Source organism: Capsicum annuum, chromosome 8 (genome assembly GCF_002878395.1).
Source record: "Capsicum annuum cultivar UCD-10X-F1 chromosome 8, UCD10Xv1.1, whole genome shotgun sequence".
In the NCBI taxonomy this organism is placed as follows: Eukaryota; Viridiplantae; Streptophyta; class Magnoliopsida; order Solanales; family Solanaceae; genus Capsicum; species Capsicum annuum.
The window spans coordinates 43,772,831-43,839,829 of record NC_061118.1 but is presented as its reverse complement, the minus strand read 5'-3'; the positions used below and the strand labels follow the sequence as shown (position 1 = coordinate 43,839,829).

Sequence of the window (66,999 nt, the reverse complement as noted above, 5' to 3'; positions counted from 1 at the left end):
TAAGCCTGAGGCTGATTTATATAGTGATCACTAGTTTGTGTGGATTTGATATTGATAGTCCTACTCCAATGGCAAGGATAGGATGGCTCTCCCCAATGTGGGTTATACGTTGGACTCCATGTAGCTCACATGGTTTATGTCGGTTATAGGATCTCCCAATGTGTGTGTGTTTCCTTGTGTCTATAGTGAATGATAAAGTGATTTGAAAGTGGAATTGTGAAAGTTATTCTTTTGAAAGATTCAAATGATGTTTACATTATGAGAATTGATATTCTTGATGAACTGAAAGTGATTGACAAATTATATGATGACTCACATGTGTTATTGTACTTATTTCATCCTCTCATGATTATGATGATTTTTTTTGGGCTATGTGAGTCTTTCATACATCTTACATATTTTTTATAAATATTTATGATGATGATGTTTATACAACTGCATATACCCCCATATACTCAGTTCCTTTCTATGGTACTGACCTACATCTTCGAATGTGGGCTGTATTTTCTCAGAATGTAGGTTCAGGTGCTCAGTTGCAGGTTCGACAGTGATTCTTTGGGCACGTTGTTCTACATCCTCTGTTGTGGTGAGTCCTCATGTTCCAAGGATGTGATGTCTGATGTTGGTTTCACCGAATTATTTACATTTGATAACTGAGTATGAGTCAGTTGGGGCATGTCTCAATGGCTCGCTAGTTTTATTGATTCTCTTAGAGGCTTGTCAAACTAGTATAGATGTTGGGAGTTGACTAATAAGTCGTATTTTGTTATCTTCCTGAAATTCTTTTATTCTTGGATGATGATTACTCTGTTGATATTTACGGGTTATTTATGGAAAACAGGTTGATTTGTGTTGAACTGAATGAAAATGGCTCAAAGGGTTAGCTTGGGGCTACTCGTAGCCTCAAGTACCGTGTGACTCTTCGGGACCCATTTTTCGGGGCGTTACAAACTTGGTATCAGAGTCTAAAGTTTTAAGGTGTCCTAGGGAGTCTAACAAGCCGCGTTAAGTAGAGTCTTGATCATCGGTGTGTAGCGCGCCATATCTATGAGCAAGAGGCTACAAGATATTTTAGGAAAAAGTATGATTCTTTCTTTCAGAAGTCTATTGTGCTTAAAGTGTCTCTCTTTGCTAGTGATTCATGCTCTCCTCTTTCAAAAATATGCCTCCATGTCGAGCGAGAAGAAATAATGATGGTCTGGGAATTCTGTGTCACCCAAGAGTCATTTTATCTCTTACCTCAAAGTTAGAAAGCTTATTTCCAAGGGGTGTATTTACCATTTGGTTAGAGCCAAAGACACTAAGTATGAGACTCCAACTCTCCAGTCTATTAACGTCGTCAATGATTTTTTTGATATCTTTTCAGATGATCTCCCAGGGATACCTCCTGATAGAGAGATAGAGTTCGGGATTGATCTTTTTCCCGATACTCAGCCCATTTCTATTCTTCCTTACCGTATGGCCCCTGTAGAACTTAAGGAGTTGAAAAAGCAACTCACAGATCTACTAGATAAGGGTTTCATAAGGCCCAGTATTTCTCCTTGGGGTGCTCCTGTGTTGTTTGTGAGAAAGAAAGATGGCTCTTTGCATATGTGCATTGATTACCGCCAATTGAATAAAGTCACCGTAAAAAATAAGTACCCCCTTCCGAGAATAGATGATTTGTTTAACCAATTGTAAGGCGCAAGTTATTTCTCAAAGATAGACCTTCGTTCCGGCTATCATCAACTCAAAGGTAGGGAGTGTGACATCCCGAAAATCGCTTTCTGAACTCATTATGGCTATTTTGAGTTTTTTATTATGTCTTTCGGGTTAACTAATGCCCCAGCAGCTTTCATGGATATGTTTGTCATAGTGTTCATCAATGATATACTGGTGTACTCCCGTAGTGAGGATGAATATTTTAATCATTTCCGAACCATCTTGCAAACCCTTATAGATCACAAGTTGTTTGCCAAGTTCATTAAGTGTGAGTTTTGGCTAAGGTTAGTTGCTTTTCTGGGTCATATCATTTCTTCTGAGGGTATTAGAGTTGATCCATAAAAGACCGAAGCTGTTGAAATTAGCCTAGACCTATTTCTCCGACTGATATCCAAAGTTTCTTGGGTTTAGCTGGCTATTACCGCCGTTTTGTTGAGGGTTTCTCCTCTATAGCGTCTCCTATGACTCGGTTGATCCAAAAGAAAGTGAAGTTCTTATAGTCCGAATCTTGTGAGAAGAGTTTTTAGGAGTTGAAAACTCGACTCACTTCAGCCCCTATTTTGACTTTGCCTAATGGTGTTGATGGTTTTGTGGTGTACTATGATGGTTCGAGAGTTGGGTTGGTTTGCGTATTGATGCAGAAGGGTAAGGTGATAGCTTATGCTTCTAGATAGTTGAAACCCCAAGAGAAAAATTACCCCACCCATGACCTTGAGTTGGCTTCTGTTGTATTTGCTTTGAAAATCTGGAGACATTATTTGTATGGAGTCCATGTTAATGTTTTCACTGATCATAAGAGTCTGCAGTATGTGTTTACCCAGAGAAAATTAAATCTTAGGCAGAGACGATGGTTAGAATTGTTAAAGGACTATGATATGAGTGTGTTGTACCATCCGGGCAAGGCTAATGTTGTGGCGGATGCCCTAAGTAGAGTGTCCATGGGTAGTATTTCACATATGGTAGAAGGTAAGAAAGAGTTGGCTCGTGATGTACATCGTTTGGCTAGATTGGGGGTTAGGTTGTTTGACTCTGCTGAAGGTAGTATAGGGGTTTAGAGTAGTTCCGAATCCTCCTTGGTTTCGGAAGTGAAGGAAAAGCAATACTTAGATGCTAGTTTTGTCAGACTGAAAGAGTCAGTCAAGGACCAAAAAGTAAAGGTTTTCTCCTAAGGGGGAGATGGTGTGTTGAGATTGCAGGGTAGATTGTGTGTCCCGAATGTTGATGATCTGAGACAGAGGATTATGGCTGAAGCACACGGGGCGCGATATTCTATTCATCCTGGTTCCACCAAGATATATTGACACTTGCGGGAAATCTATTGGTGGAGTGGCATGAAGAAAGATATAGTAGCGTTTGTAGCTAAGTGTGCAACATGCCAACAGGTTAAGGTTGAACACCAAAGACCTGGTGGTATGATGCAAGAGTTTAGTATTCCCACCTGGAAGTGGGAAGAGATAAATATGGACTTCGTGATTGGTTTACCTCCTTCCCAACGCCATCATATTCCATTTGGGTTGTGGTTGATAGGTTGACTAAGTCTGCTCATTTCTTACCTGTTCATACTTCATATACTGCTGAGGATTACGCTAGATTGTATATCCGAGAGCTAGCCAGACTGCATGGAGTTCCCTTGTCTATCATTTCGGATAGAGGTACTCAGTTCACTTCGCAATTTTGTAAAGCTTTTCAGAAGGGTCTTGGTACCCAAGTACTTTTGAGTTCTGCTTTTCATCCATAAACCGATGGTCAGGCTGAGCGGACCATCCAGACCTTAGAGGATATGTTGAGAGCTTATGCACTTGACTTTAAGGGAAGTTGGGATGATCACTTACCGTTGATAGAGTTTTCTTAAAATAACAGTTTCCACTCTAGTATTGGCATGGCTCTATTTGAAGCCTTATATGGGAGGAAGTGTAGATCACCCATAGGTTGGTTCGAGGTGGGTGAAGTAGCTGTGAGTGTTCCTGATTCGGTATTTGAGGCTATGGAAAAAGTTAAGTTGATTAAGGAAAGGTTGAAAACTGTGCAGAGTCGTCAGAAGTCATATGCGGATGTTAGAAGGAGAGACCTTGAGTTTGAAGTTGGTGACCTAGTGTATCTGAAAATTTTACCCATGAAGGGGGTGAAGAGATTCGAAAAGAAGGGGAACGTTAGTCCCCGTTATGTTGGTCCTTACAAAATTCTTAGCCATGTTGGTAAGGTAGCTTATGAGGTCGAGTTGCCTTCCAAGTTTTCCTCTGTTCATCCAATATTCCATGTCTCCATGCTTAGAAAGAATATTAGCGATTCTGTGATAGTGGATTCCTCTGTGAGTGCTGACATTCAAGAAAATCTATCTTTTGATGAGATTCCTGTTAAGATTCTTGATTTCAGTGTCCGAAGACTAAGGAACAAAGAAGTTCCCTTGTTCAAGGTATTGTGGTGAAACCAATCTGTTGAGGGTGCAACTTGGGAAGCTGAGGCGGATATGCAATTCAAGTACCCGCACCTATTTTCCATGAACTTCGATCAAGCCGAAGGTACCGTTCTTTCCTAAATCATGCACTTTTGATAAAAGTTGCAGCAGTTCAACTGTCATTTATTATGTGTTCAGCTGTAGTTTCTTGAATTTATGCATTCTATGTTGCATTCGGAGTGAGAAACGATATGGTGATAAGTCTAACGAATAGTTTCAGATGTATGCTCTATTCCATATCTAATCTTGGCATGTCTAGCATCATTCGAGGATGAATGTTTCCAAGGGGGAATGATGTAATACCCCGGGAAATTTTTCGTTGAAATTTTGTGCGTAAACGTGTTGGGTTCTATCTTTTAGAATGAATTATAAATTTTCCATGTAGAATGTCTTAGATTATGACCTACCATTCCGTAGAGTATCGAATAATCTTTCCAACGATATGTGGATCATCAAAAACGAACACCCGAGCGACGAGTTATGAACATTCCGATCGAATCGTGAATAGTAATGAACAGTAAAACGTGCAGGAAAAAGTACTGAGGCTTGGAGTATTTTTGCTCCAACTTTAAACGATCATAAATCCTTGTACATAATGATCTAGGTAATCTACTATATATCAACGGAAAGCTCTACGAGTCCTCTTTCCAATGAAATTGGTTTCATCCAATTTGTCTATAAAAGCAAAAAGTTATGGTCAATCTACTTCAGCCTATCAAAAGTGAATTTTTGGGTCAACTTCAAACAATCATAACTCCTTGTACACAATGATCTGGGTGAGATACTATATATCAACGGAAAGATATGAGATTCCTCTTTCTAATGAAATTGGTTTCATTCAATTTGGATATCGAAGTAAAACGTTATGGTTGATCTACTTCAGACTATCAAAACAGTCCACCAAAGGACAGATTCGAGAATATTTGATTTTTAGGGGCGTTTTGGTCATTCCCCCTCACCCAAAATCCGTCCAAACCCAAAATCCGTCCAAACCCTATATTAAAGCCTATTAGAAGCATTATATATTATATTTCATTAAATTTCCTCAAAAAGAAAACCCTAAGCTCCTACATCTAACTTCAAGAACCTCCAAAGTTCACCATTAATTCTACAAATTTATTCAAGATTCCAAGTTCCTAGTTCAAGAACCTCCAAAGTTCACCATTAATTCTGCAAATTTATTCAAGATTCAAAGTTCCTAGTTCAAGAACTCTAAGAACCATCATTCAAAGGCATGATTAACATCTCAAAAACGAGTATTGATCTAAAGTTCATCATTCAAGGTATGAGGGGTTTTTCAACAAGAACTCTCTTTCGTTCTTGTGCCCAAAAGTAATTTTCTTTACAAAGGCATGATTTTTATTTGATTTTTACGAATTTGAAGCATGAACCCATATCTTATGGTGATTATTATGAAATCTTGATGTTTATGATTTTGAAAGATGAATTTACATGCGTGGAGATATAAAGCATAAATCTTGAACGATATTTATCATGATTTTGATATTTGGGTCGTGAATCTCCATTGGAAATTGTATTTTTTTAGAAAGTGTGTGTTATAAGCACGTTGATGTTGAATATTTGAGATATTTTGAATGGTTTGACCTTTTGGTCTTAATGGAGTTGTTTTGAACTCGAGTATGAAAGAAATCCACAACGTGGTTGATTTTGATAGATGGGAAGCATGATGACTCCCGATGTATATTTATATATTACTGAAATTGTTTTGTTGTGGATTGTCTTTGAAATGATCTGAGCTAAGTCCGGGAGAAATCTTTAGCACCGAGTGGGAGGTATAAAGCGACCTTACTTCCCTAGAACTACGTGCCCCCGTAGGAGTGAGCCTGAGGCTGATTTATATAGTGACCACTAGTTTATGTGGATTTGATATCGATAGTCCTACTCCGATGGCAAGGATAGGACGGCTCTCCCCAACGTGGGTTGTACGTTGGACTCCATGTAGCTCACATGGTTTATGTTGGTTATAGGATCTCCCAGTGTGTGTGTATTTCCTTGTGTCTATGGTGAATGGTGAAGTGATTTGAAAGTGGAATTGTGAAAGTTATTCTTTCGAAAGATTTAAATAATATTTACATTATGAGAATTGATATTCTTGATGAACTGAAAGTGATTGACAAATTATATGATGACTCACATGTGTTATTGTACTTATTTCATCCTCTCATGATTATGATGATTTTCTTCGAGCTATGTGAGTCTTTCATACATCATGCATATTTCTTATAAATATTTATGATGATGATGTTTATACAACTGCATACACCCCCATATACTCGGTTCCTTTCCATGGTACTGACCCACATTTTCGGATGCGGGCTGCATTTTTTCGGAATGTAGGTTTAGGTGCTCAGTTCCAAGTTCGACAGTGATTCTTCGGGCACGCTGTTCTATATCCTCTGTTGTGGTGAGTCCTCATGTTCCGAGGACGTGATGTTTGATGTTGGTTTCACGGAATTGTTTATATTTGATAACTAAGTATGAGTCAGTTGGGGCATGTCTCAATGGCTCGCTGGTTTTATTGATTCTCTTAGAGGCTTGTCAGACTGGTATAGATGTTGGGAGTTGACTAATAAGTAGTATTTTGTTATCTTTCTGAAATTCTTTTATTCTTGGATGATGATTACTTTGTTGATATTTGAGGGTTATTTATAGAAACCCGTTGATTTGTGTTGAACTGAATGAAAATGGCTCAAAGGGTTAGATTGGGGCTACTCGTAGCCTCAAGCACCGTGTGACGCTTCGGGACCCGTTTTTCGGGGCGTTATAGAGATATAGGATGGCATGATCAAAGTCGATGATCACCACTTTAACTGATGTGGATGCGGTTGTCTCATCGTAAGAGCGGTGAGGGGTGAAAAGGGATCTCTCTTTTGTTCCTTTATCTGTTTCCTGCCAATCCTAGCTCGCTTCATCGGTTGAAGACTTTCTCTTAAAACGCATATCTCAGCATAGGTGAACAAGTAAAGTATACCCTTCACACATTCAGTCTGATCTTATCTGCGTAATTACTTGGACGATTTATATTTGAAAAAGGTTGACCTCCTCGCTTCTCTTGTGTTCATTAGTCTACGATCCGTTGCTTACTAAACCACCAAGAAATAGTCTACTTTGATATATTGCATCCTGAATTTTAGCTTAATTGTTGGATCCGTTGTTTTTAACTACACTTCGCACCTCTACTCTTTGTTGTGAAGATCATAACTCCACTAGCGCACAACCAGATGCTTTAACCCGCATTGAATGCCGGGCCGCAGACGGGAAGTGTGGTAGCCCTATGCCCAGGGAGCCTCTGGTAACGTAAAGTGAGGAGTTGAGCGGGTCTCCTTTGAAATTAATGCTGTAGATAGTACAGAGTAATAAACACACTTTCATACTTTCCCATATTTATATAATGTGGGATCTGTATGAACTTTGATAAGCCCATTAAAATTCGTAAAGTCAATTAGAAATTAGTTATTTCATATATTTTATTTCAAATATAATATGAAATAAGCTCATTTTAAAATTAATATTAAGACTAGTGATCTCTCATCCCTTACATCAAATTAATACTAAGATTAGTGATCTCTTACCCGTTACCTCAAACGAGCCCAATAGGTATGGATGAGTAATTTGGCATAGTTAGAGAGGAAGTTCCCTCACTTTTCCTTTTTCTTCACTGTCTCACTTAAGTAGCAAAAGAAAGCAGTACCGTAGCATTTAAATCTTCCACGTCAACCAAATTACTCCTGTCAATGGTGACAGTTCAATTCCCCATTTTCTACAGACTGAACACTTTGCTTATCCAATACTCTCGCATCATCGCTTTGCCATCAAAACCAGCTAACAAAAGCGGCATTTTGCTTTCCTACTGTACATAAGAAGAACTGGAGTCGTCAATACAAGAAACCCAGTCCAAGAACCGCATGGTAACGGTCAGATCCGATACCGATCACCATCAGCAGCTGAATTATTAGAGCATATACAGCAACAGGATAACCCACTTCCAATGGAACATGAGAAAATGGTGAAACGGAATAGGCAATACGGGGATTCAATGCCAGATAAGATCCATAGATATCGTGGAGTGATACTTGTGATTTCAGTTCCTGTTTTGCTTATTTGTTTTGTGCTTTTTGTAATGCCGAAGACTGATTCAATGGGGGGAGGTTCAGTTAATAGGAAGTTATCTCCGAAATTTGGATCCAGAAATTATGCGGTTGTTTTTGATGCGGGTAGTTCTGGTAGTAGGGTTCATGTTTTCTGCCTTGATCAGCATTTGGATCTTGTTCCTATTGGCAGTGACCTCGAGCTCTTCCTGCAGGTAATTTTGGATTTTGAGTAGGCGTTTGGCCATGTTTTTTTGGGGAAATAGAAGAAAATAGTTTCTGTTTTCCAAGTGAAAAATGATATTTCAATATTAGAGTTGTGTTTGGAGATGAAATAAATTGGAGTTGTTTGTTGAATTTTTGTGAGTAACTTTGAAGTGAAAAATTGGTCAAAACAACTTTCTGTTGTTTTTTTTTTTTTCAAATTCTTGAAAATTCTGGAATTCAAGTTGAGAAAGGGGAGCGTTGGAGTAAGTGGAATTCAAGCCATATGAACAGGAGGTCATGGCTTCAAGTTGTGGAAACAGCCTCTTGCAGAAATGTAAGGTGAGGCTCCATACAATATACCCTTGTGGTATGGCCCTTCTCTATACCCTCGCGCATAACAGCAACTTTAGTATACCAGGCTGCCCCTTTTCTGAAATTCAAGTTGAATTCCGGAATTTTATGCCAAACGTGTTTTTTGGAGTTCAGGTTTAGAAAAAAGTGAAAAATTTTCATGAGCAAATGACCCTTTAGACTTCTGGCCCTTATCAGTGGAAGATAATTTACTTGACAATTACCGAAACTCTAACTTCATTTATTGTTGTTTATCTTTACCACTCAATTGTATCATCAAGACATTATAGTTATAATCATATTCCTCATTGAACATTACAATATGCCACCTACTCTTATACACATCCAACATTGTTAATTAACATTTCCCAAGTTAAAACATTTCAACAATAAATGTTTCTCATAGAAAAAGACTCTCCATGCTGATTGTACCCTGTAAGTTCGTTGCAAATGAGTGCTCTATTGTGTTAAGGCTTTCTCTTGGCACCAAATGTTCATCAATGATTGGCTTTGGCACTACAGAAAAAACCAGGTTTGAGTGCATATCCTAGTGACCCTGCAGCCGCTGCAAATTCTCTCAAGTCACTTCTGGAGCAAGCAGAGGATGTAGTTCCAATGGAATTGCGCAGTAACACACCAGTCAGAGTTGGGGTGAGTGGATACAGTTATTAGAATTATTTGGTACGATTGAAATTTAGATTCTTTAGCCTGCTCAATGCTCAGTATACTGAATCATTATGTGGAGTCTGTCTAGGCAACTGCAGGTTTGAGGCAGTTGGGAGGTAATGCATCTGACAAGATTCTTCAAGCGGTAAAATTGATTACTTCCTTAGACCATCATTCGTAACAGGCTTTCTTCCACTTGGGCATGTCTTATATTAGAATTTTAAGTTTTCTTTTTCTAGTTTGGGTTTCTAAATAATTGGAATCACTAAATCTCATTTGAAGGTGAGGAATTTTCTAAAGAGCAAAAGCAGCCTCAAGTCAAAGGCAAGTTGGGTTACTGTTCTTGACGGGAGCCAGGAAGGTGCTTACCAATGGGTATGTTGTTTGAAATTCAACTTGTCCGGTTCTTCTTTGTACTTGGAATTACTATACCATTCGAAGTTAGAGGTGCTTGCTTAAGTCAAATTTGAGATACTTAGAGACTAGAGGGAAGCAGAGAAGTATAGCAGTGGTTTTGATATCATGTCAAGGATCCATTTTGTGGTATTTTATCTCGTGTGCTGTTGGTTAGTTAATTCCAGGTCGTTGTCTTTTTATGCTCAGAAGTAGGGTAAATAGAATGAAAGGAATGAATTCTGTTTTAGGTTCAAGGAGAGAATGACCAAAAGTTTAAAATGGCCACCATGCCAATCTTTCAGTATTACCAATTAACATCTTGAATCTGCCTTTGAAGAAGCTTCATATGAACAGCAACTCAAGTTGGAGTTGTCTAAGCAGAGAACAAGTACTCTATCTACATCCCAAATGCTTTCTTGTTGCATTCACATCGTATCCCTATAATTTCCACAGAAGTATTTCGGTCTCATTCAAGCCTTTAGGCCATGTTAGGGACACTAGATCAGATTGTGAAAATAACTGATTCCATCTGAAAGATGAGATTTTTGTCCTACAAGTAGAATAAAAGGAGCTTTATTGTGTGCTAAATTCAGTATAACCTATCCCTTCCATGGGGTGGGGATAAGAGGTTGAGCTTGTAAGTTTATTGGATAACTTATCCCATCCTAAAGATAGGATGAGGGGAAGAGCTTTAAGTTTATCCTTATTCCTATCCTATACTGTTTGAAAGAAAAGGTAGAATAAGCAAATTGGTGATTGCCCTATTTTTTCCTATATATTGAACGTTGTTGTGGATTATGTGGATTAATACCTTTTTTAATAAGTTATCATCTTATTTCTAGAACCAGTTTGGCCATGATAATTATTCACTTTATTTCAAAATCAGTGTTTGACCATGAAAATTTCAACTCCAACTTGAAGTTGGATTCCAAATTTGAAAAACACCTTATAACCTGTTTCTTGACTCCATCTTCATAATTCGAAATAAAGTGTTCTCTTCTCGCCATTGCAAAACGTATTACCAAACGCAGCTCATCCAAACATAGCTCTTCTTTGACTCCAACTTCATAAATTTCAAATAAAGTGAAAAATTTTGGAATCTATGGTCAAATGCCTACCTAATCAAAAAGCTTTGCGGTAAGAAAGTGTTGCCATCTTGATTTAAATCTAACAAATCTAGCTCAAAAAGAGCTCAACAGATTGTCAAAAATCATTTCTATTAGTTACATCTTGTTCTTTTATTCAACAAAATATTTGGGTTATAATTATAATCTTGAAACAAAAACCTACCGTGACACTTCCCAGTATTTCAACCAAAAAACCGTTTTAAGGATCACCTTTGTGCCTACCCATTTTGTTTTGAGGGCTTGAGGTAAAAGCATAAGTTTGAATAGGCACTTGACATTGTGCTGAGGCTTGGTTTTAGATGACTAGAGGAAGAGAAACAGAAATGATTGCTTATGATAAGCAGTTGAATATGTTGTGTACCTAAAATAAGTACATAAAAGTGTTATCTTTCTAATAATTTCAGTTTTTACATATTCCAATATTTTAATCAAGTAGACAGAGTTATTTTTGTGAACTCTTCGTGTTTTCGTTATCAAAGAAGTTCACTACAATATGTCAGCTAAATATTCCAAGTACGTGACACAACAAAAGGAATCCTTTAGTGAACGTGTTGTGAACCTGTAATAAACAAATAAAAAGCGTCTCCTCTATAAAAGTTATGCTTTTCGCTGAGGCAGTTTACATAATTTAACATGATAAAAGTAAATCACATGGATCTTGATCTTGCTTGTGACAGGAGGTTGTTAAAAGGAAAGGAAAGAAAAACCGTAAGTCTACAAGCTGTAACAGTAGAAAAATGCAGCTAAATGCAGCTGTAAATTGCTACCAGAAAACTGCAGAGAAAGAAGGATAAGGCAGAAGGTTTTGAGTTCTATTTCACTTTGCTAGATTCTGCTTTTAGATGCTTCTTGATACATACATATATATATCTATGTGTGTGTGTGTGTGTAGTGTGTTTGAGGATTTACAAACCACAAAATAAACAAAAATATATCACACTAAACTAAGTACATAAGTGGCTCACTAACCACCACTTATTTTAAACCAAAAAGACTTGTCTATAAAGATATCTACTATTCAGAAGTTTTTAGAAAAATCTTAATTTCCTAACACTCCTTAAGATTTTTCGCTAAAACTCCGTGCAACATCCTTTGAAACTCAAACTTGTTTGTTGGAAGAGCCTTGGTTTGAATATCAACTTGTTGTTCTTCACTTTGCAATTCACTAGCTTAACTTTGCAATCCTTCTCAGCATCTCATAAAGCATGAAATTTGGTTGATATGCTTCGTTCTTCCATGTTGCATCGGATTTTCAGCAATAGCAATGGCTGATTTATTGTCCACATAGATCGCTGCTGGTTCTTTTGGCAAAAGGTTCAATTCAAGCAAGATCTTTCTTAGCCAAATTCCTTGATTTGTAGCATATGCAACAACCACATACTCGGCTTCCACTGAAGACTGAGCTACAATATCTTGCTTTTTTGTGCTCTAAGAAAAAATGCATGAACCAAATGAAAAAAAGTAACCAGATGTACTTTTGTAATTGGCCAAGCATCCACCCCAATTACTATCTGAATAGAAAATAAGAGCTCCATTCTCCACACTTCTATACCAAATTTCATAATCAATTGTCCCTCTAATGTCAGTTTCAAAAATAAAAAATTGTCCCTCTAATGTACTTCAATACCTCTTTTAGCAGCTCCAAAATGCGTAGTGCCGGTTCTTTGCATATATCGGGACAATAAACTAGCAGCAAACATTACGTCTAGCCTCGTAGCAATTAGATACAACAAGCTTGTAATAAGACTTCTATAAAGTTTGGATCTGCCCTCTCTTCTCCAACATCTTTCATTAACTTTTCATTCACAACAAGTGGAGTTGCAACAGGTTCGCACTTGTCAAGCTTGAACTTTTTTAAGAGATTTACGGCATACCTCTTTTGGGACAAGAAAATTCCTTCAGAAGATTGAGAAATCTCCATTCCCAGGAAAAACTTCATCTCTCCTAGATCAGACATCTCAAAAACCTTTAACATCGCATTTTTAACTTCTTGAACCACATGAGAATTTTCACCTGTGATCATCAAATCGTCAACATAAATGGATATCACAATGAACCTTACATTAACTTGCCTTTGCCTTTTGAAGTACAAAGAGGCTCATTTAGGCTTCTGTCAAAGCCTTGAGACAGCAAATAAGTATCCGGCCTACTATACCAAGCTCTCGGAGCTTGTTTAAGACCGTAGAGAGATTTTTTAAGTTTATACACCTTGTCTTCTTCACCCACAATAGTAAAGCCTTCAGGTTGTTCAACATAAATGTCTTCTTCAAGCAATCCATTTAGAAATGCAGATTTGACGTCTAAATGGTAGACTCTTCACTTGTATTGTGTTGTAAGTGCGACTAGAAATCTTAGTGTTTCACGCCTTGCAACAGGAGCAAATGTATCTCCAAAGTCCACTCCAAGTTGCTAAGAATGACCTTTAACTATGAGTCCAGCTTTATGCTTGAAGATGGAGCCATCTAGATTGAATTTTGTTTTCTACACCCGTTTGATACCGATGACGTTCTTCTTTTCTGGCCTATCAACCAGCTCCTAAGTATCATTTTTATTAATCGTGGCAAGCTCCTCGTCCATTGCAGAAATCCAAACTTCCTGCCTTGCTGCTTCTTTAAAGAAAGATGGTTCGACAAGAGCAAAGTTGCATTGCTCATAAACTTCAGCTAGTAATCTATCTTCAAGACAGGAGAATCTGCGTTAAGTTCAACATTTGAACTGTGCTTTGTTCCAACAATAGGACTAGAGGAAGTATCACTCTTCTACGGATTTGGAGCTGCAAATGAAGTACTCCCAGCTTGATTCTTTACAACAAAATCCCCATCCCAATCATAATGGCTAGACTCGTGATAAGCATCTTCTTGGTACTAACATTATACACTCTGTACCCTTTTGCAATTGTTCTATAGCCCAACAAAATACAGAGTTTTGCCTTGTCCAATTTGCCTCTTTTAGCATATGGAACATGTGCATAACGCACCGAACCAAATACTTTCAAGTGTCTCGCAGATGGCTTTATACCCTTCCATGCTTCAAATGGCGTCATGTCTTGGAGGGCTCTAGTTGGTAATCTTTTTAGCACTGCCTTAGCCCAAAAATATTTAGGTATCTTCCTTTCTGCCAATATGCATCTCGCCATCTCTATCACTGTTCTATTCATTTTCTCACAAACCCTGTTCTGTTCTAGAGTGTAGCTCACAGTGAATTGTTGTTGAAGACCCCAATCTTTACAATACTTGTTGAACTGGTGCGAAGTATATTCAATCCTGTTATCTGACACTGTTCTATTCTTTCTCTCACAAACCCTGTTCTGTTCTAAAGTGTAGCTCACGGTGAATTGTTGTTGAATACCCAAATCTTTACAATACTTGTTGAACTGGTGCAAAGTATATTCAATTCTGTTATCTAACTTGATATACTTCTACCGGCAGCCAGTCTCCCTTTCTATCATAGCCTTGAAATCTTTGAAAATAGAAAACACCTAAACTTTTCTACTTAGAAAATAGACCCATGTTATTCGAGTTGAATCATCTACAAAGAAAATAAAGTATTTATTTCCACTCATGGAAGTCGTCCTCATTGGTCCACATATATATGTATGAACCAACTCTAGCTTTTCCTTCGCCCTTTAAAGACTCCCTTTTAGGAAAGGATCGTCTATGCAATTTACCAAATTGACATGAATCACAAACATCTCGGCACATTTCAATTTTGGGTACATCAAGCACCATACCCTTTGATTGCATAATACATCAATAAACTAAGGTTGTAATGACCGAACCTTTTGTGCCAGAGCCAAGTATCACTGAATTCATCTTTGAAAGAGCAACTTCCAACAAAATAACATGAAATCGAAAGGGATTGTCAGTCATGCTAATTATAGCTACTTCACATCCTTTAGGATCACAAATGACACATTTTTTGTCTATAAAGAATATCGTTAATGATTTTCATACCTTTGCGAATAGGAAAGTTTACTGACCTTCTACCTTGAGCTTGCACAAATGCACCTTTTCTAAGCTTCAATTTAGTTCTATCAGATTTGTCCAAGCTGACAAACAAATTATTAGCAATCGCCATGTGCTTTGTGCACGTGCTATCGACATTCCAATTACACCGATCAACATGTGATGTATGTGAGGCCATGAATACCTCCTTTGATTTTCCAACTTGGTGATCTTCTGCGAAATTTACCCATTAGGTAGACTGACTACTTTGATTTTTCTTTTGCCTATAATACCTCTTAATGTGTCCATACTTCTTACAATATCTACATTGAATAGGAGATTTCTTTGACTTCTGCTAACAATTCCTCTCCAAGTGGTTTATTTCTTACAAATACCACGAGGTGGAAATTTTCCTTTTCTTGACGAATCACCTTGGTTTCCACCAGATTTTACCTCTCCAGAGTTATCTAACGATACTTTTCTGCCTTTCTTTTGTTGCTTGAATTTGTGCCTTACTTGAAAGGCATCTTCTACTGTCCCTTCACTTCTAATAGTTACCCGTTGCTCTTGAACTTGCAATTTGGATATCAGTTCAGTGATTGTAAGAGTAGTCAAGTCACAAGACACTTGAATAATTGAGTTTTTTGATGTTTTTGATTCAAACTTGTCCGGAAGGCTGTTCAAGATCTTCTCTACAACTTCTTGATCTGGAAATTCTTCACCAAGTATTCTTATCTGGTTCACAACCTCCATTAGCTGGAGGAGTATTCTTTCACACTATCCGAATCCTTCATCTTCAAAAGTTCAAACTCCCTCTTCAAAGTTAAGAGCTTAATAGACTTCACTTTGTTACTGCCTTCAAACTCCTCCTTTAACTTATCCCAGGTCTCTTCGTCTGTTTCACAGGCCATAATTCTCGTAAACTTCACTTTCGTGAGACTTGAATAAATACAAGTGGGAGCTCTTGGAGATCTAGTCACCAACTCATCATACTTTTTAATTTCATTGGGAGTTGCATTGTCTCTCAATGTCTGGACAGCAAGTTCTCTCACTCTCTCACTCAACAACATCCCATAAGTTGAGAGCCTTCAAATAAGCCTTCATCTTGATAAGCCCAAATATGATAATTCTCCCTGGTAAAAATCGGAGGACCTATCATTTGCTGATTTTCTGGTGCCATGTCTTTCCAGCAACTAGATTCAAGAAAAACCAGATATTTGATGAGCTAATCAACAATATTTGGTTCAGATCTCTTTAAAAATAAGCTATGCTTTGATACCATGTTAAAAGGAAAGGAAAGAAGAGCCGTAAGTCTACAAGCTGTAACAGTAGAAAAATGTAGTTGTAAATTGCTACCAAAAAACTGCAGAGAAAGAAGGATAAGGAAGAAGGTTTTGAGTTCTATTTCACTTTGCTAGATTCTGCTTTTAGATGCTTCTTGATACATATATATATTATATATACACACACACACACATACATATATACATATATATATACATATATACATATAGATAGAGAGAGAGTGTGTGAGGGTTTACAAACCACAAAATAAGCAAAAATATCTCACACTAAACTAAGTACATATGTGCCTCACTAACCACCACTCATTTTAAACCAAAAAGACTGGTCTACTACAAATATATCTACTTTCTAGGAGTTTCTAGAGAAATCTTAATTTCCTACCAGAGACTTGGTTAGATAAAGAAGTGCATGCTACCTTACACATGATTGGAGGTTATTTAACATTTTCTATCCTATTAGTTTGGCTTCTTGTGTTGATGATTTTGGGGCAAATTAAGAAGCATCCTTCTCTTTGTTCTTTCTTAGCTTGATTCTGCCTGCTCTTCAAATAAATGTCCGATGTGTCATTTTACCTACTAACATATTCCTATGAATCAGAAATGTAAAAGGTATATGGCTTGCATGATTCAGACTCTAGGTCATTACTGTATCTTTTTAGACAATGATTTTCTTTCTTTAATTCATAATCTACATTTCAAGCAGGATGTGCTTTATCCAACATTTGTTGTGCTAAAGTAAGTGTAGCTTGTTACCAAATTCAATTCATTCTTTTTAATGATTCCCTCTCTCTAATAGTGAAATCTAGTTTGTCCTATTCAGTAATGGTGAAAAATTGGGGAATTCATTAGGAAATATTGAAGCTTTCCTTTTTCTCTCTTTTTCCTTTTCCCTTTTTGATGACCAGTGGTAATCTTATAGATACTAAAAACAGAACTAAGCTAGTACCAGATATATAATGAGGCTTGCTTTACTAGTAAAACTGTTTTTTAATTTAAGATCATTGCATATGTAGATAGATAGGAAGGTCTGGAGGACGCAAATTAGGGCAGAGGACTAGGGCCAGGTTGGGTCGCTAGTGTAGGGAAGTACTTGGTGGGGGTTTTATTCCTGTTATGATTCCGTGTTCCATGTTTTATTACGAATCTGTGTGCTTTCCGCTGTTTTATATTACTTATGGGTGCCGTATTTATGTTATGTAATCTTGTTCTGTGCTGTACTATGTGTTTGTGTGGTATCTCGTGCCTTGAGCCGGGAGTCTATCGGAAACAGCCTTTCTACTTCTTTAGAGGTAGAGGTATGGACTGCGTACATCTTACCCCCCCAGACCCCACTAGGTGGGAATACACTGGGTTTGTTGTTGCATATGTAGATAGAACTGATCACATTTGTATTAGCTTTTCTTGGTCTTTAACCCAACCATATGGATTATATAATGTGTCTTACTTTGTGCTCATAAACGGACGGTGGGATACACTAGACAACCAATTAATACAGTTGGCTGAATTTGTATTACAAATGTATGTGTAGGTCACCATCAATTATTTGCTAGGGAATTTGGGTAGGAAATATTCTGATACTGTTGGAGTGGTTGATCTTGGAGGTGGCTCAGTACAAATGGCATATGCCATCTCAGAGTCAGATGCTCAAAAGGCTCCAAAGCTGTCAGATGGAGAGGATACGTACGTGCAAGCAATGTATCTCAAGGGGGCAAAATATTACCTCTATGTTCACAGGTCTGTCTCATCCTATATAAAGATGTATATGATCTCAGAAAATGTCAGGGTACCCAGTTGGCACTTCTTAAATTTATCTTGAATACCTGGTTCGACTTATTGGCATTTCACTTGTTATCTGGACTTTTAGTATTCCTTGTGTTTCCTCACCCTTTTATTGCTCATATTTAATGTGATTTATCCGTCTTGTTTGCAGTTATTTGCACTATGGATTGCTAGCAGCTCGAGCTGAGATTCTGAAGGTGACTAAGGAATCTGGCAGTCCTTGCATCTTGACAGGGCATCATGGTATTTACTATTTCTCTCAATGCGACTATATTCTGTTCCATGATTGCATCTTTTGGTGTGATGGTCTTTTTCAAAGCGTCACTTACCTCCCTCTCTTTCTCAATGAACAAGTAAGAGAAAACCCTTTCTCTTAACAATCCACAAAAACAGTAAGAGAAAATCTCCCCTTCTCTTTGTGAAGTTTCAACTTTTGTTTGCCCCAACAATCAAGGTTGACCTTAAATGTTTAGTTACTATTAAAGCAAGTCACTCATCTTTATTGCCAAGCAATTCAAAAATTTGCCGGAACTTGTGTCATCATGTGCAGATCATGTGAAATTTCACCCCTCCATGTCTGAAAATGTTTGAAATACATATGGACGAAGAAAAGAAGAGGTTTTCTAGTTAAATAGAACATAATTAGAATTTAATGGAATTTTCATGAAAGGAGTCAAATGTGTTAGTCATCTGGTAAGTTGTAGAAAGTAGGATCACCGAATACCTTAATTTACAAAAAGCCTGTGACTCCTGTTGGTCCTGGAATTATTTCATTAACTATATTTTCCTATATAAGTAAATTTATCTTGACAATGTTTTCTCTGCTAGGGTCCTACAAGTATGGAGGAAAGGTTTACCCAGCATCAGCTATGTCTCAGGGTTCAAGCGTAACAAATTGTAGGTTGGTAGCCCTGAAGGCTCTGAAAGTTAATGAATCAACATGCACCCACATGAAATGCACCTTTGATGGGGTGTGGAATGGTGGAGGTGGAGATGGTCAGAAGAATATGTTTGTTGCCTCATTTTTCTTTGACAGAGCTGCTGAGGTACGAGTGCCACTGAGTTAGATGCTTACCAAAATTTGATGGGCTTACAATGGTACCTTTTGCTGTTGTTCCAAGAAAGCATAAAATCGCTGCTTTTCTATGGTTTTGCAACTAATATAACTGTCTTGTGGGCACAGGTTGGTTTTATTGATCCAAATGTAGCTGTTGCTAGAGTTCGTCCAATTGATTTTGAGAGTGCAGCTAGACGTGCTTGTGATACTAGACTTGATGATGCCAAAGCTACATTTCCTCGTGTGGTCCCAGACAACTTGCCATACTTGTGCATGGATCTTGTTTACCAGTACACTCTACTTGTAGATGGATTTGGTTAGATTCCTCCTTCAGGAAATACACAAATTATATATTGTTTTTAGTATGTTACAGTTAGTCATTGAATACTTTATTGATCAGGACTTGATGCTCGACAAGAAATGACATTGGTGAAAAAGGTGAAATACAAGAATTCCTTGGTTGAAGCAGCATGGCCATTAGGTAGTGCCATTGAAGTTGCATCATCAATGAATTAACTTGGAAGATTAAAATATCCAGTTTTGCTTTTTATTAGCTTGTGGTTATCAACTATCAGCTGTCTCTGACCTGCAACTGGGTTCATCATGCTCAAGAAGATCATCCTTGCTGTATAGTTGGATGCCTGGTCCAAGCAAGTCACGATTGTTTCCCCTTTTATTCATAGGGGCTAGTTGGTTAAGAATAATGATGACACATCTATTTGTGATTATATCATAGGAGACAGATTTGTTTCAAGATATGATAGATTGATCTATTTACGGTCATTTTTGTACAACATAAAATGCTCATCCTTCACCCGTCTATGTCCATGAGTGGAAATCATAAACCTAGTAGCAAACCTGATGGTGATTTCGACGTTAGAAAATGTTGAATTGACTCTCTTGAAAATATCCAATGAGACTAAATACGTACATAGAATAGCAATCTACTAAATCAACTTCCTCAGTTGGTCTTTATCTACCACTAGTTTTTTTGAATCCATGCAGATGTGTTGCCAATATTAAAGAAAACTGCATGCAGAATCTTTATTAGTTCACTATTTTCATATCTTGTTTTAAAAGGTTCTCATCTCAGTTTATGTCTTATCTTTCTATTTTCTAAATTGAACAGCATTTTCAAAGGTGATTTAAAAAGATGCCAATCAGTCCAAGATATTAACATATTTGCCCTTGTATTCTTAGAAGTGGGTCATATTAACTCTTCATGTTTTTTGGTTATACTTGCTGATGCTTTAACCAAATCATGAACGAACAAAAATGCATAAATGAAAAGAAAGAAGAAGAGATATGAGAAGGAATAATTGGCAACTAAAAGTTGTATCAAATCCTAAAACCTTCAATTATGATTCCTAAACAAGCACCTAATCAAGATAAATAGATTGACACAAGAAAAGAAAATCAAAACGCAACCTAAGGTATATTAAACCTTAAAGACCTCGTTCAATTAATCTGAATCAAGCAGCCTAAGTTATATTAAACCTTAAAGACCTCGTTCGATTAATCTGAATCAAGCGTCAAATCTCTTACGAAGACCTAAAGAAAATTGAACCTCATTGCAATTTCTAACAAGGTTCACCGAAAGCTTTACCAAAACTCTCAATTCTCCCACAAGAGAAACAATATTCATCAATAATCAAAAACTAAGCTAATGAGATAACTAAGACATCTATTTATAGTTTGCCTTTTACAAACATAGCCTGACCTTTCACTAGGCGATCTCATGCTCCCTTTGCCAAAAAGTGCTTGGATCGCTAAAGTTGGTGTGGGCATAGCTTTTATTTTCTGTGGCCTCTTGATCGCCAAGCTATCCTCCACACATGGTATTGCTCAATTGGGAGCTTCGTCCAAGCACGCATATTCTCCAGCTTCATGTTTTCCTTCCAAGCACCCACTAAGCCTCCCAAATCGTGAATTGATGACAAGTCCACCAACTCCGTAGTTCGACCTCGTGTGTATAGCTTTGATGAACCTCAGTTTGCTTCATTCTTCCCTCCTTGAAAAGGGTTTGTCCTCGAATCCAAACCACGCACAATTGTAGGAAATACAAGAAATAACAATAACCTCATGGTATGAGGATTAGCGTTAGCAATATTAATTTATCACCATGCCAAGGATGCACCTCACTTAACATATAAGTAAGTATCAAAATAATCAATAAAGAATTTGTAATCCGTTCCCACAAAGTAAAAGATACTTGGCTACTCAAGAGGCTTTGACAAAGGGGTAAACAAAAGGAATCGTGGTAATTAGGCAACCATACATGTAAACCCTCATTGGTTCTACATTTCAACAAGTAAAAATCCCCCTTTAAGTCAAGAATCACATTATAATCCCCATAACTAAGTGTGATGTCATAAATAAGGTCAACTCAAGTTAAGACTCCACCCATTGAACTAGATATTTTCAAGAATGGGCTACTCCCAAATCATCACCGGGGGCAAATACAAAGGTATCACCACCCATAAATTTGTAAACATATTTAAGCTCACAATGAAATCAAGTAATAACACCAAGAAAATCTCCCATTAAAAGAAAGTATTACTACTATGCTCACCACATACCAATGATACCTCTTTGGCTCTAGAAAGCCCAATGATAAGTATGAGTCACGAATACATACCTTCCTTGAAGAAAATATAAGAAGTGACTTCATACCAAATCGTTGCTCCATGAGATATCCTCCAATGACAAATCTCCTCATGGCTCCTCCCTTAGTAAGATTCTATAAACAAGTTAATCGAACGACTAATTTCCTCATGAGAGAGTTTCATGTTTATGCTCATTGTTCCTATGCCAAGATTCAAGTAGCATCATTCCACCCTTTAGGTTAAAAACTTTAGTATAGTACAAACCAAGAGAATGCTCATTTACTTCCATATTGCTCTCTTTCTTTAAAGAGCACTCTTCTTTGTTAGAAAGATTTTTCGTACACAACTTTGGCGCATAAAGTGGATTACAAATCTCAAAAAATAATTTCCATCACAAGGAAGGATGCCAAAAACCCAACCAAATCTTGCTTGTCGTCTTGACCAAGCATCAAGTGGCATGTACGATAATCACCACATTTCAAAAGATCAGTGTGGTCAAATGGAAAGAATGTCCATAACTATGTTTCCAAGTAGCACACATTTTTCCCAATGGTACTTCTACCACAACAAAATATACTCTTTATATAAGCATAAGTACTATCATGGGAAAATAGAAAGTAAAGAAATATGTCACGCAAATTGACTTCATCCAAGGTGTCCTCAAGGGCATGTTCGCTACTATACTTAAGAACATTATTAAGAGTATTCTCAAGAATTGGAACACACAAATAAGAAGAAAGAATTGGAGAACAATGACTACCTTCCATTCCAACATGATCTTTCGCCATAAGAGTACTCTCATCTTTCATGAAGAGATTTTCATCTTTGTAAGGAATTCTTCACACCATAGTGGGTTATTATATATGTTATAGCCCTCAAGAAGATCTACATCACCATCATGGTCCACACCGCTAGGTACTTCACTAGGAGTGCTCAGCCATCTTCAAATAAAATATTATACTCAAAGAGAGAATGATCAGTCCAAGAAGGAGAATTAAACATGTAATTTCACTCTCAAGAAGTCAAATATCATTTTTCAAATTAAATTTTGAAGCACATGATCTCTCAGAGAAAAATAAGTAATAGGATCTTCAATAAAATATATGATCAAAGAGTCACTCCTATTCAATTGATCAACCATTTGAGGCTCATTAATCACATCACAAACATCCTCAACTAATGGATTACAACTATAAGCAACTCGATCAACACAATTATAACAAGATAATGTACCATCATTCAAAATACAAGTATCAACACGAGGTAGACACAAAATGATCTTGACTAGAATAATCAGTTTAGTCATATATAGGATCAATTGGTGCATCCACACTCTCAATATGCACATTATAAACACATGGTAGGGAGTCATTATGCTCATATAAATATAGGTTATAGCTCACCCACTTTGTTTCTTAGAGAATTCTTAAGTGTCAAGTTTAACTATTTTACCTTGAAGCTCACAAGAAGGATTTTCCTTACCTTGATCCAAAGCTATAACTTTTAAGATATAAGAAGCTATCTTATCCATTACATCCGTAGATGTAGACTCATTGTTGGAGACTTGTGTTCCTTTATTGTTCATATTTGTACCTATACAAGAGAATCCTTGAAAGAGAAGGACAAGTAAAAAGGTTAGATGGTTTTTGTGGAGACCCCCTTACTTCACTCCTTACATCCTCTCTTTTTCCCATTCTTGGGTTTCCACTTTTCTCTCCCTTACACTTCTTAATATCTTATCTTTCATTTTTATTAGAAGGAACACTAAGAATTCCTTCTGAGTAAGCTTGTTACTTTTTTGAGAAGTGCCTTTTATTTTTTTATACCCTTTTCCATTAGGCATGGGGTAATTACCTCAAGTTTTCATTAAATGTTTTACAAGCGCCAAATGGATTTGCTTTATTTAAGTTGGAATAATCCTTCCAATTATTGGAAAGTCATTGTTCAAAGGACCAAAAGCTATTTTAAACTTGCTTTCGTCTAAGTAGTAGTAGCTACCGAAGAGTTTATCCATCATGGGTTCCCAAGCTTCATACTTTTCTGTACTAGCTTTCATGAACAGGGTAACACCTTTCAAATCGGGATCATGATCCCCATTAATGGTAGATAGAAAGAGATGATTTTCCCATTGATCCATGACATACTTGGACGACTTTTTCTCATTTGAATTTTTTTGCCTTTGAAACCAATCCACTCCCAAACACAAGTGGCAAAAGTCCATCAAAAGTACATCATACCAAACCTCTTCATAGTAACCATTACATGTGAAGGATACCTTTACATACCTCCATAACCCTATATCCATCCATGGTATATGATTATCGATTTACTGATTAAGGTATCCTCAAGTAGCCTATCATAGATGGAGAAATATAGGCTTCATAGCAACAATTATCGAGGACAAGATCAAACCCTGAAGGTCCACAAATATCAATATTTATTTTAAGAGATTGTCCTCTCGGGTCCACATTATAAACCTTTGTGTATCCTTCTGATATATATTTAACTCTCATAAGTTTCTTAATAAGCACCATATTGGAAGTGCGTAATCACCATGAACCCTAATACATCTCACCACAAATTCCATCTAATTAAACATAAGCCCTTGAAAGTATTTCATTGCATACATGGATTTCTCAAATCTAGTCAACTTATGGTTTTGAAAAACTCGATCAGATTTCCATTCCCAATTAAGATAGGCCTGTATATCACATTCAACTTTGAATATAGGAATAGAGAACTTGATGGCATTAAAACCCCTATTATGCTCCTTATACCCACCTTGATTTTTGTATCTCGATATTTGTGAATTGGAATGAGAAGTATAAGATGTAGTGTCCCTAAATATTAGAGATGCACACTCTCTTTCTAGTAGACCAAAATTTTCTTTGAATCTATTTTAGACTTTGAATAGATAAACCAGTTGGAACAAAAAATTTTCTACATAGTTCGACTCAGGCCACAAGTTATTTTAACTGCCATTGACTTGTTGGGTGAGCCGTATTGAGGAATTATCCAAAAGTCCAAAAGGATGAAAAATATCTAGTATCGACAACTCAGATGAGATATAGTTAATCCCTACGAGTCATCATCCCTACTCATTCTGAGAAAGTACTAAAAGTTGACATTTGGGTCCAGTCCTAACAAGTCAAAAAATAACCTCATTAGTGACGACGAGTCATTGTGTTTATTTGTTCCCAAACCCCAACACTTATACCTAGCCACAATGAGTCTGGAGATGAGTCAGTACTGCTAGGCATGATGACTTATCTTGATGACTTATGATGATTAGTGTAGAAAATTTTGTTATTTTTTATTAGGGACTTTTTGGTCTTATCTTATTCATTTAGCACCTATACTACATCATGTAAGACCTTCCAAGTGGATTTAATAAGGGTTAGTCAATGTCTTTCAATTCCTTCATTTTTAAAACTTGGAAAGAAGAAAATCAAAAAGCAACTTTTTTCTCTTAAGGTAGAACTCGGGTTCATCCAAGTTCAGAATCCTCCAAGTTCCTAGAAAGAATTCAATTTCAGGTATGTGGGATTTTATCAATGGTATACTTTCACCCATTGAGTCCCTAAGTAAACTTAGTTTCTTAGTAAATTCGTTGTCTAGGAATTAGGATTTTCATTAAATGCATGGCTTTCTTTATATTTTAGTTCCCATGAATAATAGTCTATAAATATATGTTTTCCCATGAAATTAAGTACCTTTAAAAGACTTTATTTTTATGACCCCTCAGTGTATTGATACTTAGTACATTGGGACTTATACTTTATGAATTCTTACTCTATCCAAAATACAAAAATTGTCATGAATAACTGTTCTCTTAAAAGATGGCAGGTTTTTAGCATCCCATGAATGGTTAGTTCAGTGTTGATTCTTTCAATTCCATAGATTTTAGAATTCATTTGGAAAAAGCATTTATCATTCAGTCTTAGAACATCAACATTACTGAGCTATTTAGTATATTAATTTATTTCAGTTGGGAGTAGTACTTAACATCAAGCAGATACAAGGTTGCTAGATTACCTGTTAGATAAGCTGATACCTTTAGTGGAAGTCTCTAAGTACCAGAACTATATTTCTATCGTGGTTCTAAAGGTTCACCTGCCAGATTAGGTTGACAGCTTAGTCATTTGGGATATTATCTTAGTGTATCCACATCAGCTAGTAGTCATACAATTGGTAAGGTACAGATTATCCTTTCAGCTGGGGTTAAAGGTTGGGTACATTTAGTGATGGAGTATGTTGGTTAATAGTAGCTCCCACAATTCATATTTAGTCATTACATGACCACAAATTCATTCTATTTAGTTAAAATATTTACCAATTTATTCTTCTTTACTTGGGTTATTGCATCAACTTTTATTTATCAATTGTATGTTCAGTTCAGTCTCAAAGTACTGATCGTATACTTTTTTATGTTGCATTATTTTATAATATAGGTTTAGACACTCAACAACCAGTTGGTATTTAGTATGTCCCATACTTATCTCACCAGCAATGTGTGGTAAGTCCTCATCTTTGTAGTATGAAGTTTATTTTTATTTCCTCATTTAAGTTATTTTAGTTTTCTGATAGTTAGAGTTAGCTGGAGGTTTGTCCCAACAACTCATCATTAGTAGAGGCTTTCAAATACTCAATTAGACATGTTTGCAGCTTTATGATATTGTCAAACTCTTTTTCATTAGATTAAACATTATTACTTTTCAGTTAACTTTTACACTCAGATATTTAGTTTTATTTTAGAAATCATAGCATACGCTAGACCATGGGTTTTCTTGGTGTCATTCATGATGTTAAGCACCGTATTATGACTAAGTAGTGTCCTTGAGTTGTGACATACTTGGTATCATATCATCAGGTTTAAAGTATCCTAGGGTGTCTGAAAGTTGCATTAAAATGAGTCTTGTTCATGGGTGTGAAGTTGTCACACTTATGAGTGAGAGGCTAAGAAATGTTTTAATAAAGTTTTACTTTTTTAATGTTCATATCATGTGAACTCTATCTAACCTTCTTCTAATTCGTGCTTTATGCATTTACAGAAAATACTTCTGAAAATAGTGATTAGAAGAAAAAATAGAAATGGTAACCAATAAGCTCCACAGACTTCAGCAGACCCTTAAAAAAACTCTCACTCTGAGCTCAAGGATGATTTTTAGGTGCTTGCTTAGGAGATGATCACCAAGGTTAACCAACAGACTGTTACAATAGCTAATCCGAATTAGATGTGACAACAACGACAGTGTAGGACTTCATTTGAATGAGTGCACCAGAGTTATATATATGTATATATATATATAAAAATATATATATATATATATATATATAGTGTTCTAAGGTGGAGAAAAATCCGTAGGAGATTATTGATGAGATGTAGAAGGTCAAGCAAATCGTGGGTATCACTCTAGTTAAGTTTCCAATCTTAGAAGCAACGAGAGTCTGGGACTTTACTTAAATAACTCTAGAGTTCCAGGTTCTAAGGTAGAGGAGGATCTCCAAGATCTTATTAACAATATTTAAAAGGTTACATAAATCATGGGTATCATGGTTGAGGAGTTCATTAATCTGAAATAGGGTAAGATGATTTTGAAGGAGTATTCTCTAAAGTTTACTAAGCTCTCTAAGTATGCTCCAGTAATAGTAGCCGATTCAAGGGCCTGCATGAGTAAGTTTGTTTTGGGTGTCTCCAAGATAGTGGTCAAAGAGTGTAGGATAGCTATGCTATTCAAGGAGATGGACATATCCAAACATATGACTCATGCTCAACTGATTGAGTTATAAGAGATGAAGAAGAATGAAAGGGAAACTAAGAGGGATAGAACATGAAATTTTGATTATTCTCAACAGAAATCATGCGGTGGTAATCACTCTCAGTTTATTAAAGGTATTTAGATCCACCCCTATCCTTTATTAGTTCCCCAATACTCAAGTTCAGATAGGAGCATTAAGATATGAGACCAAGCTCTAGGCCTGTGCATGAATTGATACAAAATTAATTTTAACCATCACTAAATTTCCTTTTTTATTATTTAATTTAAATTTACTAATCAATTTGTTCGATTTTGAAATTTAAACAAGTAACTATTTTAATTTTAATTTTAGAGCAAATATAATTAAAAAAAAAATCTTAAAATTAGGCCTTAAATAGCCTAAAGTAACATTGCATTGCAAGTTTAAAATGGAATTAAAATCTAACCATAATGGTTCAAAAATCAAAAGTATATGTGTAAAAAAGAAGCGTGAGGTTGAGAAAATAAGTTTTTACTTTGTAAATATATAAATGTTAGAGAGATGTGTAGGTTTTAGGTTTTTACATTAAAGTACTCTAAATGTGGGCCTAGAGTGCATTAGGTTTTAGGTTATTTAAGTAACTTTTAAATTCTAAATTATTATTATTATTATTATTATTATTATTATTATTATTATCATCATATTTATGTTTAAATTTTGAGTTTTCAAATCAATTGAATTGTAAATAGCCCCAACCATATTCAATTTGAAAAATTGAAACATTCTTAAACTAGATTCATAAATTAATTCAAATTGAATAATCCAAATGGAGTTATTCAAAATGTTTTGAATCAATTAGAATATTATAATTGATTCAATTTGTGCACCCTACCAGGATCAAAGTCCCAGGGAAGTGTTACTAATGGACACACTTTTTTGGTATGCAAAAAGTGTGGTAAGAACCAGCAAAGAGAGTGTATGGACGTCAGTGGTGGTTGTTTTGGATGTAGCAAACTAGGTCAAAGATTGAGGGAGTGCCAGTGGCCTCATAGAGGGGTAGAGATGTTTGCCAGCAGACCCAATGTAATTCTTTAGCAATTTTAGAAGGTCACCAAACTCAGTAGGGTGCCTCATTTTATGCAGATGGTAGGCAGCGTCAGAAGAGGCTCTATTCTTTGCAGACTTATCAGGATCGGTGTCACGACCCAAACCAGGGTCTAGTCGTGATGGGTATCTCAAGTTTGATAAGGACCTAAGACCACCCCCATTGACCTAGCTAACCAGAACACAATACAATTAGCAGTGGATAAATTCTGAAACATATAACAAGATAGGATTTAGTTTCGAACATATAAAAGATAGATAAATTAGTTGAATAGGATCTAAGAATCCTCAAAACCAAATCCATCCATATCCTATCTACGAAAGCCTCTAAGAAAACCAAATAGCAACTAAAGTTAGGACATGACCCGACCAAGGCCAAAACCACTAATATAGTCTATGACATAAGTAAAGACAAAACCATGAAATAAGGGCCTTCCAAAGAATGAAAGCTCACCACCTCAAAGTTGACTCACGAACATTCCAAAAGTCACCTACCACTTTAAAAAGAAATAGAAATGTCTTCAGACCATGCATAGTATGGACATACAACATCTGAGAACGGTTAGCAGGGTGAGAGCTAACATGTAACTCAGAAAAGGGATAAAATAATATCATTTCAAAATCAAATCAAAAACCAATGTACATGTTCACATACATGCCTACATATATATAATGAAGCTGGGATAGGGTATCGGGTTTAACATGAAGTTTAAAATTATTAACCTGGACTGTGTAGCTCTGTCTGTCCTATAAACACCCATGGGCTATATGGGTCCGACTTTCCCTACCGAAAGGGCCTTAGTGCGTGTTAGCTGCACTAATCGGAGATATCTAAGAAATCTAGGGAATTTATCAACCCCACATCATTCTTGGATACATGTATGTATATATATCAGGTGTGAACTTTACACATGATCATTATAACCCCCACACCGGTAAATATGATTTCCAGTATTTGTCCCCTGGGACCTCTATCTTCACGGGGAGCTATACAAACCCCTTTAAGCCTAATTAAAACATTTTTACATAACACAACCATTTAGCAAAGGAATTATCCGATAAGGCATATACCATAGGTATCGTCATACCATCATGCTTACAAGTTCGTACTATGCCATTCCAATCCCATCAACTTGGGGAAATGCCACGACCATATTTAGTTTATTAAATCAGGTTGGGGAAATACCACAACCCCCTTTAGTTTATAAAATCAACTCGGGGGAATGCCATGACCCCCTAACTTCTAATTTGAAACCAAAACCATGGTAACAAGTCCTTCAAAAAACATTTTTTTTTGGTTAAACTTTTAAGCAATGAATTAGTTAAGGGGAGCAAGCCAAATCGTGTGATTATTTAGATTTCAAATCAATTATGCAAGTGGGTTGATGGCAAACACAATTTCCAAAATTAATTCCAAACAAAAATTAACAATTTAGGGGAATGCCTCAACCCCTATGTACTAGCCCGTATTTTCCTAGCATAATTTAAGTCCCTATACATGAGTCTTCATATATAAAATTTTTGAAATATCCATTATTTTTAGTTTAGAGCCTACCATTATGTAGGAAATTCAATTAGCTTTCCAACAATGTAAAATTTGCCCAAATACGATAACCAGGTAAGAAGTTATGGCGATTTTAAGTTTTAGTCATTAAACACCATCATTTTGGTCACTAGCACGTCGAGGATCCAGTCTAAATGACAATTGTTAATTTCTAGTAAGGGACCGAGATATTGGTGCATCGCGCCAAGGACCCAGTTTACATTTGGCAATTTTCAGTGAGCCTCTGCGATAATAATGCATCACGGAGGTGGCCAAAATGGAATTTCAAAGGCTTACCGGGGTAGCTCCACACCGCGCTAGGATTCCTGGTCCCAGTCATCAATTTCCAGTGAGGATCTGCAATCCTGGCGTGTCGCGCCAGGGCCTCAAATTGGGATTTTCAGCTTTCCAATTTTGCATTTTTAATTTCCAAGAGGCTGTTTGGTTATTTTCCTAAGCCCTAAACTCGTCCTAAATACAAAATTAAAGCCTAATAGGGCATCATATGCCCATTATTCTCAAATTACTCAAAAGGGGATCCATTCTCTTCAAGAACACAAAAATCATAGCTCCAAAATTCAAGGCCAAAGCTCAATAACGCTACATCAATATTCTCAAATTCATTAACCCAGGTATGTTAAATATTCATCCATGGGTTCCTTTCACCCATGGAGTCTAACTATCCGATTTAAATAACAAAATTATGATCTTTTCAAGTTATTTTGATTTTAAATTATGATTTCACCCATGAATATCCATGAACTATGATTTTACACCATGTATAGATGAAGTTATTGTTGTTATTAAATTCTCCATATTTTGATATTATCATTCATTGAATTAATCCTGATTTAGAACTATTCATGTTGAATTCATACTATTACTATAAGTTCACTAACATTCCTATGATTTAACCAAACTATGAACTGCGAGTGTTTGATAAAATGCCTACAAGAATACATGTTTGATAAAAGCCTTCATGCGATATCCTCTAAGCTTAAGTATCATGTTACTATTATTGCTTTTGAATCCTGGGGGGTATTGAATACCAAAAAACCATAGCTGTTTACTTAGCCTCGATTTAGTATCTTCAGAATAACTTTAGATTATATTATGAGCATTATCAGAACAGTTAGTTAAACTCAGAACAGTCTAATATTTCAGTGTCTTTTAGTTGGGAGTAGGATTTAGCATCAAGCGATTGTAGGGATAACGGCTTCCCTGTCAGATAGGCAAAGTTTCTAGTAGCAGTCCCTAAAATCCAGAACTATGTAGCCAGTGTAGGATATGAGAAGTCACCCATCAGTGTAGGCTTGACTACCTCATAGGGGTCACCCATCAGTTCAGACTTGACACCCTTAGTCCTTCGAGATAATACATCAGTATAGTGGATCCACATAGCCAGCATTAGTACTCGTGGCACTGTATTAACACCCTTCTAACTGGTGTTATAGGTTGGACCCTAATTAGCTCATATTAGGGATATTGGTTAGATGATACCTCCCATAGTCTCAGTTCAATAATCAGATCAGTAGTTTAATCTCAGTGTTATTTGACCAAGGCTTACAAATATTAGTTATTTCAGTATTTTTGTTTATAGACTTCTATTCAGTTCATGTTATATGCTTGGTCATGCATCCCTAGTATCTACAAATTTCACGTACCTTCAGTATTTATAGACTTTTATGCATACACAGTATTTACAAATTTTACATATTTTCAGTATCTACAGATTTTATGATCTCTATTCAGTATTTCATGTTTTACATGCATATTCAGATAATTATTATTCCTGTTCATGAAACCATACATATCAACCTATCTCATTTAGCATACCAGTATATTCAAAGTACTGATTGCATACCTTTCTTTTTGCATTATGATATATTATATCATAGGTTCTGATGTCCAGTTCTTGAATCACATTTAGACATCTCAGACTCTTAATAGTAGCAGTGGTGAATCCTCATATTTCAAGGACAAATTATTTTATTTCATGCTTTCAGTCTAGTAGTTAGTTGGAGTTAGTTGGGGCCTGTCTCATCAACTCATAGTTATTCAGTTTAGAGGCTTTCAGGCACTAAAGTCAGTTATTCAGTATTCAAACTTCAGTTGACATGACAGTTAGTTATTCAGTTTATATTAGATTTTAGTATTTATTCAGACTTAGATAGTTATTTCTTTACATTCATAATTTAGTATTTGTTTTAGTTATTAAAACCTTATGGTATATCAGTTATTTTTCTACATTTATGATTGTGTTATTTTAGTGCTCATAATAGGTACCAGCTCATGGGTTAGCTTATGGTACCTCGGGACTATAAGTACCGTGTGATGCCCAAGTTGTACTCTCGGGGTATTACAAACTTAGTATCAAAGCCTAAGGTTTTAAAGTGTCCTTGGAAGTATGAAGTCTATGTCAAGTTGAGTCTTGTGTATGAGTATATAGTGCACCACACGTATGGGCAGGAGGCTACAAGGCGTTTAGGAAAAGTTTCCCTTCTTTTAGTATTCATGTCATGTGAGTGAACATGAGCTCAAGTTAAACTCTCAGTGTAATTCATTTCTTCCTTCCGTTTATAGAACATGCCTCCCAAAAAGAATAACAGAAGAGAAGCAGGAAACCAGCCAGCACCTTCGCCCATCCAAGCAGATTCTCTGGACGAGCATGTCTCTCACGTAGAATTTAGAGTTGCATTTACCACTCTAGCAAGCTCTATAGCAGCTCAGAATGAATGACCAGCTGCTGTTTAGGCCAACCCAGTGGCTAATACTGCTGCAACCAGAATTTGGGACTTCATCCGAATGAATCCTCCTTTCTTCATGGGATCCAAGTTTGAAGAGGATCCACATGAAATCTTAGATATAGTTCAAAAGGTAACGGATGCTATGGGGGTGACTTCTAGTGAGAGTGCTGAGTTGGATGCATATCAGTTGCATGATGTAGCCCATACATGGTTTAAGAAGTAGAAGGTAGATAGGGGTGTATATGAAGGGCCTGTAGAATGGGAAGAGTTTGCTACAACTTTCTTAGATAAATTCTTCCTATTGGAGCTGAGGAAGGCCAAAGTGTTAGAATTTATTAACTTAAGGTAGGGCAGTATGAGTGTGAAAATGTATTCCCTCAAGTTTACTCAGTTAGCTAGATATGCTCCACATGTGGTAGCTAACAGAAAGTCCAAGAGGAGTAAGTTTGTGTCTCACATATCTGATAGTGTGGTCAAGGAGTGCAGGACTGCAATGCTGATTAAGGAGATGGACTTTTCTAAGCTGATGGTCCACACTCAACAAATAGAAGAGTAGAAGATTAAGGAATGAGAGACAGAACAAGAGAGCTAGGATGGGTAGTTTTAATTTTAGCCAGCCAAGGTCAGAAGTTGGTAACCATCCTCAGTTTCATCAAAGGTCTTCATCCCTAACACACTCTTTAGCCAGTGCCTAGTACCCAAATTCAGAAATAATAATAGGGATATAACACTAGACTCTAAGTCCCAAGGCAGTGTTAACCGTGCCCGTACTAATCCTCTATGTCAAAAATGTGGTAGAAACCATCAAGGAGAGTGTAGAGCAGGCAATGATGTGTGCTTCGGGTGTCGCAAGCTAGGCCATTAGATTTGGGAGTGTTGGGTAGTTGCTCAGAAAGGTAGGAATTTACGCTAATAGGGCCAGTCCCATCAGTCGTTAGTTCCATCCGATCGCCCAACTCAGTAGGGTGCCGCATTCAGTGCTACCAGTGGTCAGCATATAAAAAGATTATATGCTCTTTAGTCCCGCCAAGATCAGGAAAATTCTCCTGACGTAGTCACTGGTACGTTATAGGTCTTTCACTTACATATTTTTGCTTTACTAGACCCTTGAGCTTCTCTTTCTTTTGTAACTCCATCTACAACTATCAATTTCGGAGTCATATTGAAACTCTAGAAGAGCCCTTTTCAGTGTCTACCCTAGTTGGTGTTCCATTGTATCCAAGCAGGTATATAGAAACTGTTCGATCACAATATCTCATAAAATTACCTCAGTTGATCTCGTAGAGTTAGAGGTGATAGATTTTGACGTCATTCTCTGTATGGATTAGCTCCACTCATACTATGCCACAGTTGATTGTAGAAAAAAATAGTTTATTTTAGGTTTCCAAATGAACCAGTCCTTGAATAGAGGGATAGTACCACAACGCTTAAGGGTCAGTTGATTCATACCTTAGAGCGAGAAAGATTATATCCAAGGGGTGTATTTACTATCTTGTTCAAGTCAAGGACTTTAGCTCAAAAAATTTAACTCTTGAGTCAGTTCCAGTAGTAAATGAATTCTCAGATGTGTTTCCTAAATATCTTCCTGGAGTTTCTCCCAAAAGGGAAATAAACTTCAGAATAGACCTTCTCCCAAATAATCAGCCTATATCTGTTCCACCCTATAGAATAGCTTGGATGAACTTAAATAATTGAAAGAACAGTTAGAGGATATCCTAGATAAGGGATTCATCAAGCCCAATGTCTTCTCGTAGTGTGGACCAATTTTATTCGTGCATAAGAAAGATGGTTCTCTCAGAATATCCATAGACTACCGTTAGTTGAACAAAGTCACAGTCAAGAATAAATATCCACTTCCTAGAATTGATAACTTGTTTGACCAGCTATCATCAGCTCAGGGTTAGGGAATGTGATATTTTGAAACTAGCTTTTCAAACTCGGTATGGTCACTTTGAATTTCTAATCATTTCCTTTGGTCTCACGAATGCCCCAAAAACCTTCATGGACTTGATGAATCGAGTGTTCAAGAAGTACTTGGATATGTTTGTCATAATTTTCATTGATGACATTCTTGTTTACTTCCATAAAGAAAATGATCATGCAGACTATCTCAGAATGGTATTACAGACTCTTAGAGCTCACCAGTTGTTTGCTAAATTCAGTAAGTGTGAATTCTGGCTAAGATCAATAGCTTTACTTGGCCATATTATTTCTGGTGATGACATTAGAGTTTATCCTCAAAAGACCGAGACGGTGAAAACCTAGCCTAGACCTATCTCTCTATTAGATATCAAGAGTTTCTTAGGTTTGGCTAGCTATTACCATCAATTTTTTGAAGGTTTTTATTTTATTTCATCTCCCATGTCCAGATTGACTCAGAAGAAAGTTAAGTTTTAGTTGTCAGATTCTTGTGAGAAGAGTTTTCAGGAGTTGAAGACTCGACTCACCTCAGCCCCAGTTCTTACCTTGCCAGATAGTTCAGATGGGTTTGTTGTGTACTATGATGCATCCAGATAGGTTTGGGTTGTGTCCTTATAAAGAGAGGTAAGGTCATAGCCTATGCCTCCAAACAACTCCCCATGAGAAGAATTACCCTACTCATGATCTTGAGATAGCAACTGTAGTGTTTGCATTAAAGATTTGGAGGCATTACTTGTATGGGGTGCATGTTGATGTATTCACTGATCATAAAAGCTTGTAGTATGTATTCTTTTAGAAAAACTTGAATTTGCGTCAGAGAAGCTGGTTAGAGTTATTTAAAGATTATGCCATAAGTGTTCTGTATCATTCGGGCAAGTCCAATGTAGTGGCCGATGCTCTGAGTAGATTGTCTATGGGTAGTGTTGCTTATTTTGAGGATGGTAAGAAGAAATTAGCTCAGGAAGTTCATCAGCATGCCCGACTAGGTGACTGCCTAGTTGATTCAGCATAAGGTAGTGTATGGGTGCAGAGTAGTTTAGAATCCTCTTTAGTTTCCGAAGTGATGAAAAAATAGTATAGAGATCCTAGTCTATTTAAGTTAAAAGAATCAGCCAGAGATCAGAAGGTGGAGGTTTTCTCCTAAGGGGGAGATGGTGTGCTGTGTTGTCAGGGTCGGCTATGTGTGCCTATGTCGAGGACTTGAGGCAATGAATTCCTACAAAAGCGTATGGTGCACGTTACTTTATTCATCCAGGGTTCACTAAGATGTACCACGATTTATGGGATATCTATTGGTGGAGTGGGATGAAGAGAGATACTATAGAGTTTGTAGCTAAGTGCTCTACATGCCAGCAGGTTAAGATTGAACACCAGAAGCCTAGTGGGTCTATGCAGGATTTCAACATTCCTATATGGAAATGAGAAGTGAGCATGCACTTTGTGATGGGTCTGCCTTGTACTCATCATTAGCATTATTCCATTTAGGTTATCATAGAAAGAATGACCAAATCAGCTCATTTCTTGCCAGTCCATACCTTTTATTCAGTCGAGGACTATGCCAAACTCTATCTCAGAGTGTTGGTTAAGTTGTACAGTGTTCCCTTATCTATTATCTCTGATACAGGTACCCAGTTTACCTCTTACATTTGGAAAGCATTCCAAAAGGGTCTTGGTACCCAAGTTCATCTCAATACAGCCTTTCATCCTCAGACAGACGGTCAAGCAGAAAGTACCATTCATACTCTTGAAGATATGCTGAGAGCATGTGTATTTGATTTTAAAGGTAGTTGGGATGACCACTTTCCTTTAATAGAATTTGCATATAATAATAGGTACCATTCCAGTATCCAGATGGCTTCGTTTGAGGCTCTTTATAGTAGGAGATGTAGATCTCTGATTGGTTGGTTTGAAGTAGGTGAGCCCATAGTAATAGGGCTTGACTTGGTGTTTGATGTATTAGAGAAGGTTCAGTTGATCAGAGAAAAGCTTAGAGTAGCCCAGAGCCGACAGAAGTCGTATGCAGATGTGAGGAGAAATGATCTCGAGTTTGTGGTCGGTGATTCTGTGTACTTGAAAATATCTCCCATGAAGGGAGTAAAGAGGTTCGGCGAGAAAGGGAAACTCAGTACCCGCTATGTCGGTCCTTTCAGAATTCTCAGTCATTTCAGAAAGGTAGATTATGAGCTTGAGTTACCTTCAGATCTAGCTTTAGTACACCCAATGTTCCATGTCTCATTGTTGAGGAAGTGTATTGTTGATCCAACTATATTTGTTCCCCTAAAAAGCTTATATGTTTAGAACAGTCTTTTCTATGAGGAAGTCCCAGTCGAAATTCTTTATTATCAAGTTTGTAGACTAAGGAACAAAGAAATTCCACTAGTCAAAGCTCATTGGTGGAATCAGTCCATTGAGGGAGCCATTTGGGAAGCATAAGCAGATATTTGGATCAAGTACCCTCATCTTTTCTCCACGAATTCAGATTCGGTTTAAGGTACTAATCTCCTTAAGATTTCTCTCGATCATACTCTGTTTCAGTTGCACATCATGTTCATGTCAGTCGTGCACTTACAAATCAGTTCAGTCATGCATTCGATGCATCAGATATACATGTTCAATGTGTAAGCCCAGTCCATCAGTTTTTCTCAGCTTAACCAGTCTCATTCGAGGACGAATGATCCCTAAGGGGAGATATTGTAATATCCTATATTTCCCTAGCATAATTTAAGTCCCAATACATGAGTCTTCATTTATAAAATTTTTGAAATACCCATTATTTTTCAGTTTAGAGCCTTCCATTGCTTAGGAAATTCAATTAGCTTTCCAACGATGTAAAATTCGCCCAAATCCGATAACCGGGTAAGAAGTTATGGCGATTTTAAGTTTCAGTCATTAAACACCATCATTTTGGTCACTAGCGCATCGCGGATCTAGTCTAAATGACAATTTTCTATTTCCAGTAAGGGACCACAATATTGGCGCATCGCGCCAAGGACCCAATTCACATTTGGCAATTTCAAGTGAGCCTCCATGATAATGGTGCATCGTGGAGGTGGCCAAAATTGCATTCCAAAGGCTTACTGCGATAGCTCTACATCGCGCCAAGCTTCTAGGTCCCAGTTGTCAATTTCCAGTGAGGCTTCGCGATCCTGGCACGTTGCGCCAGGGCCTCAAATCAGGATTTTCTGTTCTCCAGTTCAGCATTTTTAATTTCCAAGGGGCTGTTTGATCATTTTCTTAAGCCCTAAACTAGTCCTAAACCAGAAATTAAAGCCTAAAAGGGCATCATATGCCCATTATTCTCAAATTACTCAAAAGGGTATCCATTCTCTTCAAGAATACAAAAATCGTAGCTCCCAAATTCAAGGCCAAAGCTCAAGAATGCTCCATCAATCTTCTCAAATTCATTAACCCAGGTATGTTAAATGTTCATCCATGGGTTCCTTTCACTCATGGAGTCCAAGTATCTGATTTAAATTACAAAATTGTGATCTTTTCAAGTTATTTTAATTTTAAATTATGATTTCACCCATGACTCTCCATGAACTATGATTTTACACCATGTATAGATTAAATTATTGTTATTATTCACCTCTCCACATTTTAATGTTATCATTCATTGAATTAATCATGATTTAGAACTATTCATGTTGAATTCATGCTATTACTACAAGTTCCCTAACATTCCTATGATTTGACCAAACTATGAACTACGAGTGTTTGATAAAATGCCTACAAGAATACATGTTTGATAAAAGCCTTCATTCTATGTCCTCTAAGCTTAAGTATCATGTTACTATTATTGATTTTGATTATTGGAGGTATTGAATACCCCAAAACCATAGCTGTTTACTTAGCTTCGATTCAGTATCTTTAGAATAACTTTAGATTATATTATGAGCATTATCAGAACAGTTACTTTCAGTTGGGAGTAGAATTTAGCACCAAACGAGTGTAGGGATGGCGGCTTCCCCTTCAGATAGGTAGATTCTCTAGTAGTAGTCCCTAAACTTCAGAACTACATATCCAGTGTAGGGTATGAGAAGTCACCCGTCAGTATAGGCTTGACTATCTCGTAGGGTCACCCATCAGTTCAGGCTTGACACCCTTAGTCCTTTGGGATAGTATATCAGTATAGTAGATCTATATAGCCAGCATTAGTACCTATGGCACGATATTAATACCCTTCCAACTAGGGTTACAGGTTGGACCCCAATTAGCTAAAATTGGGGCATGTTGGTTAAATAATACCTCCCACAGTCTCAGTCCAATAATCAGATCAGTAGTTCAGTCTCAGTGTTGTTTGACCAAGGCTTGCAAATATAAGTTATTTTAGTATTTCAGTTTACAGAGTTCTATTCATTTTATGTTATATGCTTGGTCATGCATCCCCAGTATCTACAAATTTTACGTACTTTTAGTATTTACAGACTTTTATTCATACACAGTATTTATAGATTTCACATATTTTTTGTATTTACAGATTTTGTGCCCTCTATTCAGTACTCACTGTTTTATATGTATATTCAGATAATTATTATTCCTATTCATCAAACCATGCAAGTCAACCTACCTCATTTAGCATACCAGTACATTTAAAGTACTGATCACATACCTTTCTTTTATGCTATGATGTATTATATCATAGGTTCTGACACTTAATTCCCAGATCATATTTAGACATCTCAAACTCTTAGCAGTATTAGTGGTGAGCCCTCATACTTTAAAGATGAATTATTTTATTTCATGCTTTTAGTCTAGTAGTTAGTTGGAGTTAGTTGGGGTCTGTCCCATCAACTCACAGTTATTTAGTTTAGAGTCTTTTAGAGACTACAGTCAGTTATTCAGTAGTTAGACTTCAGTTGGCATGACAGTTAGTTATTCAGTTTATATCAAATTTTAGTATTTATTCAGACTCAGATAGTTATTTCTTCAGATTCATAATTCAGTGTTTGTTTCAGTTATTAAAATCTTATGGTATATCATTTATTCTTCCGCATTTATGATTATGTTATTCAGTGCTTATAGCAAGTACCAGCTCATGGGTTAGCTTGTGGTCCCTCGGGACTGTAAGCACCATGTGAAGCCCAGGGTGTACTCTCGAGGAGTTACACCCTATCCCATTTACCATGCCCAGGCACCCCAACGAGTTTCAAAATACACAAACAAAGCATAACCAAAAGCACTATAGCCATGAAAATCTAATTCAAGTTACCATCATTCCAAAACCCTCAACCCAATAAAAATCCACATTTAAATTCACATTAATAATCATAAAACACATGCCTTTTTTATAAAACAAGTTTCGGGTAAGAGGTACATGCATGAGATACCAAGAAATCTGGAGAAGAAATCTCCCTTTGAGCCCTAGACGACCCATACTTAGAAAACCTTAGTTGTTCTTGCTTAGGGATTTTGATAGAAGAGAGAAGTGTGTTTGACGTGTGTTGGGATGATAATGAGACCCTAAAGGTGTTTTATGGACGTGGGTATTATTTGGGGAGAGAGAAAATAACCATAGTACCCCTAATTAAAACACAGAAAAAACTATCGCCAGTGACTATGGGTCACCTTAAAACTAGTAAAGACTCGTTATAAGTCATCACCATGACTCGTGGTATGGACAGTAACTCAAGGCACCTTCATTGGTTTGGTCACGAGTTGGTGACCAGACCTTATGACTGGTAAGGTCCAGTCGTTAACTCGATAGTAAACTTGGTCCATCTTACTGGTTTGGTCATTAGTCCCACCCTACAACTCGTGACCACACCTTACAACTCGTGAGGTCCAAGTGGTGACCTCCATAGAAACTTTTTGCCTACGACTTGATCCCTTTGAATAGTAAAGAATCTTCATGACTCATTAGGTGAGTCCTTACCTGATCAGTGAGCATAAAAGTCAAGAAATTTTCAGAGGCAAAAATCTAGGGTTTTACATTACACCCCCCTCCAAGATCATTCATCCCCGAATGATGAGTCAAGGCATCTATTAACACGATTATAAAATAGAAACGCAACTTTAAGCATCATTATCCAATCCGCGAAATATGAATAGATACTTGGAATTTATGTCCTCTTCAGCTTCCCAAGTACTTTCATATACCTTATGGTTCCAACAAAAGAATTTCATCAAAGCCACATCTTTAGTTCTCAAACGAAGGACTTTCCTATCAAAAATCTCAACTAGGACTTCCTCGTAGGACAAGGAATCCGTGATATCGATGTTTTTAATAGATACCACCAAAGAAGTATCACCCATGCACTTCTTCAACATCGACAAATAGAAAATGGGTGAATGGAACCCAAACTAGAATGTAAATCCAATTCTTATACGATATTGCCCACGATCCTCAAAAACAAGTACAGGCCAACATAATGGGGAGTGAGCTTCCCCTTCTTCCCAAATATCATCACTCTATTCATGGGAGAAACCTTCAACAACACCCAATCGCCAACCTCAAACTCCAACTTTCTTTGCCTCACATCCGCGTAGGACTTTTGGCGACTTTGAGCAGTCTTAAGCCTATCCCTGATCACTTTCACCTTTCCATGTCTTGATGAACCAAGTACAGACTGAGTAATCTAAACTCACCAACCTCAAACCACCCAATAATAGATCTACTCCTCCTACCATAAAGGGACATAAAAGGATCCATACCAATACTAGAGTGATAAATGTTGTTATATGAAAACTCGATGAAAGGAAATGATTAACCCAACTACCATAAAAATTGATCATGCAAGCCCTTAGCAAATCCTCCAAAGTTTGGATAGTCCTTTCTGCTTGTCCATCCATCTGAGGATGGAAAGTGGTGTTAAGGTTCACCTTAGTACCTAAAACTCTCTGAAATGAACTCCAAAAGTGAGACAAAAAATGCGTACCTCTATCCAAAATGATGGAAATTGGAGCACCATGCAACTTGATAGTCTCTTAAATGATAAGCTTAGCATAATTCTCTCTAGTGTAGGTATTCCTCACAAGCAAGAAATGGGAAGACTTAGTCATCCTATCCAGGATGACCCAAATAGAATCAAACTGATTGCAAAACCACAGAAGACCTGTAATAAAATCCATGTTGATCACCTCCCACTTCCTCATAGGTAACTCAATCTCTTAAGACAACCCATTGGGCCTTAAGTCTTCAACCTTCACTTGTTGAAACACCATGTACTTAGCCACAAAGATATCTACATGTCTTTTCATGTTGTTCCACTAATAAATCTCCTTTAATTCATGATACATCTTCCTCAAACCAGGGTGAATTGTATACCTCACCTTAAGAGCCTCATCCAAAATCATTTCTTGTAGCTCCATCATCATTTGGAACACACAACCTTCCTTGGTACCTCAAGATACCATCACCTCCAATCTAAAAAACCATCACCTTTTGCTGACCTACGTCACATTAATATACATTAAGAGAGGATCCAAAACCTTCTTTTTCTTTACCTCAGCACCAAAAGATGACTTCATTGTCTCTTGAACAATTATACCTCCATCCTCAAAATCTAAAAGACGAACTCTAAGATTACCCAACCAATGAATATCCTTCACCAATCCTCATTCACATAAGACAAGCTACCCATTGATAACCTGCTAAGAGCATCAATAACTATATTAGCCTTACCTGGATGGTAGTGGAGACTCATATCATAGTCCTTAAGAACCTCAATCCATCTCTTTTTCCTGAGATTCAACTCCTTCTTGGTGAATAAATATTGTAAGCTCTTATGATTGGAATAGATGTCCACATGGACCCCATACAGATAATGGCACCAAATTTTTAAAAAAAGTACAACAGTCGCCAATTCCAAATCATGCAACGGATAATTCCTTCATAGAACTTCAGCGACCTAGAAACATAACCCAGTCCCACACGGGATGCATCACAGTAATTAACAAATCCGTCAATACTTTCGAGAAGGGTTAGAAATAAAGTTGAAGTCAACTTATCCTTCAACTTCCCAAAACTACCATCTAAGCATCAGACCACAGAAACTTTACCTTTTTCTGAGTCAACTTTGTCAATGGAGAATCAATAGAAGAACAAAATCTACAAACCTCCTATAATACCCGGCTAAACCCAGGAAACTCCAAATGTTAGTTGGAATCGTGGGTCTAGGCTAATTCTTAACTGCCTCAACTTTTGTAGATCTACTATGATCCCCTCACTGTAAACAACATGACCCAAAAAAGGTCACAACATTCAACCAAAACTCACACTTTAAAAACTTGGCATACAATTACTGATGCTTAACAGTTTACAACACCACTCGGAAGGTATTGGCATAACCCTCCTCAATCTTAGAATATACCAAGATGTCATCAATAAACATGATCACAAACAAATATAAGAACTATTTGAATACCTAGTTCATCAGGTCCATAAAGGCAGCTGAAGCATTATTTAAACCAAGGATATAACCAAAAACTCACAGTGACCATACCAGGTTTGAAAGGCCGTCTTAGGGATATCTGCCTTCTTAATCTTCAACTGATGATAACCCAACTAAAGATCAATATTAGAAAGAAATCTATCACCTTAAAGCTAGTCAAAGAGATCATCCATCTTAGGAAGGGGATACTTGTTTTTTACTATCACTTTATTCAGCTGCCTATAATCTATACATATTCGAAGGAAACCATCCTTGTTACACACAAAAAATGTAGGAGCACCCCACAGAGAGACACTGGGATGGATGAAACCCTTATCAAGAAGATCCTTTAATTGCTCCTTAATTTCTTTTAACTCAGTCGGAGCTCTATATAGAGAAATAGAAATAGGATGAGTATCTGGAAGAAGATCAATTCCAAAGTCTATTTCCCTATCGGGAGGAATGCCAGGATGATCCTTGGGAAGCTTATTAAAAACAGGGATAGATTGTAAAGAGGGAACCTTAGAGCTAGAATATTTAACCCAAACTAGATAATAAAGACACCCCTTGACTGCTTCTATTCCTTATACCATTGATAAGCTACATCCTTCAACTGATATACAGCAAACTCCAGACCTTCAAAATCAATAGCATGTATAACTCAAAATATATTCTCTATCTCATCCACAAAACCTTTAGGATCCTCTTTAACCTTAGAATCAGTAAAGGTCGGAGGGGTCAACCTCATAAACTACGCAACTTAGGTGACCTCAGAAGAAGGAGCAATAAAATCTATATGATCAGGCTGGTGGGACTGAGATGTCACCAACTGAGGCAGCAGATGAATAGAATGGCAAAACTCCATATTAGAGATGTCTCCTGTGGTGACTGAGCATGAATGTCACTAATTGGAGAAGGATTAGTGGGGATAGGTCGAACCCCAGATGGAGCAGCACAATCAAGAGTAGGGACCCTAGATCGGGTTTGTACTCCATAGGCAGTCCCCTCCACATTCCCCACGGGTAGGGAAGATGTGCCAGAAGATTTTCCACAAATATAAGATCTTCAGGGAGGCATGATCTAAAATATGAGCGAATTATAGCCTTTCTCTTATAAGTGTAAGCAAATTGTTGAGCAGATAGACACCATACTCTATAGCCCAAAATAGAACACAAGAAAGGGAAATATTCCTAAATGTCTTGTAGCCTTCCTCTTATAAGTGTGGCATGCTTCACACCCATATAAGAGACTCTACTCAACATGGCTTTGTGGACACCCATGGACACTGAACCAACGCTCTAATACAAAGCTTGTCATGACCAAAACTAGGGCCTAGTCGTGACGGGTATCTCAAGTCTGCTAGGGATTAGGGACCACCCCCATTGACCTAGCCAACCAGAACACCATATAACTAGCAATAGATGAATTTCAAACATATAACAAGACAGGATTGAGTTTTGACCATATAACAAGATAAATAAATCCACTAAATAGTATCTAAGAATCTACAATACGAAATCCACCCAAATCCTTTCCACAAAAGCCTTTAAGAAAACCAAATATCAACTAAATTTGGGACATACCCCCGACCATAGCCAAAACCACCGAAATAGTCTTAAGATATAAGCAAAGACAAGACCATGAAATGAGGGCCTTTAAGAGAATGGAAGCTCAGAACTTCAAAGCTGACTCATGGACAATCCAAAAGTTACGTACCACTATGCAAGGAAATAGAAATGTCTTTAGACCCTACATCGCATGGGGATACAATGTCCAAGGATAGTTAGTAGGAGGTGCGCTAGTATTTAACTCAGGGAAGGGACAAAATAATGCCATTTCAAAATCAAATCTGAAACCAACGTACACATTCACATACATGCATTTATATATATAAATATATATATATATATGTATATATATAAATATATATATACATATATAATGATGTTGGGATAGGATATGTGGTTTAACATGAAGTTTAAAATCATTAACTTGGATTGTGTAGCTTTATCCATCCTATAAATACTCACGAGATATATAGGTCTGGCTCTCCCACCAAAAGAGCCCCAGTACACGTCTGTCACACAAACCAGAGATATACAAGGAGGGCCAAGGAATGCCCCGACCCCACGCCATTCTTAGATACATGTAAGTATCTATATCAAGTGTGAACTATGCACACGATTATTATAGCCCCCACGTTGACAAACGTGGTTTCATGCATTGGTCCCCCGAGACCTCCAACTTCACGGCGAGATACACAATCCCCTTTAAGCCAAATTAAAACATTTTCACATTACCAACCCTTGAGCCAATGGATTATTCATTAATGCATATACCATAGGTATCACCTTACCATTATGCTTGCAAACACATACTATGCCATTCAAATTCCATCAACTTGGGGGAATGCCACGGCCCCCTTTAGTTAATTAAATCAAGTTTGGGGAATGCCAAAACCCTCTTTAGTTTATCAAATCAACTCGGGGGAATGCCACAACCCCCAAGCTTCAAATTTAAAACCAAAACCATGGCCAAGAAGGCCTTCAAAAATAATTTTGTCCATTTAACCATTTATGCAATGAATTAGTTTAGGGGAGTAAGCTAAATTATGTGATTATTCATATTTCAAAGCCAATTGTACAAGTGGGTAGAGGAAAAACACAGTTTCCAAAATCAATTCCAAACCAAAATCATCAATTTGAGAAAATTCCTCGACCCCCATCCAATTTACCATTCCCATGCATCTAACGAGTTTCAAATACACTAATAAAGCATAACCAAAAGAATTATAGCCATTAAAATCCAATTCAAGTTATGATTATTTCAAAACCCTTAACCCAATAAACATCCACATTTAAGTCCACATTAACAAACATGAAACACATGCTTCTTTATAAAAATAAGTTTAGGGGAAGAGGTACATGCCTGAGATACCAAGAAATATAGAGAAGAACACCTTTTGAGCCTAGATTACCAATAGTTAGAAAACCTTATGCGTTCTTCCTTAAGGATTTTAAGAGAAGAGAGAAGTTTGTTTGATGTATGTTGGGATGATAATGAGACCCTAAAGGTGTTTTATGGATGTGGTTCATTTTTGGGGCGAGAGAAAATGACAAAAGTGCCCCCAATTAAAATACAGGAAAAATTATCGCTAGTGACTATGGGTCACCTTATGACTTGTAAGGACTAATTATAGTATGGATAGTAACTTAGCGCAACTTCACAGGTTTGGCCATGATTCCTATCTAGTGACTTGTGACCAGACCTTACTACTCGTAAGGTCCAATCGTTACCAAGACAATAAATTTGGGCCATATTACTAGCTTGGTCATGAGTTTCACTCTACGACTCATGAGGTCCAAGTAGTGACCTCAGTAGAAACTTAGGTATTTCTCTCTTGTTTACCTACGACTTGAGCCCTACGACTTATAATGACTCTTCACGACTCATTAGGTGAGTCATTACCTAGGCAGTGAGCACAAAAGTCAAGAAATTTTCTAAGGAAAATGACACGGCCCAAGACCAGGACTTGTCATTTAGGCATCTCAAGCCAACCAAGGATTGACAATTCCCATATTAACCTAACCTAACCATCACATCAATCCACAAGTGTCGGACAAACTCCAAACATATAATAAGATAGCAAAAACAAGACTAATAAACATTACTTAGAATGTCTAATCCAACCATTAAAGTCAACATACTAAATTCAACCTACCCAAGTCGATGGTCATCCACAAGCCTCTGCCAATCCGATGTCTATAATATGTCGGGACATGCCCCAACCATAGCCAAAAACCAAGTCTAATACAAGCTTATGACATAATATAGAAGGACTATGAAATGACTACCTTCCAAAGTATAGAAACTCACACTTAAAAGTCAACACAAGATCCACTCGGACACTTGGTCATTGCACAGAAAAAGAAGATGAGACGGCCCTTGTGTCGCCTGGGGACATAGCATCTGGAGATAGTTAGCGGTTGGAGCGCTAGAATGTAACTCAAGGGTAAGGATAAAATAGTGTCATTATTCAATACCAAATCAAAACATCATAAGCCACCACATTCATACACATAGCTATGTAGATATATGTAAATACACCAAGTGTTAAGAGATAACATGACCATAGCATACATTTCAAAGCACCCAATCATGAACCATGAAGTGAAGGACTCTAATCTTTCACTCGATTAGATTATATCAAGAAAAAAAATTCTAACCCCAAGCTGTCTTATTATGAAAGTGGACTCTAACCATAAGCCCTTTGCTAGACAAGTGGACTCCAACCACAAGCAATTTTATTAGACAAGTAGACTCTAACCACTAGCCTTCTTATCAAACAAGTGGACTCTAACAACAAGCCATCTTATTAGGAAAGTGGACTCTAACCACAAGTTGTCGTGTGCATTACTAGTTGACATTGGGACTCTAACCCTCTATCCATGCATTCACATCCACTCAATTCAATATTTAAGGACTTTAACCCACTTAGCCATTTCAAGCCATCAAGGACACAATCCAACAACATACATGACCACAAGGTCTTTGTGGACCATTTATCAATCAATCACCTTAATAGGCCAATGCCTTAATTTCAACTACTGTTCAAGTCAAGTTGTGGTCATCAAGACCTTTATCAAACCACTCATTAGCATTCTTACACCAAGATTTAGTTCAAACATAATTCAATTTCATACTTAGTGACTCAAACCCCTTTATAACCAAACAAACTACCAAGGTCACCAATTAACTCATTAAAGGGCCAACAAGTCCCTTACAAGGTCATTTAATAATTATCTTACTCATTAAGCCATTACCTTAGTTCAAATCACCATCAAAATGTGACTAGTTATTTCTAGTAGATATTTTCACAAACACCTTGAGGGCATACCTTTACCATGACCAAAACCCAAGTGTTAACCATCAATATTAGGGTTACTCATGACCTAATTGTTAAACCACAATCAATAAGCACCCACATATGCCAATCATCACCAAAAACATATATAAATACTAGTTTAAACAAGAGTAAACATTACCCATCACAATAAATCAAAACTCTCAATATTTGTTTCAAAAACCACTATTAAAGATTCATAAACAATGTTTATATAATAGGATATTTGAGAAATAATAATAAGGGAAGAGTCACACGCCTTTTACAAGATGATTCATGAAACGATTCTAGACCTCCTTAGACTTTAGATGAACACTCTTGAAACCCTAGACTCCAAATCTTGTTGAAGAAGTTGGGACAGGATTTAGGAGTATTTTGGAATAATTTTGAACTTGTATGTGTGAAGAATAAAGGGCTAAATAAGGTTATAAGTCGTGGGTTATATGGGTTTAGGGGTTGGAAAAGTCTAAAATTTTCTGAACTTAAAAGCTGAGAATGAACTCCTAGGAGGGTATGACTCCCATATCTAAACCATACCCTAGGGTACGAGTGGTACCCCAACTCATACCCTAAGCCTCACTAAGTACCACTAAACTATTCAAGATACAACTGCACATGCATAAATTATGTATTATGGTATAAATGGTACCCCAAACCATACCTTAAATCATAACTTAAACAATTTTAACTAAACTAAGCATATGACATCATACGACTAGGCAACATATGAACCGTACCCTAACATACGACTTGGGAGAGGATAAACCAAATCTTGGACAGTATGTTGTCAACCTAAACTGATCACTATATTATAAGGGAGGGTACTACTCATGCCTTAGCATATAGAGGAATGATCAAATCGTACCCTGCCCAGAATGCTTAACTTAGGAGATTTCTCTAAGGGTCCAAAGCTAAGGTGTTTCAATTCTCCCCACTTGGATCATTCGTCCTCAAATAAAGGGTATGAAAAGCAAAAACATGATTTTACACATCATAACACATCAAACTAACCTTTAATCAAGTTAGAAAACAATGAAATACAACAAGGATAAGACACATGCCATGTTCATTATCAATCAACCATTCATTCAATTGACTTTTGGACTCGAACCCATTGTCTATAAAAACACTTGATCAATTCAAAGTTTAGGGACTTGAACCCTTTTTCCTATCAAAGACATAATTCAAATTAAGAAGATTAACACATACCTTAAGCACGAGTTTCTGAAATAGAAAAAAAATGAAGATACTTGGACTTCATGTCCTCTTCTTCCTCCCAACTAGCTTCTTCAGACTTTTAATTCCTCCATAGAACCTTCATAGAAAATACCTTTATCATTCACAACTGGCTAACTTGATGACCTAAGATCCTCACTGGGACCTCCTCATAGGATAAAGAGTCCAAAATACCAACATATTCTAAAGGAACAACTAACGAAGGGTCACCTATACATTTCCGCACTATGGACATATGGAATACCAGATAGATGGAGCTCAAATTAGAGGGCAACTCCGATTCATAGGCAACATTACTGTAACACTCCTTATTTAAGTATGTGTATTGGCGTATTCAAGTACGTGTATTGGTCTTATTTATATGGAATTAATTTTTTTATTTTATTTATAATGGAATTTGCCCATCGATGGTTCCATGCGAAGGTTATTGAATAATCTTTGCAATGATATAAAGATTTCCAAAAACGGATAGGTTTCGAATATAATCAAGCACGTTCAAAACTATAAAATGGTGACCGGGATATTTGGGAATAGTAAATATCTAGGAAAATTTCCTGCACATAAACTACTGAGGCTAGCTGAATTTTTGGGTCAACTTCGAATGATCATAACTCCATTAAGATAATGAACTGGGAGAGCAGTGACCTATGAAAAGAAATATCTTTGAGTCTTCTTTCCAATGCAATTGGTTTCATCCAAATCAAACGTTTGAGTAAGGAGTTATACTCATTTTACTTTAGCCTATCAAAATAGATTTTTAGGGTCAACTTCAAACGACCATAACTCCTTGTACAGGACGAACTGGGTGGCCTAATTTATATGAAATGAAATACCTTTGAAATTATCCTTCCAACGATACTAATTTCAACCAAATCTGATATCGGAGCAAAGAGTTATGGTCGATCTACTTTAGCTTATCAAAACACTCCACCAAAGGACAGATTTGACATTATTTAAGTTTTAAAGGCATTTTGGTCATTTCCTATTATATTATGGACGGGAATATGTGCATATATACATTTATATGAGTTCAAAACTCATTTTCATCATCAATCATTGAGGAAAAACAAACCCTAGCGAAATTTGACCTTTAAATTACTTTTGATTCAACCGTAGAAATTCCAAAGTAATCCGATAACTGCATTTGTCATCTCGAGAGCTTCGAATGGCACCTATTATTTGTGGAAACAGGATTGCATAATCAAGAGGTGAATTCTTAGGTATGAATATTGTTTGCCTTTGTTCTTTTCCATATGTATTTGTGTGATGGAGGATTATATGTATTGGTTATTATTGAAAGGTGATGGAAATAGGGTTAAGGACTATTTTGCATGGTTTGGTTGTATTGAATTGTGGAAGGTGGCTATGGTAATTGAGTTATGGAAGGTGGATATGGTAATTGAGTTATGGAAGGTGGATATGGTGATATACTATTGAATTGATGATTATTTATGTGTATGACTCAATTTGGTTTAATGGATTGGTTGGAAGGATAAATGAATCCAAACTTGATATTGGAGGATGTTGTATGAATATGCATGGCATGTGAATGTAATTGAAGTATAAGAGGGTTAAAGTGACACCCTTTATGGTGTAATTAAGGCTTACTACTTAACCACTAGTCTGGTGAATTCAAATAATTGAATTGTGACGTTTGGTTGCTAATACTAGATTGATATATATGTTCATTGTAGATAAGTAATCTGAAAAGACGGAAAGTCCATTTGGGACTAGTATTGAAGGTTGACAGTCAGGTATGTAAAGCATACTCTATACCATATCTTTGGCATAAAAGTGAACAATTGTTCTATTAAGAAAGTTTCCAAAGTTATTCAGTAACATGTGATCCATAATGGTTTTGTATTATGTCCTACGTTACTAATGAATTTGTTTCCACCTTACAAGATGTCAAGACATTCCAATACTTGTTTTCCAAATCTTACATGTTTATTGCACTAATGAATGTCAGAAGGTATCCGATTACTCAAACAAGATCCATGTGCTATTAATGACTCTAAAAAGTTTCATTGATATACCAATAAGTTCCTACTTCATTGTTATGGCATTGATGACTCCAAAATACTTCATTGATGTGCCAATGAGTTCTTACTTCATTGTTATTGCATTAATGGTCTATTTATATATCTCTTATTGATGTATCATTGTTTCAAAGTATCAAAAATACGGTGGCAACCGAAATAACAATCTCAAAGATTAATTGAACTAAGTGATGGAAGTTATCTTTTATCGAGTGGTATCCTAAGGGCATAAGCCTATCGTGGGTCGATCCCTATTTTTATGTTTATGGGTGGTATCCCAGGGGCATAAGCCTATCATGGGTCGATCCCAATTGATATGTACTGGAGGCAGCCTAATGGTCACAGTACAGTACACTAATGATTACAAAATTGATAAGAATGAAGGTAAAGTGATTGAATAAATACAATGTACAGGTTGTCACAAGTTCTAGTAAGTGTGGTCTACTCCTATTACGATTTATTCACTTGTTTCTGATTTCTATTGAGCTCCTATATCATATATGATTATCTATAGCTGTACATACTCAGTACATATTTCGTACTGACGTCCCCTACGGGGGACCTGCATTTCATGCTGCAGGCATAGGTACCTCAGCTCATACACCGCACAAGTAGGAGCCAGGATATCCAGTTGCTTTTGGTGAGCTCTAGTTTGCTTTAGGCTTTCCGTGTCATATCCAGTCACTTTTGGCATTGTATAAAAGTTAGTTATATAGCGGGGTGTATCCTGACCTTAGTTAAACTCTGTGTATTGTCTAGAGGCTTTGTAGACCTAATGTACTGTCAAGGCGGTGTTTTGTTAATAGACGCGATGGCTCCAACGGCCAAGTATTGTATATACATATATATGTGTGCTCGAGCTTATATAGGTGATTATTTCCTTTTATATGCGACATGATGCTGTCTGAATTTTGGGTTGTCATAAAGGTATGCATGGGAAGTATAAGGTTATGAGCTGGTTCTCCTATGCCTCCTCAGTTACGGGTGCCAGTCTGCCCCAATAGGATTTGAGGTATGACTATAGTGGTATTATAGAAGTTTTTTCTAGTGAGTCTACAAAGCAGTGTCTACGTAGAGTCTTATTTATCGATGTGTTGTACACCGCATCTATAAATAGGAGGCTATGGATATTTAGGAATTGTTTCTTTTTCTTCATGTTTTAGATCGTGCGATAGAGCCTATATTGTATATGAAGTCATAGTTGACCACTGAATCCATTTGTTTCTCTTATTATAGTAATGATTTTGGTTACCAGAAGCAAGAATATCGATAAACAAGTAGATGTGGCTGTCGGAGAGTGGACTAGTAAGTCACCTATTATACCAGCTAATCAAAGTGAGGCTCCAACTGAGCATGCATCAAAAACTTCTTCCACTCTGGAAGAAATAAGGTGGAGGAGAACTATATCCCCAGAGCCACCTATTAATGCTGCTGATCAAGATCTTAGAAATGCAGTGCAACTTTTGACTCGTATAGTTGCTGGGCAAGCTCAAGGGCAAGCCATTCCTACCACGGGTCCTAGTGGTATAGATAGGGCGGCTAGCCTTCGAACACAGGATTTTCTTAAGATGGATCCTCCCACTTTTATTGCATTAGATCTTAATGAGGACCCACAGGACTTTATTGATCAAATTCAAAAGGCCTTAGATATTATGCATATAATGGGTAGAGAGACAGTGGAGTTAGTGGTGTATAGATTCAAAGGAGAGGCTATATATTGGTACGAGGACTGGAAACAATCTAGGGATATTGATGTACCCCCATCTACTTGGAAAGAGTTCAAAGAGGCATTTCTTGATCATTATCTTCCATTTGAGATTCTTCAGGCCTGTGCAGATCAGTTTTTAAATCTTCGTTAGGGAAATATAAGCGTGAGAGAGTACAGTCTCCGATTTAATTCTTTATCGAGATATGCTCCTAATATTGTAGCTACTATGGATGACAGAGTTCATTAATATGTGGATAGGCTGGATCCATATCTGGTTATAGATTATACTATTGCCGCTTTGAACAAAGATATGGACATAGCGAGGATCCAAGTTTTTGCACAGAAAATAGAAGATCAGAGGTAGAAGAGAAGAACAAAGGAATTAAAAAGAGGATATTCCAAGAGGCACAGATCTACAAGGAAGTTCATGGCATCCCAAGAAGGGTTCAGACCATAGTTTTTTGCTAGACCACTTAGGCCATTATCTTCTTATTCTGCAGCTAGTTCTCCACCACAGTTCCAAGGGTCCAGAGGAAATCAATTTAGGCACAGAAGTGAGAGTCAGAATTCACGGACAGTGGGGTACCAAGGGCAAGGGAATATGAGCCAATTGAGACCTCCTCAAGAGCCATGCAATAAATGTGGAAGGTATCATTTGGGCGCATATTGGCTGGGAGCCAATGTTTGCTTTTGGTGTGGTATGTCAGGGCGTATGATGAGAGAATGCCCATAAAGGGGCATAGGGGGTATGGCACAACCTACAGGGTTATTTGTTGCATCATCATCATCGATGCCTTATTCAGGAAGGGGTGGACAACCAATGGATCATGTTAGAGGTGATAGAGGAGCCACAAGTTCTAGCGGGGCTCAAAATCATACGTATGCTCTAGCGGATCGACAGAATTTAGAGGCTTCCCCAGATGTGGTTACAGGTATGTTGTCTATCTTTTCATTCGATGTATATGCCTTAATTGATCTCGATTCTACATTATCTTATGTTACTCCATTGGTTCCTGGAAAGTTCAAAAGAATACCCAAACTTTTAGTTAATCCATTTGAAGTGTCCATACCGGCTGGGGAATCTATTATAGCTAGAAGGGTTTTATTTGTGGTTGTGATACGATGACTGATCTCGTGGAGTTATAAATGGTAGATTTTGATGTTATAATGGGTATGTACTGGTTGGCATCTTGTTATGCCAGAATTGATTGCTGCACGAAAAAAGTATATTTCTATTTTCCAAATGAATCAGTCCTTGAATGGAAAGCTAAAATTGGCGCGCCAGGAGGTAGATTTATTTCTTATTTTAAGGCAAGAAGAATGATTTCCAAGGGATACGTATATCATTTAGTTAGAGTAAGGGATACAGAATTGGAGCCACCAACTCTTCACGCTGTTCCGGTGGTAAATGAATTTTCTGATGTATTTCCTAAAGATCTTCCAGGTTTTCCTCTTGAACGAGAAGTAGAGTTTGGTATTGATGTAATACCAGGAACCCAACCAATCTCCATTCCTCCTTATAGAATGGCCCCAACAAAATTATGAGAATTGAAAAAGCAATTGAAAGATTTGCTAGAGAAGGGATTCATAAGGCCTAGTACGTCCCCCCCGGGAAGCACCAGTATTATTTGTGTGCAAAAAGGATGGCTCACTAAGGATGTGTATTGATTATCGGCAATTGAATAAGGTGACTATTAAGAATAAATATCCTCTCCCAAGAATTGATGATTTAGTTGATCAGTTACAGGGTGCCAAGTGCTTTTCTAAGATTGATCTGAGGTCGGGTTACCACCAAGTGAGGGTGAAAGAGAAGGATATACCCAAGACAACTTTCTGAACATGGTATGGTCATTATGATTTTCTAGTTATGTCATTTGGGCTAAAAAATGCACCCGCAACTTTTATGGATTTGATGAATATGGTGTTTAAGCCATTCCTGGATATATTTGTGATAGCTTTTATAGATGATATTCTAGTTTATTCTAGATTAATTGAGGAACATGCCAATCACTTACGACAGGGATTGTAGACTCTTCGTGATTGTAAGCTTTATACAAAGTTCCCTAAATGTGAGTTTTGGTTAAATTTGGTGGCATTTTTGGGTCATATTGTATCTAGTGAAGGGATAAATGTTGATGCTCAAAAGATAGAAATTGTGAAGAACTGGCCAAGGCCCATAATGCCATGGAGATTCATAGTTTTTTTGGGTTGGCCGATTATTATAGAAGGTTTGTTGAAGGCTTTTCTTCCATTTCAGCACCCTTAACCAAGCTAACCCATAAGGTATCCGAATTCCAATGGAATGATGCCTGTGAGAAGAGTTTTCAAGATTTAAAGAATAAGTTGATTTCTACACTCGTGTTGGTACTTCCAGAAGGCACCGAAGGGTATACAGTGTATTGTGATACTTCCAAAATTGGTTTAGGATGTGTATTGATGCAGCATGGTAAGGTAATAGCATATGCTTCAAGACAATTATGGCCACATGAGAAAAATTATCCTACACATGATCTTGAGCTGGCAGTAGTTATTTTTGCTTTAAAGATATGGGCCACTACTTATATGGGGTTCATGTTGATATATATACTGACCATAAGATCTTGCAATATATTTTTAATTAGAAGGATCTAAATTTAAGGCAGCGGAGATGGCTTTAACTATTAAAGGACTACAATGTTGATATCTTGTACCATCCAGGGAAAGCAAATGTGGTAGCTGATGCGTTAAGTCGTAAGGCTATGATGGCACCTATAGAAAGGCAAGGGATGATTAAAGATCTTCACCAGTTAGCTAGTTTGGGAGTTCGCCTTCTTGAAACTCCGTATAAAGAGCTTATCATACATAATGCTGCGGGATCTTCATTAGTAGCTGAAGTGAAAGAGAAGCAATATGCAGATCCTATTTTATTACAGCTTAAGGAGAATGTTCAGAGTGGTGCGACCAAGGCATTTGAGCTTACGCGAGAAGGAGTACTTCAGTGCCAAAAATGATTGTGTGTGCCAGATATAGACGGGCTAACAAAGAAGATTATGAAAGAGGCACATTGTTCAAGGTATTCCATTCATCCAGGATCAACCAAAATGTATCAAGATTTGAAAAATATGTATTGGTGGAATGACATGAAGAAGAGCATTGCAGAATTTGTAACTGAATGTACAAATTGTCAAAGAGTTAAAGTTGAGGACCAAAAGCCCAGAGGTTATATGCAATGCATTGATCTTCCAAGATGGAAGTGGGACATGATCAACATAGATTTCGTTATTGGTTTGCCTCGTACATCCCAGAAGTTCGATTCTATATAGGTAATTGTTGATAGGCTTACCAAATTTGCACATTTCCTACCAGTTAGGACCACTTACACAGTTGAAGAGTATGCAAAGCTGTTCATTAAAGAGAAAGTCCGATTATATTGAGTGCCAATTTCTAATTTATTAGATCGGGGAACTCAATATTCCACAAACTTTTGGAAGTCTTTTCAGAGGTGTTTGGGAACAAAAGTGAAGTTGAGTACAACTTTTCACCCTCAAATAGATGGACAAGTAGAACGTACCATCCAAACACTTGAAGATATGCTACGAGCTTGTGTAATAGATTTTACGCGCAACTGGGATGATAATTTACCTCTTATTGAGTTTGCCTAAAATAATAACTATCATTCAAGTATCAAAATGGCACTATATGAAGCTTTATATGGAAGGAAGTGTAGATCACCAATAGGATGGTTCGAAGTGGATGAAACTCTTTTATTCAGACCGAATCTTGTTTATCAAGCCATAGAGAAGGTTAAAGTAATTCAAAAACGACTGAAAACAACCCAAAGTCAACATAAGTCATATGCGGATAGTAGAAGGAGAGGGCTAGAGTTTTCTATAGGTGATTGCGTATTTTTGAAGGTATCACCAATGAAAGGGGTAATAAGATTTGGCAAGAAAGGAAAGTTGAGTCCACGTTATATAGGCCCGTATAAGATCACTCGACGGTTTGGACAAGTTGCATATGAATTAAAGCTACCCCAAGATCTCTCATCAGTACATTCGATATTTCATGTGTCAATACTTCAAAAGTGCATTGGAGATCCATCACATATCACTTCTACTGATGATATGCAAGTTGTGGAAGATCTTACAAAAGAGAAAGTGCCTATTGCTATTCTAGATCGCAAGTTAAGAAGATGAGAAATAAAGACATAGCATCTGTGAAAGTACGTTGGAGAAATCGTCAAAGGGAAGAGATTACATGGGAAGCTGAGGAAGCAATAAAATCTAAGTACCCTCATTTGTTCAAAGATGAAGAGGAAGTTCAAGAAACGGAGTTAGAACATTAACAAGTAAGTTTTTTTTTATATGCAAAGTATTTATGTGATGATGTGAATATTAATAATGGACTTGAACTTGTTTTGGTTGAATAACTATGCTAACATTCGAGGACGAATGTCCTAAAGGGGGGAAGGATTTAACACCCCATATTCAAGTACGTGTATTGACGTATTCAAGTACGTGTATTGGTCTTATTTATATAGAATTAATTTTTTTATTTTATCTATACCGTAATTTGCCCGTCGATGGTTCCATGCAAAGGTTATTGAATAAGCTTTCCAATGATATAAAGATTTCCAAAAATGGATAGGTTTCAGATATAATCGACCACGTTCAAAACTATAAAATGGTGGCCAGGATATTTAGGAATAGTAAATGTGCAGGAAAATTTCCTGCACACAAACTACTGAGGCCAGTCGAATTTTTGGGTCAACTTAGAACGGTCATAAATCCCTTAATATAATGAATTTGGAGATATGCAACCTATGAAAAGAAATATTTGAGTCTTCTTTCCAATGAAATTGGCTTCATCCAAATCCAACGTCTAAGTAAGGAGTTATACTCGTTTTACTTCAGCCTATCAAAATAGATTTTTAGGGTCAACTTCAAACGACCATAACTCATTGTACATGACAAAATGGGTGTCCTACTTTATATGAAATAAAAGCCCTTTAAATTATCTTTCCAACGATACCAATTTCACCCAAATCCGATATCGGAGCAAAGAGTTATAGTCGATCTACTTTAGCTTATCAAAACTGTTCACCAAAGGACAAATTTGTCATTATTTAAATTTTAAAGGCATTTTGGTCATTTCCTATTATATTATGGATGGGAATATGTGTATATATACATTTATATGAGTTCAAAAACTCATTTTCATCATCAATAATTGAGGAAGAACAAACCCTATCCAAATTTGACTTTTAAATTACTTTTGATTCAATCGTAGAAATTCTAAAGAAATTTGATAACTGCATTTGTCATCTCGAGAGCTTCGAACGACACCTATTATTTGTGCAAACAGGATTGCATAATCAAGAGGTGAATTCTTAGGTATGAATATTGTTTGCCTTTGTTCTTTTCCATATGTATTTGTGTGATGGAGGATTATATGTATTGGTTATTATTGAAAGGTGATGGAAATAGGGTTAAGGACTATTTTGCATGGTTTGGTTGTATTGAATTGTGGAAGGTGGCTATGGTAATTGAGTTATGGAAAGTGGATATGGTAATTGAGTTATGGAAGGTGGATATGGTGATATACTATTGAATTGATGATTATTTATGTGTATGACTCAATTTGGTTTAATGGATTGGTTGGAAGGATAAATGAATCCAAACTTGATATTGGAGGATGTTGTATGAATATGCATGGCATGTGAATGTAATTGGAGTATAAGAGGGTTAAAGTGACACCCTTTATAGTGTAATTAAGGCTTACTACTTAACCACTAGTTTGGTGAATTCAAATGATTGAATTGTGATGTTTGGTTGCTAATACTAGATTGCTATATATGTTCATTGTAGATAAGTAATCCGAAAAGACGGAAAGTCCATTTGGGACTAGTATTGAAGGTTGACAGTCAGGTATGTAAAGCATACTCTATACCATATCTTTGGCATGAAAGTGAACAATTGTTCTATTAAGAAAGTTTCCAAAGTTATTCAGTAACATGTGATCCATAATGGTTTTGTATGATGTCCTACGTTACCAATGAACTTGTTTCCACCCTAAAAGATGTCAAGACATTCCAATACTTATTTTTCAAATCTTACATGCTTATTGCACTAATGAATGTCAGAAGGTATCTGGTTACTCAAACAAGATCCATGCTATTAATGACTCCAAAATGTTTCATTGATATACCAATAAGTTCCTACTTCATTGTTATGGCATTGATGACTCCAAAATACTTCATTGATGTGCCAATGAGTTCTTACTTCATTTTTATTGCATTGATGGTCTATTTATATGTATCTTATTGATGTATCATTGTTTCAAAGTATCAAAAATGCGGTGGCGACCGAAATAACAATATCAAAGATTAATTGAACTAAGTGATGGAAGTTCTCTCTTATCGAGTGGTATCCCAGGGGCATAAGTCTATCATGAGTTGATCCCTATTTATGTGTTTATGGGTGGTATCCCAGGGGCATAAGCCTATCATGGGTCGATCCCAATTGATATGTACTGGAGGCAGCTTAATGGTCATAGTACAGTACAATAATGATTACAAAGATGATAAGAACGAAGGTAAAGTGATTGAATAAATACAATGTACAGGTTGTCACAAGTTCTAGTAAGTGTGGTCCACTCCTATTATGATTTATTCACTTGTTTCTGATTTCTATTGAGCTCCTATATCATATGTGATTATCTACAACTTTACATTCTCAGTACATATTTTGTACTGACATCTCCCACGAGGGACCTGCATTTCATGCTGCAGGCACAGGTACCTCAGCTCATACACCGCACAAGTAGGAGCCAGGATATCCAGCTGCTTTTGGTGAGCTCCAATTTGCTTTGAGGCTTTCGGTGTTATATACAGTCACTTTTGATATTGTATAGAAGTTAGTTATATGGCAGGGTGTGTCCCGACCTTAGTTAAACTCTGTGTATTATTTGGAGGCTTCGTAGACCTAATATACTGTCAAGGTGGTGTTTTGTTAATAAACGTGATGGCTCTAATGGCCAAGTATTGTATATAGATATATATGTGTGGTCGAGATTATATAGGTGATTATTTCCTTTTATATGTGACATGATGATGTCCAATTTTGGGTTGTCATTGAGGTATGCATGGGATGTATAAGGTTATGAGTTAGTTCTCCCAGGCCTCCTCGGTTACGGGTGCCAGTCCGCCCTAATAGGATTTGAGGCGTGACAATTACCAACCCTCTTCAAAATCAAATATGGACCAACATATCGGGGACTCAACTTCCCATTCTTACCAAATAACATTACTCCCTTCATGGGAGATACCTTCAGGAATACCCAATCACCAACATTAAACTTCAAATCTCTTTGAATCATATCTGCATACGACTTTTAGTGACTTTGAGCGGCCTTTAATCTATCACGGATTCTCTTCACCTTCTCCATGGCTTGGTGAACCTGGTCGGCTCCAAACAACTTACCCTCACCAACCTCTTACAACCCTATACAATGCCTCAAAATGAGCTACCAATGCTAGAGTAGAAACTATTATTATAAGAAAACCTAATCAAAGGCAAATAGTCATACCAGCTACCACCATAATTAATCATACAAGCATGCAACATATCTTCCAATGTTTGGATAATCCTCTCCATTTGTCCATCCATCTGCGAGTGGAAAGTGGTACTAAGGGACACCTTAGTTCCCAAATATTTCTGAAACAAAAACCAAAATATGAAGAGAATAGAGTACCATGATATGAAATGATAGAAACCAGAGCACCATGCAACTTCACAATCTCCACAAGATACAACTTAGCATAATCCTTCATGGAATAATTAGTCCTCACCAAAAATAAATGAGCGTACTTGGTCATTCTATCCACAATGACCCATATAGAATCACATATATTCTAAGTCCGGGGATATCGGTGATGAAATCCATATTAATCACTTCCCACTTCCATTCAGGCAACTCTATGTCTTGATATAAACCATCGGGTCTCAAGTGCTCAACTTTTGCCTATTGACACACCATACACTTAGCCACATGGCTAGCCATATCTCGCTTTATATTAACCCACCAATAAAACACCTTAAGATCATTATAAATCTTTATAGAATCGGGATGAATAACATACCGAAACCCATGAGCCTCGGCCATAGTCCTTTCTCTCAATCCATCGACATCAAGAACACATAGCCTACCTTTATACCTCAAGAAACCATCACCACCAATCGTAAAATCGATAGCCTTTTGTTGACCCACTATAATACCTTGAGAAATTTTTTGTTGAAATTTTGTGGGTAAATGTGTTGGGTTATATCTTCTAGAATGATTTTAAATTTTCGATGTGGAATGTCTTAGATTATGACCCATCATTCCATAGAGTATCAAATAATCTTTCCAACGATATGTGGATCATCCAAAATCGACACCCAAGCGACGAGTTATGAACATTCCGATCGAATCGTAAATAGTAATGAACAGTAAAACGTGCTCGAAAAAGTACTGAGGCCAGGAATATTTTTACTCCAAATTTAAACTATCATAACTGCTTGTACATAATGATCTGGGTAATTTACTATATATCAATGGAAACCTCTGCGAGTCCTCTTTCTAATGAAATTAGTTTCATCCAATTTGGATATCAGAGTAAAACAATATGGTTGATCTACTTCAAACTATCAAAATAGTCCACCAAAGGATAGATTCGAGAATTATTTGATTTTTGGGAGCATTTTGGTTTTTCCCCCTCACCCAAAATCCGTTCAAACCCTATATTAAAGCCTATTAGAAGCATTATATGTTATATTTCATCAAATTTCCTCAAAAAGAAAACCCTAAGCTCCTACATCCAACTTCAAGAACCTCCAAAGTTCACCATTAATTCTGCAAATTTATTCAAGATTCCAAGTTCCTAGTTCAAGAACTTCAAGAACCTCCAAAGTTCACCATTAATTCTGCAAATTTATTCAAGATTCTAAGTTCCTAGTTCAAGAACTCCAAGAATCATCATTCAAAGGCACGATTAACATCTCAAAAATGAGTATCAATCTAAAGTTCATTATTCAAGGTATGTGGGGTTTTTCAACAAGAACTCTTTCGTTCTTGTACTCAAAAGTAATTTTCTTTACAAAGGCATGATTTTTATTTGATTTTTATGAATTTGAATCATGAACCCATATCTTATGATGATTATTACGAAATCTTGATGTTAATGATTTTGAAAGATGAAGTTACATGCATGGAGATATAAAGCATGAATCTTGAATGATATTTATCATTATTTTGATATTTGGATCATGAATCCCCATTGGAAATTGTGTTTTTTTGAGAAAGTGTGTGTTATAAGCACATTGATGTTGAATATTTGAGATATTTTGAATGATTTGACCTTTAGGTCTTAATGGAGTTGTTTTGAACTCGGGTGTGAAAGAAATCCACAACGTGGTTGATTTTGATAGATGGGAAGCATGATGGCTCCCGATGTATATTTATATATTACTGAAATTATTTTGATGTGCATTGTCTTTGAAATGATCTGAGCTAAGTCCAGGAGAAATCTTTAGCACCGAGTGGGAGGTATAAAGAGACCTTACTTTCTTAGAACTACGTGCCCCGTAGGAGTGAGCCTGAGGCTGATTTATATAGTGATCACTAGTTTCTGTGAATTTGATATCGATAGTCCTATTCCGATGTCAAGGATAGGATGGCTCTCCCCAACGTGGGTTGTACGTTGGACTACATATAGCTCACATGATTTATGTTGGTTATAGGATCTCTCAGTGTGTGTGTGTTTCCTTGTATTTATGGTGAATGGTGAAGTGATTTGAAAGTAGAATTGTGAAAGTTATTCTTTCGAAAGATTTAAATGATATTTACATTATGAGAGTTGTTATTCTTGATGAACTAAAAGTGATTGACAAATTCTATAATGACTCACATGTGTTATTGTACTTATTTCATCCACTCATGATTATGATGATTTTCTTCGGGCTATGTGAGTCTTTCATACATCCTGCATATTTTTTATAAATATTTATGATGATGATGTTTATACAACTGCATACACCCCCATATACTCGGTTTCTTTCCATGGTATGAACCCACATCTTCGGATGTGGGCTGCATTTTCTCAGAATGTAGGTTCAAGTGATCAGTTCCAGGTTTGACAGTGATTCTTTAGGCACGCTGTTCTACATCTTCTGTTGTGGTGAGTCCTCATGTTCCGAGGACGTGATGTCTGATGTTGGTTTCACGGAATTGTTTACATTTGATCACTGAGTACAATTTAGTTGGGGCATGTCTCAATGGCTCGCTGGTTTTATTGATTTTCTTAGAGGCTTGTTAGACTAGTATAGATGTTGGGAGTTGACTAATAAGTCCTATTTTGTTATCTTTCTGAAATTCTTTTATTCTTGGATGATGATTATTCTATTGATATTTGAGTGTTATTTATAGAAACCTCGTTGATTTGTGTTAAACTAAATAAAAATGGCTCAAAGGGTTAGCTTGGGACTACTTGTAGCCTCAAACACCATGTGACACTCTGGAACCTATTTTTTGGGGCGTTACAAACTTGTTATCAGAGCCTAAGGTTTTAAGGTATCCTAGGGAGTCTGACATGCCACGTTAAGTAGAGTCTTGATCATCGGTGTGTAGCGCGCCACATCTATGAGCAAGAGGCTACAAGACGTTTTAGGAAAAAGTGTGATTCTTTCTTTCAGAAGTCTTATGCTTAAAGTGTCTCTCTCTGCTATTGATTCGTGCTCTCCTCTTTCAGAAATATGCCACTATTAATTGTTGGACCCGAGTGGTCAAGTTTTAATTTTCAAGTGCATCTATATTTGAGTGGTCTGGGAATTCTGTGTCACCCAAGAGTCATTTTATCTCTTACCTCAAAGCTAGAAAGCTTATTTCCAAGAGGTGTATTTACCATTTAGTTAGAGTCAAAGACACTATGTCTGAGACTCCAACTCTCTAGTCTGTTAATATCGTCAATGAGTTTTCTGATGTCTTTTCGGATGATCTCCCAGGGATACCTCCTAATAGAGAGATAGAGTTTGAGATTGATCTTCTTCCCGATACTCAGCTCATTTCTATTTCTCTTTACCATATGCCCCCTGTAGAACTTAAAAAGTTAAAAGAGCAACTCAAAAATCTACTAGATAAAGGTTTCATAAGGCCCAGTGTTTCTCTTTGGGGTACTCCTGTGTTGTTTGTAAGAAAGAAAGATGGCTCTTTGCGTATGTGCATTGATTACCGCGAACTGAATAAAGTCACCATAAAAAATAAGTACCCCCTTTCAAGAATAGATGATTTGTTTGACCAATTGCAAGGTGCATGTTATTTCTCAAAGATAGACCTTCGTTCCGGCTATCATCAACTCAAAGTTAGGGAGTGTGACATCCCAAAAACCACTTTCCAAACTCGTTATGGCCATTTTGAGTTTCTTGTTATGTCTTTCGGGTTAACTAATGCCCCAGCAGCTTTCATGGACCTCATGAATTGAGTGTTCAGATCATATCTAGATATGTTTGTCATAGTGTTCATCGATGATATAATGGTGTACTCCCGTAGTGAGCATGAACATTCTGATCACCTCTGAACTGTCTTGCAAACCCTTAGAGATCACAAGTTGTTTGCCAAGTTCAGTAAGTGTGAGTTTTGGCTAAGGTTAGTTGCTTTTTTGGATCATATCATTTTTTTTGAGGGTATTAGAGTTGATCCCCAAAAGACCAAAGCTGTTAGAAATTGGCCTAGACCTATTTCTCCGACTGATATCCAAAGTTTCTTGAGTTTAGCTAGCTATTACTGCCATTTTTTTGAGGTTTTCTCCTCTATAGCGTCTCCTATGACTCGGTTGATCCAAAAGAAAGTGAAGTTCTTATGGTCCGAATCTTGTGAGAAGAGTTTTCAGGAGTTGAAGACTTGACTCACTTCAGCCCCTGTTTTGACTTTGCCTAATGGTGTTGATGGTTTTGTGGTGTATTGTGATGCTTTGAGAGTTGGGTTGGGTTGCGTATTAATGTAGAAGGGTAAGGTGATAACTTATGCTTCTAGACAGTTGAAACCCCATGAGAAAAATTACCCCACCCATGACCTTGAGTTGGCTGCTGTTGTGTTTGCTTTGAAAATTTGGAGACACTATTTGTATGGTGTCCATGTTAATATTTTCATTGATCATAAGAGTCTGCAGTATGTGTTTACCCAGAGAGAATTGAATCTTAGGCAGAGAAAATGGTTAGAATTGTTAAAGGACTATGATATGAGTGTGCTGTACCATCTGGGCAAGGCCAATATTGTGGCGGATGCCCTAAGTAGAGTGTCCATGGTTAGTGTTTTGTATGTGGTAGAAGGTAAGAAAGAGTTGGCTCATGATGTACATCATTTGGCTAAATTGGGGGTTAGGTTGTTTGACTCTGCTGAAGGTAGTATAGGGGTTCAGAGTAGTTCCAAATCCTCCTTGGTTTCGGAAGTAAAGAAAATGTGATACTTAAATGCTTGTTTGGTCAGACTGAAGGAGTCAGTCAAGGACCAAAAAGTAAAGGTTTTCTCCCAAAGGGGAGATGGTATGTTGAGATTGCAGGGTAGATTGTGTGTTTCGAATGTTGATGATCTGAGACAGAGGATTATGACTGAAGTGCACAGGGCAGGATATTCTATTTATCCTGGTTCCACCAAGATGTACCAAGACTTGTGAGAAATCTATTGGTAGAGTGGCATGAAGAAAGATATAGCAGCGTTTGTAGCTAAGTGTGCAACATGCCAACAGGTTAAGGTTGAACACCAAAGACTTGGTGGTATGATGCAAGAGTTTAGTATTCCCACCTGGAAGTGGGAAGAGATAAATATGGACTTCGTGATTGGTTTAACTCCTTCCCGGCGCCATTATGATTCCATTTGGGTTGTGGTTGATAGGTGGACTAAGTCTGCTTATTTCTTGCCTGTTCATACTTCATATACTACTGAGGATTATGCTAGATTATATATCCAAGAGCTAGTCAGACTGCATGGAGTTCCCTTGTCTATCATTTCGGATAGGGGTACTCAGTTCACTTCGCAATTTTGGAAAGCTTTTCAGAAGGGTCTTGGTACCCAAGTGCTTTTGAGTTCTGCTTTTCATCTGCAGACCGATGGTTAGGCTAAGCAGACAATTCAAAGCTTAGAGGATATGTTGAGAGCTTGTGCACTTAAATTTAAGGGAAGTTGGGATGATCACTTATCGTTGATAGAGTTTGCTTACAATAACAGTTTCCACTCTAGTATTGGCATGGCTCCGTTTGAAGCCTTATATGGGAGGAAGTGTAGATCACCCATAGGTTGGTTCGAGGTGGGTGAAGCAGCTGTGAGTGGTCCTGATTTGGTATTTGAGGCTATGGAAAAAGTTAAGTTGATTAGGGAAAGGTTGAAAACTGCGTAGAGTCCTCAGAAGTCATATGCGGATGTTAGAAGGAGAGACCTTGAATTTAAAGTTGGTGACCTAGTATATCTGAAAATTTCACCCATAAGGGGGGTGAAGAGATTCGGAAAGAAGGGGAAGGTTAGTCCCCGTTATGTTGGTCCTTACAAAATTCTTAGCCGTGTTGGTAAGGTAGCTTATGAGGTCGAGTTTCCTTCCGAGTTGTCCTCTGTTCTTCCAATATTCCATGTCTCCATTCTTAGAAAGCATATTAGCGATGCTGTGGTAGTGGATTCCTCTGTGAGTGCTAACATTCAAGAAAATCTTTCTTTTGATGAAATTCCTGTTGAGATTCTTGATTTCAGTGTCCGAAGACTAAGGAACAAAGAAGTTTCCTTAGTCAAGGTATTGTGGCGAAACCAATCTGTTGAGGGTGCAACTTGGGAAGCTAAGGCGGATATGTGATCCAAGTACCCGCACCTATTTTTCGCGAACTCCGATCAAGCCGAAGGTACCGTTCTTTCCTAAATCATGCACTTTTGATAAAAGTTGCAACAGTTTAGCTGTCATTTATTATGTGTTCAGCTGTAGTTTCTTGAATT

At 37.1% G+C, this 66,999-nt stretch overlaps 1 protein-coding gene across 1 annotated transcript; it reads left to right on the top strand.

The window, feature by feature from the left end:
- Positions 1-7,684: 7,684 nt before the first annotated feature.
- On the top strand, positions 7,685-19,918 carry LOC107846688 (apyrase 1). Its single transcript, XM_016691000.2, has 9 exons — positions 7,685-8,480; positions 9,346-9,474; positions 9,578-9,634; positions 9,772-9,864; positions 17,789-17,994; positions 18,191-18,282; positions 18,868-19,085; positions 19,223-19,412; positions 19,497-19,918. The coding sequence occupies exons 1-9, from the start codon at positions 8,166-8,168 to the stop codon at positions 19,610-19,612; spliced, it is 1,416 nt and encodes a 471-aa protein (XP_016546486.1). The 5' UTR covers positions 7,685-8,165; the 3' UTR covers positions 19,613-19,918.
- The last annotated feature ends 47,081 nt before the right edge of the window (positions 19,919-66,999 follow it).

What these genes read in the sequence shown, in the direction of transcription:
- LOC107846688 (XM_016691000.2), top strand. Translation starts at nt 8,166, where the DNA reads ATGGAACATGAGAAAATGGTGAAACGGAATAGGCAATACGGGGATTCA. An exon ending in CTGACAAGATTCTTCAAGCG is followed by an intron (nt 9,635 to 9,771) that starts GTAAAATTGATT and finishes TCTCATTTGAAG; the next exon opens with GTGAGGAATTTTCTAAAGAG. An exon ending in CATCTTGACAGGGCATCATG is followed by an intron (nt 18,283 to 18,867) that starts GTATTTACTATT and finishes TTTCTCTGCTAG; the next exon opens with GGTCCTACAAGTATGGAGGA.